At 42.8% G+C, this 71406-nt stretch overlaps 5 protein-coding genes across 7 annotated transcripts in view; 2 read left to right on the top strand and 3 right to left on the bottom strand.

Moving 5' to 3' along the window:
- The window catches only part of LOC118368191 (uncharacterized protein FAM241A-like), a 7544-nt gene extending 4924 nt beyond the window's left edge, over positions 1 to 2620 (bottom strand). The window contains exon 1 of one of the 2 annotated variants that reach the window (XM_035752048.1): positions 2385 to 2620. In XM_035752048.1, coding sequence (XP_035607941.1) covers positions 2385 to 2510 — 126 coding nt within the window. In that variant the 5' untranslated portion in view covers positions 2511 to 2620. Of the gene's footprint in view, positions 1 to 444; positions 681 to 2384 lie in introns of those variants that run through there. The other variant, XM_052496735.1, reaches the window with a different exon arrangement.
- A 24446-nt stretch (positions 2621 to 27066) lies between these two features.
- On the top strand, positions 27067 to 54180 carry LOC118368190 (glutamyl aminopeptidase). Of its 2 annotated transcripts, none has more exons than XM_052496734.1 (20): positions 27067 to 28105; positions 35568 to 35709; positions 36295 to 36429; positions 38542 to 38662; positions 38773 to 38927; positions 45025 to 45138; positions 45247 to 45381; positions 45482 to 45547; positions 45773 to 45838; positions 45960 to 46120; positions 46238 to 46320; positions 46436 to 46572; positions 46683 to 46738; positions 46844 to 46994; positions 52267 to 52340; positions 52439 to 52543; positions 52730 to 52900; positions 53113 to 53253; positions 53454 to 53535; positions 53717 to 54180. In XM_052496734.1, the coding sequence occupies exons 1-20, from the start codon at positions 27471 to 27473 to the stop codon at positions 53864 to 53866; spliced, it is 2880 nt and encodes a 959-aa protein (XP_052352694.1). In that variant the 5' UTR covers positions 27067 to 27470; the 3' UTR covers positions 53867 to 54180. The 2 variants fall into 2 exon arrangements, with proteins under 2 accessions (XP_052352694.1, XP_052352693.1); XM_052496733.1 differs by having other exon boundaries at positions 27068 to 28105; positions 52727 to 52900.
- Positions 54181 to 54452: 272 nt separating this feature from the next.
- On the bottom strand, positions 54453 to 59657 carry rrh (retinal pigment epithelium-derived rhodopsin homolog). Its single transcript, XM_035752046.2, has 7 exons — positions 59271 to 59657; positions 56996 to 57186; positions 56206 to 56305; positions 55876 to 56029; positions 55602 to 55770; positions 55214 to 55392; positions 54453 to 55065 (listed from the first exon to the last, which is right to left on the bottom strand). The coding sequence occupies exons 1-7, from the start codon at positions 59374 to 59376 to the stop codon at positions 54960 to 54962; spliced, it is 1005 nt and encodes a 334-aa protein (XP_035607939.1). The 5' UTR covers positions 59377 to 59657; the 3' UTR covers positions 54453 to 54959.
- Positions 59658 to 61270: 1613 nt separating this feature from the next.
- On the bottom strand, positions 61271 to 67831 carry LOC118368188 (uncharacterized). The gene is made up of 2 exons (XM_035752045.2): positions 67673 to 67831; positions 61271 to 64068 (listed from the first exon to the last, which is right to left on the bottom strand). Exons 1-2 carry the CDS (start codon positions 67785 to 67787, stop codon positions 62015 to 62017), a joined length of 2169 nt encoding a protein of 722 aa, XP_035607938.2. The 5' UTR covers positions 67788 to 67831; the 3' UTR covers positions 61271 to 62014.
- Positions 67832 to 70542: 2711 nt separating this feature from the next.
- LOC118369227 (uncharacterized) overlaps positions 70543 to 71406 on the top strand; it is a 1981-nt gene continuing 1117 nt past the window's right edge. The window contains exons 1-2 of the mRNA XM_035753688.2: positions 70543 to 70710; positions 70946 to 71406. The exon at positions 70946 to 71406 is cut by the window's right edge and continues 22 nt beyond it. Of these exons, the coding sequence (XP_035609581.1) occupies positions 70951 to 71406 (456 nt within the window). The 5' untranslated portion in view covers positions 70543 to 70710; positions 70946 to 70950. The remainder of the gene's footprint in view (positions 70711 to 70945) is intronic.

Here is a 71406-nt window from a genome sequence, read left to right as displayed (position 1 = left end):
ATCCAGTGTTGCATATGGATCTGGTCAAAAGAGGTACACTACATGGAACGTACCATACCTAGGATAGGCATGTGGTTGTGTCATAAGGCTGTGTGACATGCCATTAGGCTGTATGAATGGGTCTCTCATTCCAACAACACATAACTTCTGATCAGCATTATACTGATACATGCTGGAATCATAAGACTGCCCGCCAGCCTTGAAATGTAACTGTTGGTTGTTCAAGTTGCTAGGTGACAGAAACATTGGCCAAAGCATAATAAATGCACTAAAAGTAGCCAGCTACAGTTCATTCAGAAAGTATTCCGACCCCTTGACTTTTTACACATTGTTATGTTAGACTTATTCTAAAATGTATTAAAAACAATAAAATCAATCCTCATCAATCTACACACAGGTTTTTTTAAATATTTGCAAATGGATTCAAAATAAAAACAGAAATACCTTATTTACATAAGTACTCAGACCCTTTGCTATGAGACACGAAATTGAGCTCTGGTGCATCCTATTTCCATTGGTCATCCGTGAGATGTTTCTACAACTTGATTGAAGTCCACCCGTGGTAAATTCAATTGATTGGACATGATTTGGAAAGGCACACCTGTCTATATAACATCCCACAGTTGACAGAGCATGACCATGAGGTTGAAGGAATTGTCTGTAGATCTCTGAAACATGATTGTGTCAAGGCACAGATCTAGGTAAGGGTAACAAAACATATCTGCAGCATTGATGGTCCCAAAGAACACTGTGGCCTCCCTTATTCTTCAAATGGAAGAAGTTTAGAACCTCCAAGACTCTTCCAAGAGCTGGCCACCTGGCCAAACTGAGCAATAGGGGGAGAAGGGCCTTGGTCAGGGAGGTGACCAAGAACCCGATGGTCATTCTGACAGAGCTCCTGAGTTATTCTATGGAGATGGGAGAAGCTTCCAGAAGGACAAGCATCTCTGCTGCACTCCACCAATCAGGCCTTTATGGTAAAGTAGCCAGACGGAAGCCACTCCTCAGTAAAAGGCACATGACTTCCTGCCTGAAGTTTTCCAAAAGGCATTTAATGGACTCTCGCACCATGAGAAACAAGATTCTCTGGTCTGATGAAACCAAGATTAAACTATTTGGCCTGAATGCCATGCGTCACGTCTGGAGGAAACCTGGCACCCTCCCTATGGTGAAGCGTGGTGGTGGCAGCATCATGCTGTGGGGAGGTTTTTCAGCGGCAGGGACTGTGAGACTAGTCAGGATCGAGCAAAAGATGAACGGAGCAAAGTACAGAGATCCTTGATGAAAACCTGTTCAGGACCTTAGATGGAGGTGAAGGTACACCTTCCAACAGGACAACAACCCTAAGTTCACAACCAAGACAACGCAGGAGTGGCTTCAGGACAAGTCTCTGAATGTCCTTAAGTGGCCCAGCCAGAGCCCTGACATGAACCCAATCGAACATCTCTGGAGAGACATGAAAATTGCTCAGAAAACCAACCTGACAGAGCGTAAGCGGATCTGCAGAGAAGAATGGGAGAAATTCCCCAAATACAGGTGCCAAAAATGGGGTCAAATCATGAGTCAGTGATTTCAGGTCAAAGTAGGAGCTCAAAAACTAAAACGATGTCCTAGTTTCCGATTTGGATGACCTTTCAAAGCGATTTTTCCCAGTTGGAGCTATTTATTTTTCCCGAGTTCCCAGCTGTCTTGAATGCACTGAATTCGGGAGATTTCCGAGTTCCCAGTTGGTTTGAAACGGCAATGGCTGCCTTATGTCATCTAGTTTTGGAATACATCGGGAAATAAACTTCTGAATCCAACTTTTGTCCAAACCACACCATATTCCTGCTGTGTAAACCGTGGTAGATTTAGTGTTAGGAAGTTTCACGTGAAGTGCGTGGTCTAATCGCAGCCCCAGTTTAACTCGGAGGGAATATGGTGACGACAAGTTAGATTCAGACGCTTATTTGATAGCGATGGACACATTTCACTTTTACGTCTGGTAAGTAGAGTTCTTATATTATACATATCCTCTTATTGACAAGAAAAACCATTGTTGGGATTTAGCCGGCTATATTGTGGTAGGATTATTTTCCGTCGCCAACCGCCAGCACGATGCACAACTATACAGACTCCCGATGTTGTCCCAAAGCTACATGTCAGTATGACGTCAAGGGATTTAGCATGCTAGCTGATTATCCAAGCAATTTAGTAAGCATTTTATGAATCGTCAGTCACCAATTAGCTAACCCTGAAATGTATTCGCATCGTGCCAGTTCGATGTTTTTTTTATATAACTAGTTACAGTTCCACTTTATTTAAAAATTGCACAGCTAACAACAATAGCTAGTTAACTGCACCTGCTGGATAGCATTAGCTATCTAACGAGGTTAGCTGGCTACCTGGAATGTTTGCCTTGGTGTGTTGGATGGATGATGAGATTGACACCTTCTTCGACTATCTAGCTCCTCAAACTCCCGCCGATGCAGTACCGGCTGATCATTCACAAATTGTGATATGGTGGTCATGTTATTCACGTCGTTATGATTATGTTTATCCGATGAGGTTTAGGAATGAGAACAAAACAATCAAGACTCTCAATGACACTTCCGCCCCCCGTTGTCACGTGTTAGAATCAACGTCACGGTAAGGGGCGTGTCAACTTCAGCTGTCAGTGTCAAATAGCTGAAATGTCTATATCAAACAACATTTACATGCAATTATTCGATATTAAACTGATTATGGCAGAAGCCGAGTGTCAACATATTACTCTGTTTATCTTAATCGGAGTAAGCATACGCCGATTAAAACAGCTCAGAAAAGCAGGTATCTTTCGAATTATTAGGACATGTAACAAGCTAAACAGTTGAATGCCTTCCAGGAGTGTATTTGATCTGCGCATGTGCTGGCACCGGTAGCGTCATTGCTAGAAGGAATCCAGTTTGACAAATGAACGTAAAAAGTAGATTTTTATATATTTTTTGCGTTTTAGCTAACCCTAACTATTTTCCTAACCTAAACCTGAGTTTCCTAAACTGCTACGTTAATAATCTTAACCTGCTGCGTAAATTCTCCAAACCTGCTTTGATAAATCAACTCTGACGTTAATTTGACAAAAGCTGGATCCCTTCTACCCATGACACACAAGCCTCCCTCTTTTGCACGAGTGAAGTGAGTTCGGAAAAACTGAAAGTATGAGTTTTAGAAATAGTTTTCACATGCTGAGGCTGCATACACATTTGATGTCTTAGCAAAAATAGCATGGTCTGTGGTACAACTTTTTTTTTTTTTTTTGCCATGTCCATGTAAACCGGTTGAGAGAAATCCTTAGTTTACATGTTTTGCAAATAATATCTATTATATTAATCTGACTATCCATAATAATCGTATTATTTTGTGTGCATGTAGTGCTTCTTTAGAAATGTATTTTTACAGTAGCTCGATTATTTACATTTCAATTAGTATCAAGCAGTAGACACTACAAGGACAAAAGTATGTAGACACATCCAAAATTATGGGCATTAATGAGTTTGTCCCCTTTTTGCTGATATAACAGTCTCTACTCTTCTGGGAAGGCTTTTCACCGGATGTTGGAACATAGCTGCTGGGACTTGATTACATTCAGCCGCCAGCATTAGTGAGGTTGGGTACTGATGTTGGGCGATTAGGCCCGCAGTTTGCATTCCAATTCATCCCAAAGGTGTTCAATTGGGTTGAGGTCAGAGATCTGTGCAGGCCAGTCAAGTTCTTCCATACCGATCTCAACAAACCATTTCTGTATGCACCTTGCTTTGTGCACTGGGGCATTGTCGTGCTGTAACCGGAAAGGGCATTTTGTTGTCACAAAGTTGGAAGCACAGAATCATCTGGAATGTCATTGTATGCTGTAGCATTAAGATTTCCCTTCACTGGCAATGAGGGGCCTAGCCAGAACCATAATAAACAGCCCCTGACCATTATTCTTCCTCCAAATTTTACAGTTGGCACTAAGCATTCGGGCAGGTAGCGTTCTCCTGGCATCGGACAAATCCAGATTTGTCCATCGGACTGCTAGATGGTGATGCGTGATTCCTCACTCCAGAGAACGCATTTCCACTGCTCCAGAGTTCAATGGTGGCAAGCGTTACACCACTCCAGCCGACGTTTGGCATTGGGTATGGTAATCTTAGGCTTGTGTGCGGCTGCTCGACCATGGAAACCCATTTCATGAAGCTCCTGACGAATAGTTATTGTGCTGACGTTGCTTCTAGAGGTAGTTTGGAACTCCGTAGTGAGTGTTGCAGCCGTTCTGTGATCTTGTGTGGCCTATCACTTCGCGGCTGAGCCATTGTTGCTCCTAGACTGTTTCCACCTCACAATAAAAGCACTTACAGTTGATCAGAGCAGACAAACTTACTTGTTGGAAAGGTTGCATCCTATGACTGTGCCACGTTGACTGAGCTCACTGAGCATTTCAGTACGGGCCATTCTACTGCCAGTGTTTGACTATGGAGATTGCATGACAGTGTGCTCGATTTTATACATCTATCAGCAACTGGTGTGGCTGAAATGGCTGAATCCACTCATTTGAAGGAGTGTCCACATTTCAAGTGTTAAATGTGTGGGAATAAAGACGCTTGAACGAAAGAAAGTTAGTAACCAAATAAATACTGGACTATGAAAACAAACACACATTTGCAGGACAGAAAAAAACATGACGCAGTTGTGTATCAAATATATATCACAAAACATACAGTACCAATCAAAAGTTGACACCTACTTATTTTTACTATTTTCTACATTGTAGAATAAGTGAAGACATCAAAACTAGGAAATAACACATGGAATCATGTAGTAACAGAAGTGTTAAACAAATCAAAATATATTTTGAGTATATTATTTGATTCTTCAAAGTAGCCACCCTTTGCATTGATGGCAGCTTTGCACACTATTGGCATTCTCTCAACCAGCTTCATGAGGTAGTCACCTGGAATGCATTTCAGTTGCATTTCTTGTTAAATTGTGGAATTTCTTTCCTTAATGCGTTTGAGCCAATCAGTTGTGTTGTGACAAGGTAGGGGTGGCAAACAGAATATAGCCCTATTTGGTGAAAGGCCAAGTCCATATTATGGTAAGATCAGCTCAAATAAGCAAAGAGAAACACCAGTCCATCATTCCTTTTGAAACCATGAAGGTCAATCCAGAACATTGGAAGTTTCTTCAAGTGCAGTTGCAAAAACCATCAAGCACTATGATGAAACTGGCTCTCATGAGGACCGCCACAGGACAGGAATACCCAGAGTTACCTCTGCTGCAGAGGATAAGTTCATTAGAGTTAACTGCACCTCAGAAATTACAGCCCAAATAAATGCTTCGCATTTCAAGTAACAGACACATCTCAATATCAACTGTTCAGAGGAGACCGCATGAATCAGGCCTTCATGGTAAAATTGCTGCAAAGCAATCACTACTAAAGGACACCAATAATAATAAGAAGAGACTTGCTTGGGCCAAGTAACACGAGCAATGGATATTTATAACGGTGGAAATCTGTCCTTTGGTCTGATGAGTCCAAATGTGAGATTTTTGGTTCCAACCGCCGTGTCTTTTAGACGCAGAGTAGGTGAATGGATGATCTCCGGATGTGTGGTTCCCACCGTGAATCATGGAGGAGGTGTGATCGTGTCCAAGCAACGCACTGTCAGTGATTTATTTAGAATTCAAGGCACACTTAACCGGCATGGCTACCACAGCATTCTAGAGCGATATGCTATTCCATCTGGTTTGCGCTTAGTGGGATTTTCATTTGTTTTTCAACAGGACAATGAAGCAAACACACCTCCCGGCTGCGCAGGGGCTATTTGTCCAAGAAGTAGAGTGATTGCTAATTCTGTACAAACCATCAATTTCTCATTCACAATTTGACAAGCACTTAATGCCTCGAATTTCCCGGCTGCATCCCCTTTGTGTGGCCGTAATGCCACCTAAAAAAAATCCATGCCCCTTGTGGCCGTTGTGCCCTTGGGCTGTAATATAATAATTACAGCTAAACACCACTATCAAAAGTGACCACAAATGGGATTATGCATGTATTGCTATTATAAAGGTGCATTTTTATGGTGAAATTATCTTCCCCAAACGTCAAGCGCTGCGTATGTATGTCAGTTAGGCTCTACACCTGTTGTAAAGCGGATTAATGTGCTTCATTTTAAGTTATTTAGCCACTTTGTTGTGATACAAACCTTATCAAAACATATAGGCGTATGGACTAGCTACATGAGGTGTGAGACTATGATTTGAAAAAGTTGCAAAGGGCATCATTCACAAGTGATATGCTAATATTGTCACCCAATCACACTATTCTTGATTTAATTAAATACCTGACATTTATGCACTTAAAAGGGGAATGGAGTACGATTTTCCCATGATTAATTGTCATGCGAGCCAGGTAGGCTATACTCCTGTTGTGAATATAAATCAAATTAATTTATATAGCCCTTTGTACATCAGCTGATATCTCAAAGTGCTATACAGAAACCCAGCATAAACCCCAAACAGCAAGCAATGCAGGTGTAGAAGCACGGTGGCTAGGAAACTCCCTAGAAAGACCAAAACCTAGGAAGAAACTTAGAGAGGAACCAGGCTATGAGGGGTGAGCAGTCCTCTTCTGGCTGTGCCGGGTGGAGATTATAACAGAACATGGCCAAGATGTTCAAATGTTCATAAATGACCAGCATGTTCAAATAATAACAATCACAGTAGTTGTCGAGGGTGCAGCAAGTCAGCACCTCAGGAGTAAATGTCAGTTGGCTTTTCATAGCCAATCATTTAGAGTATCTCTACCACTCCTGCTGTCTCTAGAGAGTTGAAAACAGCAAGTCTGGGACAGGTAGCACGTCCGGTGAACAGGTCAAGGTTCCATAGCCGCAGGCAGAACAGTTGAAACTGTAGCAGCAGCACGGCCAGGTGGACTGGGGACAGCAAGGAGTCATCATGCCGGGTAGTCCTGAGGCATGGTCCTAGGGCTCAGGTCCTCTGCGAGAAAGAGAGAATTGGAGAGAGCATACTTAAATTCACACAGGACACCGGATAAGACAGGAGAAGTACTCCAGATATAACAAACTGACCTTAGCCCCCCGACACAAACTACTGCAGCATAAATACTGGAGGCTGAGACCGGAGGGGTCAGGAGACACTGTGGCCCTATCTGATGAGACCCCCGGACAGGGCCAAACAGGAAGGATATAACCCCACCCACTTTGCCAAAGCACAGCCCCCACACCACTAGAGGGATATCTTAAACCACCAACGTACCATCCTGAGACAAGGCCGAATATAGCCCACAAAGATCTCCGCCACGGCACAACCCAAGGGGGGGCGCCAACCCAGACAGGAAGATCACGTAAGTGACTCAACCCACTCAAGTGACGTACCCCTCCTAGGGACGGCATGAAAGGGTGCCAGTGACTCAGCCCCTGTAATAGGGTTAGAGGCAGAGAACCCCAGTGGAAAGAGGGGAACCGGCCAGGTAGAGACAGCAAGGGCGGTTCGTTGCTCCAGAGCCTTTCCGTTCACCTTCACACTCCTGGGCCAGACTACACTCAATCATATGACCCACTGAAGAGATGAGTCTTCAGTAAAGACTTAAAGGTTGAGACCGAGTTTGCGTCTCTCACATGGGTAGGCAGACCATTCAATAAAAATGGAGCTCTATAGGAGAAAGCCCTGCCTCCAGCTGTTTGCTTAGAAATTGTAGGGACAATTAGGAGGCCTGCGTCTTGTGACCGTAGCGTACGTGAAGGTATGTACGGCAGGACCAAATCAGAGAGATAGGTAGGAGCAAGCCCATGTAATGCTTTGTAGCTTAGCAGTAAAACCTTGAAATCAGCCCTTGCCTTGACAGGAAGCCAGTGTAGGGAGGCTAGCACTGGAGTAATATGATACATTTTTTTGGTTCTAGTCAGGATTCTAGCATCCGTATTTAGCACTAACTGAAGTTTATTTAGTGCTTTATCCGGGTAGCCAGACAGTAGAGCATTTCAGTAGTCTAACCTTGAAGTAACAAAAGCATGGATACATTTTTCTGCATCATTTTTGGACAGAAAGAGTCTGATTTTTGCAATGTTATGTAGATGGAAAAAAGCTGTCCTTGAAATGGTCTTGATATGTTCGTCACAAGAGAGATCAGGGTCCAGAGTAATGCCGAGGTCCTTCAGTTTTATTTGAGACGACTGTACAACCATTAAGATTAATTGTCAGATTCAACAGAAGATCTCTTTGTTTCTTGGGACCTAGAACAAGCATCTCTGTTTTGTCCGAGTTTAAAAGTAGAAAGTTTGCAGCCATCCACTTCCTTATGTTTGAAATATATATATATATATATATATATATATTATATATATATATAGTGAAAACAATAGTGATCCTAAAACGGAATCTTGAGGAACACCGAAATTTACAGTTGATTTGTCAGAGGACAAACCATTCACAGAGACAAACGGATATTTTTCCGACAGATAAGATCTAAACCAGGTCAGAACTTGTCCGTGTAGACCAATTTGGGTTTTGTCACGTTCTGACCTTTATTTTCTGTGTTTTGTGTTTAGTTAGTATGGTCAGGGCGTGAGTTGGGTGGGCAGTCTATGTTTGTTTGTCTAGGTTTTGGGAATTTCTATGTTTCGGCCTAGTATGGTTCTCAATCAGAGGCAGGTGTCATTAGTTGTCTCTGATTGAGAATCATACTTAGGTGGCCTGGGTTTCACTGTGTGTTTGTGGGTGATTGTTTCCTGTCTCTGTGTGTGCACCAGATAGGACTGTAATTTGAGTTTTCACATTTCTTGTTTTGTTAGTTTGTTCATGTGTACCTTATAGCATTAAAAAGTACCATGGAAAATTACCACGCCGCGTATTGGTCCTCTGATCCGTTTCGCCTCTCCTCTTCGGAAGAAGAGGAGGAAACTCATTACAGAATCACCCACCACAATCGGACCAAGCGGCGTGGTAAAGGACAGCGACGACAGCAGCAGCAGCAGCAACAACAGCGGCCAGCATCACAGGAGGAATGGACATGGGAGGATGTATTGGACGGCAAGGGTTGCTACACCTGGGAGGAGATCCTGGCGGGAAAGGATCGCCTTCCATGGGAACAGGTGGAGGCAGCTAGGAAAGCAGAGGCAGCCGGAGAGAGGAGCTGGCAATGTGAGGAGCCAGCACGGCAGTGCGACAGGTACGAGAGGCAGCCCCAAATTTTTTTTGGGGGGGGGGCACACGAGGGGTGGTACTAAGCCAGGTAGCAGACCTGAGCTCACTCCTCGTGCTTATGATAAGCAGCGCATTACTGGTCAGGCACCGTGTTATGCGGTTGAGCGCACGGTGTCGCCAGTGCGTGTCCATAGCCCGGTGCGCTATAGGGCAGCCCCGAGAGTGCCATGCGAGTGTGGGCATTGAGCCAGGGCGTATGGTGCCTGCTCAGCGGGTCTGGTCGCCGGTACGCAGTCTTGGTCCAGGTTATCCTGCGCCGGCTCTGCGTGCTGTGTCTCCGGGGCGCTGGGAGGGTGCAGTGCGTCCTCTGCCTGCGCTCCGCTCGTACCGGGCAACTGTGGGAGTGGAGCCTAGGGGAGAGGTGCGTGTAGTAAGCACTAGATCTCCCGTGCTTACCCACAGCCCGGTTCAACCTGTGCCTGCACTCTGGAGGGTCCGGGCTCGAGTAGTTGTCCAGCCTGGGGAAGTGGTGCCAAGGTTGCGCACCAGAGCTCCAGTGCTCCCCCACAGCCCGATCTTTCAGGCTCCTCCTAACATCAAGCCTCCTGAAAGTCTCCCCAGCCTGGTAGTTCCTGTGGCAGCCCCACGCACCAGGCTGTCTCTCAGTCTCCTCCCTGCAGGTGCTCCCGCCTGTCCGGCGCCGCTGCCGGAGCGTCCCGCCTGTCCGGCGCCGCTGCCGGAGCCTCCCGCCTGTCCGGCGCCGCTGCCGGAGCCTCCCGCCTGTCCGGCGCCGCTGCCGGAGCCTCCCGCCTGTCCGGAGCCTCCCGCCTGTCCTGTCCGGCGCCGCTGCCGGAGCCTCCCGCCTGTCCGGCGCCGCTGCCGGAGCCTCCCGCCTGTCCGGCGCTGCTGCCGGAGCCTCCCGCCTGTCCGGCGCTGCTGCCGGAGCGTCCCGCCTGTCCGGCGCCGCTGCTGGAGCGTCCCGCCTGTCTGGCGCCGCTGCCGGAGCGTCCCGCCTGTCTGGCGCCGCTGCCGGAGCGTCCCTCCTGTCCGGCGCCGCTGCTGGAGCATCCCGCCTGTCCGGCGCCGCTGCCTCCTGTAGCAGCTCCACGCACCAGGCTGTCTCTCTGTCTCCTCTCTGCAGGTGCTCCCGCCTGTCCGGCGCCGCTGCCGGAGCGTCCCGCTTGTCCGGCGCCGTTGCCGGAGCGTCCCGCCTGTCCTGCGCCGCTGCCGGAGCGTCCCGCCTGTCCTGCGCCGTTGCCGGAGCGTCCCGCCTGTCCGGCGCCGCTGCCGGAGCCTCCCGCCTGTCCGGCGCCACTGCCGGAGCCTCCCGCCTGTCCGGGCGCCGCTGCCGGAGCCTCCCGCCTGTCCGGCGCCGCTGCCGGAGCCTCCCGCCTGTCCGGCGCCGCTGCCGGAGCCTCCCGCCTGTCCGGCGCCGCTGCCGGAGCCTCCCGCCTGTCCGGCGCCGCTGCCGGAGCGTCCCGCCTGTCTGGCGCCGCTGCCGGAGCCCCTCAGCCCAGAGGCGCCAGAGCCCTCAGCCCAGAGGCGCCAGAGCCCTCAGCCCAGAGGCGCCAGAGCCCCTGTCCCTCTGTCCAGAGCCCCTGTCCCTCTGTCCAGAGCCCCTGTCCCTCTGTCCAGAGCCCCTGCCCCTCTGTCCCGAGCTGCCCCTCTGTCCAGTGGGGTCATTGAGAGGGGTTGCCATGGTGAGAAAGCCACGGAGGCGGAAAATAAGGCGGACAAAGACAAGGGTGAAGTGGGGTCCGCGTCCCGCGCCAGAACCGCCACCGCGGACAGACGCCCACCCAGACCCTCCCCTATAGGTCAAGGTTTTGCGGCCGGAGTCCGCACCTTTGGGGGGGGGTACTGTCATGTTCTGACCTTTATTTTCTGTGTTTTGTGTTTAGTTAGTATGGTCAGGGCGTGAGTTGGGTGGGCAGTCTATGTTTGTTTGTCTAGGTTTTGGGAATTTCTATGTTTCGGCCTAGTATGGTTCTCAATCAGAGGCAGGTGTCATTAGTTGTCTCTGATTGAGAATCATACTTAGGTGGCCTGGGTTTCACTGTGTGTTTGTGGGTGATTGTTTCCTGTCTCTGTGTGTGCACCAGATAGGACTGTAATTTGAGTTTTCACATTTCTTGTTTTGTTAGTTTGTTCATGTGTACCTTATAGCATTAAAAAGTACCATGGAAAATTACCACGCCGCGTATTGGTCCTCTGATCTGTTTCGCCTCTCCTCTTCGGAAGAAGAGGAGGAAACTCATTACAGGTTTCCAATCTCTCCAAAAGAATGTGGTGATCGATGGTATCAAAAGCAGCACTAAGGTCTAGGAGCACGAGGACAGATGCAGAGCCTCAGTCTGATGCCATTAAGAGGTAATTTACCACCTTCACAAGTGCAGTCTCAGTGCTATGATGGAGTCTAAAACCAGACTGAAGCATTTCGTATACATTGTTTTTCTTCAGGAAGGCAGTGAGTTACTGCGCAACAGCCTTTTCTAAAATATTTGAGAGGAATGGAAGATTCGATATAGGCCGATCGTTTTTTTATATTTTCTGGGTCAAGGTTTGGCTTTTTCAAGACGCTTTGTTACTGCCACTTTTAGTGATTTTGGTACACATCCGGTGGATAGAGAGCCATTTATTATGTTCAACATAGGAGGCCCAAGCACAGGAAGCAGCTCTTTCAGTAGTTTATTTGGAATAGGGTCCAGTATGCAGATTGACGGTTTAGAGGCCATGATTATTTTCATCATTGTGTCTAGAAATATACTACTAAAACACCTGTGTCTCTCTTGATTCTTGTTCCTGGTAGAGTTGTGCAGACTCAGGACAACAGAGCTTTGAAGGAATACGCAGATTTAAAGAAGAGTCCATAATTTGCTTTCTAATAATCATGATCTTTTCCTCAAATAAGTTCATGAATTTATTACTGCTGAAGTGAAAGCCATCCTCACTTGGGGAATGCTGCTTTTTAGTTAGCTTTGCAACAGTATTAAAAATAAGTTTTGGATTGTTCTTATTTTCCTCAATTAAGTTGGAAAAATAGGATGATCGAGCAGCAGTAAGGGCTCTTCGATACTGCACGGTACTGTCTTTCCAAGCTAGTCGGAAGACTTCCAGTTTGGTGTGGCGCCATTTCCGTTCCAATTTTCTGGAAGCTTGCTTCAGTCCAGGATTATGAGGAAAAACATTAAGATCCACAACATTTATTACATGGGACAAAACTAGGTCCAGAAGGTTTAGAAGAGTTAGTAGTCTACTGTCACTGACTGACCAGGTCCAGAGACATGTTGGACAAAACCCACTGAGTTGATGATTGCTCCGAAAGCGTTTTGGAGTGGGCCTGTGGACTTTTCCATGTGAATATTAAAGTCACCAAAAATTTGAATATTATCTGCTATGACTACAATATAAGCAATGTGCTTAATATTAGGAATGTTGATAAATAAATATAGTAGGCCTAGGCTATAGAAATCTGATGGATCCTCTTTTTAATAAAGGCCGTCACTGTTTTCTCACGCAATTGTATAGCCTATAGAAATGTTGTGCAACAAACTCATGTGCTCTCATGAAGTGTGTGATTAGCCTTGCATTGATGTCGGAGTGATTAGAGGGACAATAGAGTGCTGAGTATCAGGCAGTTAGCAAGTTTGGTAGACTACTGATAACCATCAGCAGCATCAGAGCTGGGAGAAGCCTAATTACCGTGACTAAACGGTCATCATGGAATTTGACGGCCATCATGACTCATGACCGCCGGTGTGGCAATAATATGGTCACCGTAACAGCCCTATCTGCAACACTAGCCTTAGAATTACTTAGTGTAAAAATGTGTTTTCATACCATCTTTCGCTCACCTCTCCCTGATGGCGCTGTGTGAATTACGATTGAATGGGAATCTTCTCGCCTGTAAGGGGCTTAGGGACATGCCGCATCTGCGCACTCTGGGACTGCACAATAACCGTCTCGTCAGCCTCCATGCCCACACTGCCCTCTTTCTTCCCAACGCCACCTACCTGGACCTGTCCAGCAACAACTGACCACTCTGCCCTCAGAGCTGCTGGACCTCTGGCTGCCTCCCCCACGGCAAGCTGGCTGGCCACACTCAGAGAAAAGTGTTGGGTATGGTTCACTAATAGTAATGTTAGTGTTCTGTACATCCGAAATTGAGAAATGCTCATATCTCAAACTTTCAAGTAAAAGTTGCATGTCTTATAGGACATGTTCCCCATTTCACTTCTTTTCAAAACTAGGCCAAACGGCCTCGCTTTTCTCTGTCTCCATTACCATGTGTGGCAGTGCGACTTCCATATCTCCATGCTGCTGGCCCACTCCAAATCCCAGGGGATCCCTGTGGTTCTGATGGACCAGCTCCTGACCTGTAGCCATAGCGGAGGGTCTGCCTCCCAGCTGGGGGCTTCCCTCATAGAAGCTGACCTGTTGCAGTACCAGAGGCCCTCTATTCAGCCCTCAACCACCCCGGTCACCTCCCACTGGGCAGCAATGTGATGCTCTTCTCACCTCCGCTTCCCACCTGGACTAAAGCAGCTGGAACCTCCATATACAACACAGGTAAATACCCAGAAAACATGACCCTGCTCGCCCCATGTGGGTATTAGCCTGACATGGGCAAGCCCACAACACACCCAAAACAGTCTAGCCTACAACAAGCCCACACCGAGCCCAGCACGGGCCAGCCCACACCGAGCCCAGCACGGGCCAGCCCACACCGAGCCCAACACGGCCCAGCCCACACCGAGCCCAACACGGCCCAGCCCACACTGAGCCCAACACTGGCCAGCCCACACCGAGCCCAACACTGGCCAGCCCACACCGAGCCCAACACGGGCCAGCCCACACCAAGCTCAGCTACGTTATAATGTAGAGGCGGTGGCTCATGTGAATATTTGGAGGCGTGGTTTGCAAATGCCCCCATGTTCTAAGCTAAAAAGAATGCAAGATTTTAAAAAATGTAACACCATTCAAAACAATGAGGATTCAGAACTTTAAAGCCAGTTATCTTGGAATCGGCTTTTTTCAGATAGAACCTTAGTTTTAAGTTAAAGTTATTTTTGTGCAATTGTTAGAGTGTAATTCAAGTGTCCTGTTGTGTGATATCAACAAATCTATCTTGCCAATGATGAAGTCTGTAAAATGACTTAGATAAGGCTGTGTGACATAAGATCACATTTTAAGTTACATAATAATATGTATATAACCAGGTTTCCTTCTAACCATTTCTACCTGACTCATGAAAAAAGTCACGACTGGGCTGATGGAAACAGGAAATGCCGGTACAATTTTATAAATTGGCAGTGGAAATGCCTTTATGCCCGAATATTAATATAACCATCATATCAAAGTAAACTTGGAGTCACGCAATGAATGGTGTGTGGTCCTCCCACTACGATTTAGGAAAGCATGCAGTTTATTAGGCTATAGATTAAATAAGTTATGGACTTCACAGGATCTGGTGACATGAGGATCGATGGTTGATTGTCGTTTGACAAATATTATATTATCCATAATAATCTCATGTAGACCAGCCTACCCGTACTGTATCTGCAAGCTGTTGGCTTAAGCCCACGTGCCAAGACCAGAGTAGGAACATTTGCTATTTAGTGTTAGAGTTGAAAATGTGTTGGCAACACATTGAACTTTAGAATTTTATTAGGTATATAAACACTACATTTTCTGTGCCCTACATCACACACTCATTTTAACTACAACTAGTCAGTTTGGTGGAAACACACCACTGGTGGAGAAATGCTAATTTTCTTTGTGGATTTTAGAATATTTACATGAAAATCTGTCGCCAATTGGATGGAAACCTAGCTAGTGATAGTAAAAACTTTGGTGTTCTGATACAATGTAGCAGGCAGCCGATCCCCGAAAGGGGGGGCTTAATTTAGGCGACATGAGGGCTGCCCTTGGGGACACCTGCCTTGGGGCCAATGTGGAGCAAATGAGGGGAGGACAGCTCATAATGGCTTGAATGGAGGGGTATCAAACACATAAAAACCATGTGTTTGATACCATTCCGTTCCAGCCATTATGCAGGAATCTCCACGTGTTGGAATCCAATGGTCCATCATCAGCCTAAATGGACTTTCGTACAAGGATGCAGGAGAATATCGGTGCCAGGCACGGGACATGGCGGGAATAGCAGAGGTCCCCATTAGACTTAGGGTGGTGGGGGTGAAGCCTGTGCCCCCTTCTGTAAAAAACAAGACCCGCAAATCTATTTCTAGGTCCTCTTCCAAAAGAAAACCTCTCCCACAAAAGCTGAAACGGCCACAGAATATTACTTCAATCTCCAGCCCAAAGATGACTCTTCTGAACCTCAAGTATGTCACAACCCCTCACTTCAACAAACAAGACCCAGAGTGTCAAAATGTCCTCGGTCCCCGCCCCCCTGAAAAAAAATAAGTAATTGTTCCTCACCACAGAAGTACATACCCAAACGCAAAAAGACCTCAGGCCCAAAGTCAGAGAACCTCAGATATCTGTCAATAGTATACCCACCTTGCCAGAAAAGTCTACAACTCCATTGTCTTCACCAACAATCAACCCTTTAAAAGAAGATGATCATTGGCCAGCAGAAGGTGCCCCAGAGACATGTAGTGTAAGATACTGTAATGCTCTTTGAGTGACAACGATTACAATGGGGGGTGTGATGTATTCTTTCATGTTTTCTCTTTTTTTTTCTCCAGATCTGTTTTTTTTTTACGTCTTTAGAGAGATTGAAGGTGAGAGAATGTGTATCACCCACTTATCTGTGAAAGCTCTGATTAGAAGGACAGATGTTCCAACAAGGTGAACGTTTTGAATCTCATAACACTTCACTTTTTCCACATTTAGTTGTTACAGCCTGAATTTAAATTGATTACATTGAGATTGTGTCACTGGCCTACACACAATACCTCAATGTCAAAGTGGATTTATGTCGAACTTTTTTAAAACATTTTTTACAAATCAATTAAAATGAAAAGCTGAAATGTCTTGGATCAATAAGTAGTCAAGGTGTTAGAGGAAATTGTAGTTAAGATTATTAATTATGTATACATTATTGATTAGAACCATTTATTCTAATACTATTATGTTAACAGGGCTCCGGGCAGCCGAGCGGAAATGGAGGAAAACTCGCCTCCCTGCGGACCTGGCATCCTTTCACTCCCTCCTCTCTACATTTTCCTCCTCTGTCTCTGCTGCTAAAGCCACTTTCTACCATTCTAAATTCCAAGCATCTGCCTCTAACCCTAGGAAGCTCTTTGCCACCTTCTCCTCCCTCCTGAATCCCCCCTCCTCCCTCTCTGCAGATGACTTCGTCAACCATTTTGAAAAGAAGGTCGACGACATCCGATCCTCGTTTGCTAAGTCAAACGACACCGCTGGTTCTGCTCACACTGCCCTACCCTATGCTCTGACCTCTTTCTCCCCTCTCTCTCCAGATGAAATCTTGCGTCTTGTGACGGCCGGCCGCCCAACAACCTGCCCGCTTGACCCTATCCCCTCCTCTCTTCTCCAGACCATTTCCGGAGACCTTCTCCCTTACCTCACCTCGCTCATCAACTCATCCCTGACCGCTGGCTACGTCCCTCCCGTCTTCAAGAGAGCGAGAGTTGCACCCCTTCTGAAAAAACCTACACTCGATCCCTCCGATGTCAACAACTACAGACCAGTATCCCTTCTCTCTTTTCTCTCCAAAACTCTTGAGCGTGCCGTCCTTGGCCAGCTCTACCGCTATCTCTCTCAGAATGACCTTCTTGATCCAAATCAGTCAGGTTTCAAGACTAGTCATTCAACTGAGACTGCTCTTCTCTGTATCACGGAGGCGCTCCGCACTGCTAAAGCTAACTCTCTCTCCTCTGCTCTCATCCTTCTAGACCTATCGGCTGCCTTCGATACTGTGAACCATCAGATCCTCCTCTCCACCCTCTCCGAGTTGGGCATCTCCGGCGCGGCCCACGCTTGGATTGCGTCCTACCTGACAGGCCGCTCCTACCAGGTGGCGTGGCGAGAATCTGTCTCCTCACCACGCGCTCTCACCACTGGTGTCCCCAGGGCTCTGTTCTAGGCCTCTCTTATTCTCGCTATACACCAAGTCACTTGGCTCTGTCATAACCTCACATGGTCTCTCCTATCATTGCTATGCAGACGACACACAATTAATCTTCTCCTTTCCCCCTTCTGATGACCAGGTGGCGAATCGCATCTCTGCATGTCTGGCAGACATATCAGTGTGGATGACGGATCACCACCTCAAGCTGAACCTCAGCAAGACGGAGCTCCTCTTCCTCCCGGGGAAGGACTGCCCGTTCCATGATCTCGCCATCACGGTTGACAACTCCATTGTGTCCTCCTCCCAGAGCGCTAAGAACCTTGGCGTGATCCTGGACAACACCCTGACGTTCTCAACTAACATCAAGGCGGTGTCCCGTTCCTGTAGGTTCATGCTCTACAACATCCGCAGAGTACGACCCTGCCTCACACAGGAAGCGGCGCAGGTCCTAATCCAGGCACTTGTCATCTCCCGTCTTGATTACTGCAACTCGCTGTTGGCTGGGCTCCCTGCCTGTGCCATTAAACCCCTACAACTCATCCAGAACGCCGCAGCCCGTCTGGTGTTCAACCTTCCCAAGTTCTCTCACGTCACCCCGCTCCTCCGCTCTCTCCACTGGCTTCCAGTTGAAGCTCGCATCCGCTACAAGACCATGGTGCTTGCCTACGGAGCTGTGAGGGGAACGGCACCTCAGTACCTCCAGGCTCTGATCAGGCCCTACACCCAAACAAGGGCACTGCGTTCATCCACCTCTGGCCTGCTCGCCTCCGTACCACTGAGGAAGTACAGTTCCCGCTCAGCCCAGTCAAAACTGTTCGCTGCTCTGGCCCCCAATGGTGGAACAAACTCCCTCACGACGCCAGGACAGCGGAGTCAATCACCACCTTCCGGAGACACCTGAAACCCCACCTCTTCAAGGAATACCTAGGATAGGGTAAGTAAGGGTAAGTAATCCTTCTCACCCCCCAAAAAAAAAAGATTTAGATGCAAGTGGCTGTTCCACTGGATGTCATAAGGTGTATGCACCAATTTGTAAGTCGCTCTGGATAAGAGCGTCTGCTAAATGACTTAAATGTAAATGTAAATGTTATGGTATGAAAAGTAAAAGTTATTGGTTAAGCTGTTACTGAAAATGTAAGCAGAATGAATTAATTGTCTGTGTCTTGGGAAGTCAAAAGGGGAGTGATGCAATGGCTTTTCAGACAGATAAGAAATGTCTGGGAAAGGTTCCATTCCTAAAACAATGGGTTCTTGTGAGAATCGGAGAGAGGGCGGGAAACTGATGATGTCATGTTCAGTTTATAACCTGTGGAAATGTGTGTAAGCATTTAGTACTCTCTGGAATTAAACGCTCTTGCCTGGCTTTTAAGACTGGTCTCGATCTACTTCATGCATAATTAATTAACTTACACATCATTAATGAATTAGAAACGAGTGCGAAATTGGTTTTGGCAATTAAAACATAAATGAATTTAGAATTCCTCTATCACAAGGTCAGGAGTAAAAATGTGCTAAATCAGTTGCATAATAAATTGCATGCACTCACTCTGAGCACAAGTGTTTAACATTATTTTTGACTGACAACTGTATCTGTGGGGTACAGAGATTAGGTCATCTATAAGGTCCTTCAGTTGCGTAGTGAATTTCAAACACGGGTTCAACCACAAAGACCAGGGAGGTTATCCAATGCCTCGCAAAGGCCATCTATTGGTAGATGGGTAAAAAAAAGAAAAAGCAGACATTGAATATCCCTTTGAGCATTATTAATTATACTTTGGATGGTGTATCAATAGTCACTACAAATATATAGGCATCCTTCCTAACTTCGTTGCCGGAGAGGAAGGAAACTGCTCAGGGATTCACCACGAGGCCAATGGTGTCTTTCAAACAGAGTTTATTGGCTGTGATTAGAAGAACTTAGGGTGGATCACTCTTCATATTTTCAAGCATGGTGGTGGCTACATCATGTTATGGGTATTCTTGTCATCGGCAAGGACTAGGGAGTTTTTGGGAGATAAAAAGAAACCAAATAGAGCTAAGCACAGGCAAACTCCTATAGCACAATCGGGTTCAGTCTGCTTTCCAACAGACACTTACCAAGACGACATTGAATGTTCCTGAGTGGCCGAGTTACAGTTTAAACTTAAATCGTCTTGAAAATGTCTGTCTAGCAATGATCAACAACCAACTTGTCAGAGCTTGAAGAATTTAAAATAATAATGTTCAAAGATTGTATAATCCAGGTGTGCAAAGCTCTTAGACTTGCCCAGAAAGACTCACAGGTTGTATCACTGCCAAAGATGACTCTAACATGTATTGACCAGTGCTTAATTTGAGCCAGGACCTCTCCGAAATGTATTTGGCTGGATCCAGTACCTTTCATGGCATGAGAAATAATTGTCACTTTTTGCAAAATAATAAAAGCGATCAAAGTTAATTTGAGTTGCCTCATGGTTAATTCTCCTGCCCCCACAAAAAAACGTTATGAAAAAGTAGATTCTCAACCCGGGCCTAATATTCTAACAGTTGATTTGGGTTGGACCGACCCTGGTTTATGTTTTGTGCAACATTGTAAGCTATGTTTGAGACCAACGCTTGGCCGTGGCTGTGTGAGATGCGCACCAGTATCTCACATAACTAGAATGAGTTTCACTTTCTATGATCTCTCGTCCTCTCTGCTCGGATAGACATGAGCTTGCAACTCATCTCTACGGCGTTGCACTTCATAATTTATTTTCTTATAGAAGCATAGCCGCGTGAAGGGTTCTGAAGGAACTGCAGCACCCCTGAAACATTGTCTGTTCAGAAATAAATTAAATGATTCAGAATAGCATACTACACTCTGAGAAAGCCTATAATTTGGCTACAGTGGATCAATAGCTTCTTTTAGAAAATAGGCTAGCTGTGGATTGTAGCCCAATAACAAGGAATAGGAAATGTCCCCAAATTGTCATACTTGAGTAAAAGTAAAAATACGTTGAGAAAATTACTCAAGTGAAAGTCACCCAGTAAAATCCGTCTTGAGTAAAAGTATTTGGTTTTAAATATACTTAAGTATTACAAGTAAATGTAATTGCTAAAATACACAAGGATTAAAAGTATAAACCATTTCAAATTCCTTATTCAGCAAACCAGACGGCACCATTTTCTTATTTTGTTTAATTTATGTATAGCCAGGGGCACGCCTCAACACTCAGACACAGACATAATTTACAAATATTAAGCGTGTGTTTAGTGAGTCTGCCAGATCAGAGGCAGTAGGGATGACCGGGATGTTGTCTTGAAGTGAGTGAATTACACCATTTTCCTGTCCTGCTTAGCATTCAAAATGTAACTACTTTTGGGTGTCAGGGAAAATGTATGGAGTAAAAACCATAATTGTCTTTAGGAATGTAGTGAAGTAAAAGTTCAAAAAATATATATTGTAAAGTACAGAAACCCTCCAAACCACTTAACTTCTCTATGGTAGGGGGTAGCATTTGGAATTTTGGATGAAAACCGTGCCCATATTAAACTGCCTTCTACTCAGGCCCAGAAGATAGGATATGCATATAATTGGTAGATTTGGATCGAAAACACTCTAACGTTTCCAAAACTGTTAAGATAGTGTCTGTGAGTATAACAGAACTGATTTGGCAGGCAAAAACCTGAGAAAAATCCATTCATTAAGTAGGATACCATTACAGTATCCATTGATTTAGGACTCAATTTGCAGTTCCTGTGCCTTCCACTAATGTCAACAGTCTTTTTAGAAATAGTTTCAGGCTTGTATTCTGAAAAATGAGGGAGTAAGAGCAGTCTGAATGAGTGGACCCTGCAGTGTCGGAGAGCTTTTTCATGCGAGCGACCGAGAGTGCCTTTCTTGTTTATTTCACCTTTGATTAACCAGGTAGGCAAGTTGAGAAGTTCTCATTCACAATTGCGACCTGGCCGTTTACCTTTTATATTGACAACATTATTGTCCGGTTGAAATATTATTGATTATTTAGGCTAAAAACAACCTGAGGATTGAATATGAACATCGTTTGACATGTTTCTATGAACTTTACGGATACAATTTGGATTTTTTTGCCTGCCTGTTGTGATAGTGTTTGAGCCTGTGGATTACTGAAGAAAACGCGTGAACAAAACAGAGGTTTTTGGATATAAAGAGAGACTATCGAACAAAAGGAACATTTATTGAATAAATGGATGTCTTCTGAGTGCAACCATATGAAGATCATCAAAGGTAAGTGATTAATTTTATCATTATTTCTGACTTGTGTAACTCTTCTCCTTGGCTGGTTACTGTTTGTAATGATTTGTCTGTCTACTGGGCGATGTTCTCAAATAATCATAAGGTATGCTTTCGCCGTAAAGCATTTTAATAATCTGACACCGTGGTTGGATTCACAAGAAGTTAATCTTTAAACCTATGTAAAATCGTTGTATCTTTTCTGAATTTTTATAATGAGTATTTCTGTATTTGAATTTGGCGCTCTGCAATCTCACTGGATGTTGGCCAGGTGGGACGCTATCGTCCCACATACCCTAGAGAGGTTAAGTAGTACTTTAAAGTATTTTTACTTAAGTACTTTACACCACTGGGAATAGCCTACACATGGCAAATCTGTCAGTGAAAAAACAGTATGCCGAGGAAACCGGCCTTTCGCAATATTTCAAATACAAATCTAGGGTAAACACAGGTTTGAAAGCAAATGGCTACTGTTGAAAAGTGAAGACTATGCAGTAGGCTACCAAAATATTTGATCAACTTCCAAATATTGTTTTGCAAAAGAGAGGCTTTTGGCACAAGCACCTCGGCCATCAACAGTGAGGGAGGTGCGCATCATTGGGTGAGTCAATGAAACTGGAAAGCATTTTTAGGACTATAATTACAATATGTGTCTCCACACACCTAAGCCTAGGCTATTGATGGGTTTAAGACGAGGTCATTTTTTTTATTGATCTCGGTAAGTCAAAGTAGCCTGCCATTTCAAAAATGTGTGCTCTATTAAAAAAGATTCTTTCAGTCTCCAGTCAGTGTTGGACTAGTAACCGGAAGGTTGCAAGTTCAAACCCCCGAGCTGACAAGGTACAAATCTGTCGTTCTGCCCCTGAACAGGCAGTTATCCCACTGTTCCTGGGCCGTCATTGAAAATAAGAATTTGTTCTTAACTGACTTGCCTAAATAAAGGTAAAATAAAAATGTAAAATGACATAGAATTTCATGAAATGCATTTTTAAAAGGACACGTTTTTCCCTGACCCTAGGAAACAAAAACTGTTCCCCACGTGTGTCTCTACTGTGTCTATACTCTACTGCTGTATGCCACTACGCAAATGTAATATTTTGTATGTCATTTTCAAGAAATTAACCATGTTTTCACTTTGTTATTATGGGATATTTTGTGTAGATGGGTGTGGGAAGAAATCAACTTAATCCATTTTAATTGAGGCTGTAACACAACAAAATGTGGAACAAGTCAAGGGGTATGAATACTTTCTGAAGGCACTGTATATATTCATGCCAACATCTATTTGTTCCAGCTAAAGCCAAAGGAAACCATTAATACATCTTAGCTCAGAATGGTCTGTGATTGTCCAGTGTGTCTCAGTAGACCATAGGATCCTCTGGGGTTCATGGCAACTCAGAGGTCCCGGCACTGTTTATCCAGTCCGATTGAATTGTGGCCATTTGAGACAGTAAGACCTTTGTTTTACTCCACACAAACAGTTATAGTTTCACAAGTTTGCTGGGTAGCTTTGGTCATGTTTACCCAACTGTTCCTAAAGTTGAAGTATTCCATTAGGGGCTGTGGCTTGCCATTTTGTTATTGTTCTATTTATGGATCTATGTACTGTGTGAGAGAGCAAATATGAGAATAACTTCTTTTGCATTTCCTTTAATACCTGTAAATAAACTAGTTGAACATGTATTTCTCTAGTCTACAGTTGGTGTTTTTCTGCTGGAGTTAGGCCTAGCTGTTATGTGTTTTGTTTGTTTGCTGGAGTGAGCTGTTTGATTAGATTTAAACCTGTTCATACAAAATGCCAGAGAATCACATTTTATTTGTCACATTCGCCAAAAATACAACGGGTATAGACTTAACCGTGAAATGCTTGCTTACGAGCCCTTCCCAATGATGCAGAGTTGCTATTTTATCTTTTTTTATTATAATTTTAAGACGAGGAATAAAATACACAACAATATACAGGGAGTATCAGTGCCAGATCAATTTTCAGTTATTTGAGATGCAGTACATTCAGAAAGTATTCAGACCTGTTCAATTTTCCACATTTTGTTATGTTGCAGCCTTATTCTATAATGGATTACCTTTTTTTTCTTCATCTATACACAACACAGCAAAAACCGGTTTTTAGAATATTTAGCAAATGTATAAAAATAAAAAACTGAAGTATCACATTTACATAAATATTCAGACCCTTTGCATGAGACTCAAAATTGAGTTTAGATGTTTCTACCACTTGATTGGACTCCACCTGTGGTAAATTAAATTGATTGGACATGATTTGGAAAGGCACATCTGTCTATAAGGTCGCACAGTTGACAGTGCATGTCAGAGAAATAAACAAGCCGTGAGGTTGAAGGAATTGTCCGAAGAGCTCAGAGAAAATCGGGGGAGAAGGGCTTTGGTCAGGGAGGTGACAAAGAACACGATATTCACTCTGTCAGAGTTCTAAAGTTCCTCTGTGGAGATGAGAGAACCTTCCAGAAAGACAACCATCTCTGCAGCACTCCACCAATCAGGCCTTTAAGGTAGCGTGGCCAGACAGAAGCCACTCCCCAGTAAAAGGCACATGTCAGCCCGCTTGGAGTTTGCCAAAAGGCACCTAAAAGACTCTCAGACCATGAGAAACAAGATTCTCTGGTCTGATGAAACCAAGATTGAACTCTTTGGTCTGAATGCCAAGCGTCACGTCTGAAGGAACCCTGGCACCATCCCTGCAGTGAATCATGGAGGTGGCAGCAGCATGCTGTGGGGAGGTTTTTCAGTGGCAGGGACTGGGATACTAGTCAGGATTGAGGGAAAGATGAACGGAGCAATGTACAGAGAGATCCTTGATGAAAACCTGCTCCAGAGCACTCAGGACCCCAGACTGGGGCGACGGTTCACCTTCCAACAGGACAATGACCCTAAGCACACAGCCAAGATAACACAGGAGTGGCTTCGGGATAAGTCTCTGTTCTTGAGTGGCCAAGCCAAACCCCGGACTTGAACCTAATCAAACATCTGTGGAGAGATTTGAAAATATTTGTGCAGTGATGCTCCCCATCCAACCTGACAGCGCAAGATAGGATCTGCAGAGAAGAATGGGAGAAACTCCCCAAGTACAGGTGTGCCAAACTTGTAGCGTCATATACCCAAGAAGACTCAAGGCTGTAATCGCTGCTAAAGGTGCTTCAACAAAGTACTGCGTAAAGGGTCCGAATGCTTATCTAAATTTATTATTTCATTTTTTTAAATACATTTTGAAAAAAAATCTAAACCTTTGTTTGCTTTGTCATTATGGGGTATTGTGTGTAGATTGAGGGGGAAAGAAACTATTTCATGAATCTATTTTTCAATAAGGCTGTAACGTAACAAAATGTGTAAAAATTCAAGGGGTCTGAATACTTTCCGAATGCACTGTATGTACATGAAGGCAGGGTTAAGGTACTAGGCATCAGGATAGATAATGATTTAGTGGTTGAATGCGTGAGAGTGTTTGTGTGTGTTTTCTTGTGAATGTGCATAGAGTCAGTGCAAATTAGGATCAGTGCAGATAATTGATGGTTACCCAAACTAACTATTTAGGAGTCAGAAGCTGTCTCAAAGACTGTTGGTCTGAGAGCCGAAACTTTGGTACCGTTTGCTGGAAAGTAGCAGAGTGAACGCTCTATGGCTGGAGGCTGTGGCAATTTTTGTTGGCCCTTCCTCTGACACTGCCTAATTTAGAAGTCCTGGATGGCAGTGAGCTCAGCCTCAATGATGCACTAGGCTGTCCGCGCCACCCTCTGTAGCGCTTTACGGTCGAGGGTGGTGTATTTGCTATACCAAGAGGTGGCGCAGTCAGTCAAGATGCTCGCGATGGTGCAGCTGTAGACCTTTTGAGGATATGAGGGCCCATGCCAAATCTTTCAAGCCTCTTGAGGGGCAAGAGGTGCCGTCGTGCCTTCACGACTGTGCAAGTGTGTATGTGGACCATGTTAACTCCTTAGTGATGTGGACGCCAAGGAACCTAAAGCTCTCAACCTGCTCCACTACAGCTCCATCTATGTGGATGGGGGTGTGCTCTTCCCTCTTTTCCCTGTAGTCCAGCTCCTTGGTCTTACTGACATTGAGGGAGAGGTCATTGTCATGGCACCACACTGCCAAGTTTCTGACCTCCCTGTAGGTTGTCTCACCGCCATAGTTTCGCCAGCAAACTTGATGGTGTTGGAGTCGTGTGTGTGGCCACGCAGTCATGGGTGAACAGGGAGTACAGGATGGTACTAAGCACACACCCTTGAGGGGCCCCCGTGTTGAGGGTTAGCTTTAGATTTCCCGTCAGGAAATCCAGGATCCAGTACCGGAGGGAAGTGTTCAGTCCCAGGTTGGTGATGAGTTTGCAGGGGACTATGGTGTTGAACGCTGAGCTGTAGTCTATGAACAGCATTCTCACAGTTATTTACCCTCTTGTCCCGGTGGGAGAGGGCACTGTGAAAAGCAATTGAGATTGCATCATCTGTGGATCTGCTCGCACAGTATGCGAATTGGAGTGGGTCCAGGGTGTCTGGGATGATGGTGTTGATGTGTGTTATGACCAGCCTTTTTAAAAGCACATCATTACAGATGTGAGTGATCGCAGGGAGAATCATTTAGTCAGGTTACCTTGGAGTTCTTGGGAACAGGAACAATGGTGGGCAGCTTAAAACATGTTGGGATTACAGACTGTGTCAAGGAGAGATTGAAAATGTCCGTGGAGACACTTGCCAGCTAGTCTGCGCATGCGTTGAGAATGCGCCCTGGTACTCCGTCTGGCCCAGCGACCTTGCGAGTGTTAACCTGTTTAAAAGTTTTACTCACATCGGCCACAGAGAGAGATCACAGCCATCCGGAACAACAGGGGCTTTCACCCAAGACTCATTGTTGTATTCCTCAAAGTGAGCATAGAAGGATTTTAGCTTGTTTGGGAGTTCTGCATCACGCGTATGATGAGCTTCGCAGCTGGTGTAATAGGATTCCACGTTCCTACTATATTTTCCTTTTGCATTTTCGATGTCTCGTCGACGGTCGTAGCAGGCTTTCTTGTATGTATCTGTGTCCCGCCTTGTAAGTGGTAGCTCTAGCCTTTAGCCCAGCACGGATATTGAATTTAGATACGTTCTTATAGTCACTCTGGGGACAACATCTATGCACTTATTGATGAATCCCGTGACTGATGTGGTAAACTTCTCAATGCTATTGGATGAATCCTGGAACATATCCCAGTCTGTACTAGCAAAACAGTCTTGTAGCCTCACTTCTACTTCATCGGACCACTTCCGTATTGAGCTGGTACTTCCTGTTTGAGTTGTTTGTTTGTAAACAGGAAGCAGGAGAATAGAGTTATTCTAGATTTACAGAAGGGAGGATGGCTGAGGGCCTTTTTTATATACGCTTCTGTGGGTAGAATGAAAGTGGTCTAGGGTTTTAGCACCCCTAGTGGCTCAGGAGAGGTGTTTTTAAAAGTGAGGTAGAATATTCCCCCACCAGAAACGCACCCTCTGGGGGAGAGAGACAAACTCAACTGAAACATGACTTTGGCTTCCCTGTTGTTGATTAACAGGGAATGATAGATGTTTAACCCCAACAGGGTATGCATAGCGGTGCACTGAGTTTTCTGTCTAGTGTATAAGGCTTGCCTCCAGTGTGTGGGAGTCCTTCTCTCTGTTGTGTTGTAGACTCCCCCTCCGCAACCCTCCTCTTCACCACTCCAGTTAACCTCTCTCCACCTCCCACAGGCTGCCCTGCGCTCGGTGACAGGCAGACAGAGCTTGGATCAACTCAGACCAATAGTTTTTCCTCTTAGATATGCTTGAACTCTAGGGTCCTCTTATCAAGTTCTCCAAGAAACTGATCTGCAGTCAGTTTTAAATCAGTTTGGCTTTGTGCTCTGCTTCTGCTGCAACCCACTGGAAATCTGATCTGGAAACAGCTGTTTTCTCCCACGTTATTCCTCCTGTAGGGGATTCAGAGGATATCTGAGACCACAGCGTATGGTCTTACGCCACCAAGCCGGGCACCATGGTTGAAAGCATGGACTTTGAAAAGGAGGAGAAGCGCTACTCCATCCGCGGAAAGCATGTGGCCCTCATCTGTGCGGTAGTGGTGGTGTCTGCCATTGCTGTTGGGCTGGGGGTGGGCCTCACGCGGCCGGACAGTACCCTGGCTGACCCGGCCCCCACAGAGGAAACCCCCAAGCCCACCCCCCCACCAGCTGACAGGGGGCCCTGCAAACCCTCCAACAACACTGACGGGGACTGGAAGAATTTCCGGCTGCCAGACTACGTGAAGCCAGTGCATTATGATCTCCATCTGGATCCTGACCTGACCACTGACCTCTACACGGGGAGCGTGTCCGTGCACCTGGAGGTGAGCCGACCCACGAGGCACCTGTGGCTCCACATCCGAGAGACGTTCATCAGTGCAGTCCCCAGGCTCGTCCTGAAAACCCCACAGGCTCAGAGGGAAGTCACCGTGGCCATCAAGGGTTGCTTTGAGTTCAAACCACAGGAGTATGTGGTAGTCGAAGCGGCAGAGGAGCTTGTGGCCACCAAGCTCAGTGAGGTGTACGTTCTCAGCCTGGACTTTCAAGGCTGGCTCAATGGATCTCTGGTGGGCTTCTACAGAGTCACCTACACAGAGAACGGAGCCATCAAGTAAGTCATTGGAGGCATGAATGTTTGGTAATAGATTGGTTGTATTTCAGTTTTTGTTTGACTCTGATGTAATATAATTTTTCAAAAATTGAACCATCCACCAGTTAGGGGAAGACAATATTTATGAAGACCGAAATTAATAAATGCATGAGAATGGTTACAATGTAACTAAATCCCTAATGCTCAGTGTTATGTGTGCTGTATATGCTACTTTGTACCCATTTTAATAGATCTATAACCATGACTCCGATGTAAAATGTGGGAGAGGGAAGAAAATCTGCACAACTTCAGACAGATCCTCAGCCAAATTTCTTTAAGGAAAATGTCCTTTTGGGAACAAGTTTACAAGTTGTAATCTGAGTGTTGACAACTGTGTGTGTGTGTGCGTGCGTGCGTGCGTGCGTGCGTGCGTGCGAGCGAGCGTGCGTGCGTGCGTGCGAGCGAGCGAGCGCACATGAGGCCCAGCAGCTCACTGGAAAATGCCATTAATGTTAGAGAGAAATATTGTTCACTCTAGTAACTGCTACTACTACGACCACCATGACTACTATTAATTGTAGTATAACGATGTGCAGATTCTGACGGGAATGTACAATAATCCCTCATTGGGGATTTCCATCTTGGCAGATATGCTGCCCAGTATTCCAAGTAAATTGTTGGAACAGGTGGCAAGAAAAAGCAACTATTTAGATTGGTTAATGCAAAATACTATCTGTAAGTGCTTTATATCACACTACAGACCTACTCCAAACATGGGTGTAATGGGATGAAACCACTGAGGGAAAAATGAACTTATTTTTCCCAGGGAGTGCAGTGATTCTTATCAAGGTTTAACCATGTTCACATTAATGCTAAGGTCAGAGTGTATCTGAAAATCCATAATTACCTGTTACAGATTGTCTGTTAAATTGCTGTTATACAAAGTTCAAATGATAGTGTCTATGATGTGTAGTTTTTAGTGTGTCAATAAGAACCTTATAGTCCTTTGGACTATATCTGACATTTTGGTCATAAATCAGTTATTCACAGAGTTGCTCTTTAGGTGGTCCTTTTACATGTGAAAAGAAAGTCCATTTATGATGTGAAAAATCCAATTTTATCTGCAATCCAATCACACAATGCTGAGTTGTCAATCAAAAATAATTGTATGTAAGGTGATACTTATTGAGTCATGAAAGAGGAAGATGTCACAAAACAGTTCTGCGATCTGGAATTTATACTCTCCTCAAAACTATATATAATTGCTGATAGTCCCTAGTCCTTGATTATTCATATCATTGGTTCTGGTCCTCTTTCAATTACTTCAATGTTTTTCCCACCACTTTTTCAGAAGAATGACCATAAAGTAAACTCTTCATGGTAAAAACAAATAAATACAGATAATTAGAGCATGTTTAAAACCTTTAGGATAAGCATTCCTGTTTTTGTCTTGTTCTATACTAATACATAAACCTCCTTGGAAGGAGGTGCACCAACGTACCACATTTTATTGATAACTAGCAAGGAGTTTACTGACTGGGTGTCAGAGACCAGAAAAAATATCAGTTTACTCATCCAGATCTAACCTTTAGCAATATTGCTAGTTATCTATCTGATCTAACGTTGAACAGGAATTAATATACACTAAACAAAAATGTAAAATTTTGGTCCCATGTTTCATGAGCTAAAATAGAATTTTCCATAAGGCCAAAAAGCTTATTTCTCTCAAATTTTGTGCACACATTTCTTTTAAATCCATGTTGGTGAGCATGTATCCTTTGCCAAGATACTCCATCCACCAGAAATGTGTGGCATATCAAGAAGCTGATTAAACAGCATGATCATTACACAGGTGCACCTTGTGTTGGACAATAAAAGGCCACTAATATGTGCAGTTTTGTAACACAACACAATGCCACAGATGTTTTATTTTGAGGGAGCATGCAATTGGCATGTTGACTGCAGGAATGTCACCAGAGTTGTTGCCAGATAATTCACTGTACATTTCTCTACCATAAGCCACCTCCAACGTCATTTTAGAGAATTTGGCAGTACTTACAACCAGCCTCACATCCACGAGTATGGCTGATGTTAAAGTTGTGAACAGAGTGCCCCGTGGTGTCAGTGGGGTTATGGTATACCGTGACCAGATCCTGAGGTCCATTGTCGGGCCATTTATCTGCCGCCATCACCACATGTGTACGACAGCATATTCCAGTTCCCACCAATATTCAGCAACTTCGCATAGCCATTGAAGAGGAGTGGTACAACAATCCACAGGCCACAATCAACAGCCTGATCAACTCTCTGTGAAGGAGATGTGTTGCACAGTTGAGGCAAATGGTGGTCATACCAAATACTGACTGGCTTTCTGATCCATGCCCCTACCTTTTTTTAAGGTATCTGTGACCAACAGATGCATATCTGTATTCCCAGTCATGTGAAATCCATAGATTATGGCCTAATTAATTAATTTAAATTGACTGATTTCCTTGTGAACTGTAACTCAGTAAAATCTTAGATTGTTCCATGTTTCCTTTATATTTTTGTTCAGTATATTTGATGACGTGATTAGAAAAAAGTAATGATATTCACTTTCATTTAATCATTAAATGTCTGTACTTTTCTATTAAAATTGCAATAATTGTAACATTCTGTGGAACCCAGATTGACATTTCAGAGCCATAAGGTTCTATTTGCGATTGCACCCCCCTAAAAACATGTATTTACAAATGTCTTCGGATTTTGATACTCAGCACTGCAGGTACCTTTATGGGTTATGAAGGAAGAATTCACTACAAAACAGTTCTGGGATGTGAAAACTGTGATTGCGCAAATAGAACCTTAGTCCTTAGGTCTCGGAAGTAAAACTTGAAAGGTGGACAAGTGTAGTAAGCTACAGCATTGGCCATGATGTGTCCATTTTCTCTTTGCTTTTTAAATGTGTCAAATCAGAGGGCCTGTTGTACGGACCACTGGCAGTCTCTATGGGGGTGCCACAAGGTTAAATTCTCGGGCTGACTCTTTTCTCTGTATATATCAATGATGTCGCTCTTGCTGCTGGTGATTCTCTGATCCACCTCTACGCAGACGACACCATTCTGTATACATTTGGCCCTTCTTTGGACACTGTTAACAAACCTCCAAACGAGCTTCAATACTATACAACACTCCTTCCGTGGCCTCCAACTGCTTTTAAATGCTAGTAAAACTAAATGCATACTCTTCAACCAATTGCTGCCCGCCCCACTAGCATCACTACTCTGGACGGTTCTGACATAGAATATGTGGACAACTACAAATACCTAGGTGTCTGGTTAGACTGTAAACTCTCCTTCCAGACTCACATTAAGCATCTCCAATCCAAATCTAGAATCGGCTTCCTATTTCGCAACAAAGCATCCTTCACTCATGCTGCCAAACATCCTCGCAAAACTGACTATCCTACCGATCCTTGAGTTCACAATGTCATTTACAAAATAGCCTCCGACACTCTACTCAGAAAATTGGATGCAGTCTATCACAATGCCATCCATTTAGTCACCAAAGCCCCATATACAGTGGGGCAAAATAGTATTTAGTCAGCCACCAATTGTGCAAGTTCTCCCACTTAAAAATATGAGAGGCCTGTAATTTTCATCATAGGTACACTTCAACTATGACAGACAAAATTAGAAAAAAAATCCAGAGAATCACATTGTAGGATTTTTAATGAATTTATTTGCAAATTATGGTGGAAAATAAGTATTTGGTCAATAACAATAGTTTATCTCAATACTTTGTTATATACCCTTTGTTGGCAATGACAGAGGTCAAATGTTTTTCCTCTATGCAGATCTCCTCTAGAGCAGTGATGTTTTGGGGCTCTTTGCTGGGCAACACGGACTTTCAACTCCCTCCAAAGATTTTCTATGGGGTTGACATCTGGAGACTGGCTAGGCCACTCCAGAACCTTGAAATGCTTCTTACGAAGCCACTCATTCGTTGCCCGGGCGGTGTGTTTGGGATCATTGTCATGCTGAAAGACCCAGCCACGTTTCATCTTCAATGCCCTTGCTGATGGAAGGAGGTTTTCACTCAAAATCTCACGATCAGTCGTCCTTGTCCCTTTGCAGAAAAACAGCCCCAAAGCAAGATGTTTCCACCCCCATACTTCACAGTAGGTATGGTGTTCTTTGGATGCAACTCAGCATTCTTTGTCCTCCAAACACGACGAGTTGAGTTTTTATCAAAAAGTTATATTTTGGTTTCATCTGACCATATGACATTCTCCCAATCTTCTTCTGGATCATCCAAATGCTCTCTAGCAAACTTCAGGCAGGCCTGGACATGTACTGGCTTAAGCAGTGGGACACGTCTGGCACTGCAGGATTCGAGTCCCTGGCGACGTAGTGTGTTACTGATGGTAGACTTTGTTACTTTGGTCCCAGCTCTCTGCAGGTCATTCACTAGGTCCCCCCGTGTTGTTCTGGGATTTTTGCTCACCTTTCTTGTGATCATTTTGACCCCACGGGGTGAGATCTTACGTGGAGCCCCAGATCGAGGGAGATTATCAGTGGTCTTGTATGTCTTCCATTTCCTAATAATTGCTCCCACAGTTGATTTCTTCAAACCAAGCTGCTTACCTATTGCAGATTCAGTCTTCCCAGCCTGGTGCAGGTCTACAATTTTATTTCTGGTGTCCTTTGACAGCTCTTTGGTCTTGGCCATAGTGGAGTTTGGAGTGTGACTGTTTGAGGTTGTGGACAGATGTATTTTATACTGATAACAAGTTCAAACAGGTGCCATTAATACAGGAAACGAGTGGAGGACAGAGTAGCCTCTTAAAGAAGTTACAGGTCGGTGAGAGCCAGAAATCTTGCTTGCTTGTAGGTGACCAAATACTTATTTTCCACCATAATTTGCAAATAAATTCATTAAAAATCCTACAATGTGATTTTCTGGATTTATTTTCCTCATTTTGTCTGTCATAGTTGAAGTGTACATATGATGAAAATTACAGGCCTCTCTCATCTTTTTAAGTGGGAGAACTTGCACAATTGGTGGCTAACTAAATACTGTTTTGCCCCACTGTACTACCCACCACTGCGACCTGTATGCTCTTGTTGGCTCTCGTTACATATTCGTTGCCAAACCCACTGGCTTCAGGTCATCGATAAGTCTTTGCTAGGTAAAAGCTCCGCCTTATCTCAGCTCCAAAGCAACAACCACCCGTAGCACGCGCTCCAGCAGATATATTTCACTGGTCATCCCCAAAGCCAACACCTCCTTTGGCCGCCTTTCCTTCCATTTCTCTGCTGTCAATGACGAACGAATTGCAAAAATGACTGAAGCTGGAGACTTATTTCCCTCACCAACTTTAAGCATCAGTTGTCAGAGCAGCTTACTGATCACTGTACCTGTACACAGCCCTGTAAATGGCACATCCAACTACCTCATCCCCATAGTTTTTTTGTTGCTCTTTTGCACCCCAGTATCTCTACTTACATACATACATATATATACATTACATACATTTAAGTCATTTAGCAGACGCTCTTATCCAGAGCGACTTACAAATTGGTGCATTCACCTTATGACATCCAGTGGAACAGCCACTTTACAATAGTGCATCTAAATCTTTTAAGGGGGGTGAGAAGGATTACTTTATCCTATCCTAGGTATTCCTTAAAGAGGTGGGGTTTCAGGTGTCTCCGGAAGGTGGTGATTGACTCCGCTGTCCTGGCGTCGTGAGGGAGTTTGTTCCACCATTGGGGGCCAGAGCAGCGAACAGTTTTGACTGGGCTGAGCGGGAACTGTACTTCCTCAGTGGTAGGGAGGCGAGCAGGGCAGAGGTGGATGAACGCAGTGCCCTTGTTTGGGTGTAGGGCCTGATCAGAGCCTGGAGGTACTGAGGTGCCGTTCCCCTCACAGCTCCGTAGGCAAGCACCATGGTCTTGTAGCGGATGCGAGCTTCAACTGGAAGCCAGTGGAGAGAGCGGAGGAGCGGGGTGACGTGAGAGAACTTGGGAAGGTTGAACACCAGACGGGCTGCGGCGTTCTGGATGAGTTGTAGGGGTTTAATGGCACAGGCAGGGAGCCCAGCCAACAGCGAGTTGCAGTAATCCAGACGGGAGATGACAAGTGCCTGGATTAGGACCTGCACCGCTTCCTGTGTGAGGCAGGGTCGTACTCTGCGGATGTTGTAGAGCATGAACCTACAGGAACGGGCCACCGCCTTGATGTTAGTTGAGAACGACAGGGTGTTGTCCAGGATCACGCCAAGGTTCTTAGCGCTCTGGGAGGAGGACACAATGGAGTTGTCAACCGTGATGGCGAGGTCATGGAACGGGCAGTCCTTCCCCGGGAGGAAGAGCAGCTCCGTCTTGCCGAGGTTCAGCTTGAGGTGGTGATCCGTCATCCACACTGATATGTCTGCCAGACATGCAGAGATGCGATTCGCCACCTGGTCATCAGAAGGGGGAAAGGAGAAGATTAATTGTGTGTCGTCTGCATAGCAATGATAGGAGAGACCATGTGAGGTTATGACAGAGCCAAGTGACTTGGTGTATAGCGAGAATAGGAGAGGGCCTAGAACAGAGCCCTGGGGGACACCAGTGGTGAGAGCGCGTGGTGAGGAGACAGATTCTCGCCACGCCACCTGGTAGGAGCGACCTGTCAGGTAGGACGCAATCCAAGCGTGGGCCGCGCCAGAGATGCCCAACTCGGAGAGGGTGGAGAGGAGGATCTGATGGTTCACAGTATCGAAGGCAGCCGATAGGTCTAGAAGGATGAGAGCAGAGGAGAGAGAGTTAGCTTTAGCAGTGCGGGGCGCCTCCGTGATACAGAGAAGAGCAGTCTCAGTTGAATGACTAGTCTTGAAACCTGACTGATTTGGATCACTCCAGTGTTAATGATAAATTGTAATTATTTCGCCCCTATGGCCTATTTATTGCCTTACCTCAGTAATCTTATTACATTTGTACACATTGTACATAGACCTTTTCTATTGCTATTGACTGTACGTTTGTTTATCCCATGTGTAACTCTGTTGTTTTTGTCGCTCTTCTCTGCTTCATTTTGGCCAGGTCGCAGTTGTAAATTAACTTGTTCTCAACTGGCCTACCTGGTTAAATAAAGGTGAAATAAAAATAATAAAAAAACATTTCAAATCAAATTTCACATGCGCGGAATACAATTTCACACCTTACCGTGAAATGCTTATTACAAGCCCTTAACCAACAATGCAGTTCAGAAAATATTTACTAAAAAGTTTTTAAAAATAAATCTAATATATATATATAATTTTTCAAAAGTAACATAAAATAATATATACAGGGGGTACTGGTACCGAGTCAATGTGCGGGGGTACAGGTTAGGTACATTTAGAATGCCACAATCCAGTAAACACTGCATAGTTCAACATTAATTGCAAACAACATAATAGCAAAATGGGGAGGCTTAGTTGTTCATGGAATCATGCCATGTTTCTTTTTCTCCCAAGAAAAATTGCTGCCACCGACCATGAGCCAACAGACGCCCGCAAATCTTTCCCCTGTTTTGATGAGCCGAACAAAAAGGCCACTTACAATATTTCCATCACCCACGACAAGGACTATGGAGCCCTCGCCAATATGCCAAAGGAGGTACAATCTATGCATAAAAAAATATCAACACAAGTACTACAAATTGCTCCTTATATAACATTCTATATTTAAGCAATAAGGTAGGGGGGTGTGGTGTATGGCCAATATACCATGGCTAAGGGCTGTTCTTAAGCACGATGCAAAGCGGAGTGCATGTATATAGCCCTTAGCCGTGGTATATTTGCCATATATCACAAACCCCCGAGGTGCCTTATTGCTATTATAAACTGGTTACCAACGTAATTAGAGCACTAAAAAGAAAGGCTTTTTCATACCCGTGGTATATGGTCTGATATACCACGGCTGTCAGCCAATCAGCATTCAGGGCTCGAGCCACCCAATTTATAAAAATGCATAAATGTATCCACAACTTATTGAATGTATCACAAAACAGGTGGCATATAGTGTTACCGGTTAGTTTTCTTGAAACTGCAATGGGAGTCACACAGAGAGAGAGGAGAGTGAGTGTCATGAATGCAAGAGCAGGAGCCATCAATCTTCTGCTCCGGGGCTTTGGTACTGAGAACACAACTATAAGATGCTGTCTGACATCTTCATTAAACAACAGAACCTCTTACTTTCCAGGGCACCCCAGAAACGCTTCCTGGCAATAAGATCAAAACGTTCTTTCAGAGGTCCGTTCCAATGAGTACCTATTTGGTATGTTTTGCTGTGCACCAGTTCACGTTTGTGGAAAGGAACTCGTCCCGAGGAATTCCTGTAAGTACTTGCTATTTTTTCTCAGCAGTCATTGGTCCTTCCATACCTTAAACTAAGAAAAGACTGACTGTATAACATGTTGTAAATCATATTGTATAGTCTACAGTTGAGAGTAAATGTTGTAACAATTTAAGCCTGTGAAGTTCAATGTTTTAAATTGTGGAAAAGCTACACTACATATTCACAAAAGTATGTGGACACCCCTTCAAAATAGTTGATTTGGCTATTTCAGCCACACCCGTTGCTGACAGGTGTATTAAATCGGGCACACAGCCATGCAATCGCCATAGACAAACATTGGCAGTAGAATGGCCTTACTGAAGAGCTCAGTGACTTTCAACTTGGCACCTTCATAGGATGCCACCTTCCCAATAAATCAGTTCATCAAATTTCTGGCCTGCTAGAGCTGCCCCGGTCAACTGTAAGTGCTGTTATTGTGAAGTGGAAACATCTGGGAGCAATAACAGCTCAGCCGCGAAGTGGTAGGCCACACAAGCTCACAGAACGGGACCGCAAAGTGCATCTGGATGCAACGTCAGCACATGAACTGTTCGTCAGGAGCTTCATGAAAAGATTCCATAGCCGAGCAGCCGCACACAAGCCATAGATCACCAGGCGTAATGCCAAGCATCAGCTGGAATGGTGTAAAGCTCTCCGCCATTGGACTCTGCAGCAGTGGAAACGCGCTCTCTTGAGTGATGAATCACACAGTCCGACAGACAAATCTGGGTTTGGCAGATGCCAATAGTGTGCTACCTGCCCCAATGCATAGTGCCAACTGTAAAGTTTGGTGGTTGAGGAATAATGAGTTTATTTTATTTTTACAGGGACAGTGCACTTTAATCAACGTTTCAGTAAAAGTGCCTGTTTTAGCAAGCCGGCTAATTTTCAACGGCAGTCCCTGGGCAGGTTATTAAAAACAATTACAATATAGACAATAGCAACATAGGACAAGCAAGACAGCATACAGACATAGAACAAAAAGCAGCAAGACAAAATTCATAAAAACAACAGTGTTTCCACACCTCACAAGTTAGACAACAGACATGGAAAGCGGCAACACACAGCTAGGGACCATGTTCACAAATCTGATTGACCTTTAGCCATGTCTTCAAGAATTTTGTGAAAGTGTGATATGTGGTGCAGTTATGTGTGTCTGACGGCAGTGTATTCCAGACATGGGAAGCTCTCACAGAGAAAACGTATTTACTAAAGGTGCTTTTCCTTAAAGGAACTATACAGTCACCTCTCATGGCAGGCCTTGTGGATCTGCTGCCATATGTTTGGGTTTGGCCTGGGCTAGGCCCCTTGGGGGACAGGCTTTTCCTGTTTCAGCATGACAAATGCCCCTGTGCACAAAACGAGGTCCATATAGAAAGGGTTTGTCGAGATCGGTGTGGAAGAACTTGACTGACCTGCACAGAGCCCTGACCTCAACACCATCGAACACCTTTGGAATGAATTGGAATGCTGACTGCGAGCCAGGCCTAATGGCCCAACATCAGTGCCTTACCTCACTTATGCTCTTGTGGCTGAATGGAAGTCCCCGCAGCAATGTTTTTTTATTTAACATTTGTTTAACTAGGCAAGTCCATTAAGAACAAATTCCCCGGCCAAACCCAGATGACGACGCTAATTGTGCACCGTGCTATGGGACTCCCAATCACGGCCGGATGTGATACAGCCTGGATTCCAACTAGGGACTGTAGTGACGCCTCTTGCAATGTGCGACTCGGGAGCCCAATGTTCCAACATCTATTGGAAAGCCTTCTCAGAAGAGTGGAGGCTGTTATAGCAGCAATGGGGGGGACCAACTCCATATTAATGCATATGATTTCGAATGAGATGATCGATGAGCAGGTGTCCACATACTTTAAGTACAATGTTTTAAATGGTGTAGTTTATCTATCTTTGGTCTCTGATCTGCGTCACAGCTGTTAGTCTTTTGTGTTGAGTTTTCAGCCGTTAGTGACATTTTACAATGCAAATGTTTGTTACTGGACAATATAAAGAATTATACTGTTTTGATTAAATGTAAACACACACACACACTTACACATTCTGTAGTGTATACACACTTAACAACTCTGCTTTCAAATCCTTTTATTCCAGTTGCGAATCTATGCACAGCCTGCACAAATCAGGACTGCGGAGTATGCAGCGGACACGACAAAGGTTATTTTTGACTACTTTGAGGAATATTTCAACATGAATTACTCCATCCCAAAGCTAGGTAATTTGCGATCTCCTCTGTCTGTAAACTGTTGTGACCACTGGATAAAATTAATTAATAATGCGTTATACACACACATGGTTGCATAAAATGTTTTTCTCTTCTACCAGATAAGATTGCCATCCCTGACTTTGGCACGGGGGCCATGGAGAACTGGGGTCTGATCACCTACAGGGAGGCCAACCTCCTCTATGATGAGAACCAGTCCTCGTCGTACAACAAACAACGTGTGGCCAGTGTCATCGCTCATGAGCTGGTCCACCAGGTGAGAGACTCATGTCCCCAACATTCCCACAACAGAAACACTACCACAACAGAAACACTACCACAACAGAAACACTACCACAACAGAAACACTACCACAACAGAAACACTATCACTAAAGAACGCTCCAGAGTTCTTCATTATTCATGTTACAGTGGAAAACTACTGGAACACATCTTATCGTGGAAAATCAAGTCAGATCTAATATTTATAATCATAGAGGGACCCAAAGCTCAATCAACCAAGATTTTTATTACGGTATTGTGTCACCATGATGAAGCCTAAATGAGGATGTAAAGTCATGAGGCAACCATTAGCGGCAGAACTCAATGTTTAGAAAAGAGAACCACCATATCTTTGTTCCAATCAATAGCTTGGAAAGGTTTTACACTGACCCTGAATTTGGTCATGAAAATACTAGTGTTCTATTGAAGTACGTCAGCCCTCCAGTTATCCATCAAACCTTTTATGATAGGCAACACAATAAGACCTTTTTCCAAGATATCATCTCTTTATTGTTCGGCAATAAGATGGTGATGGTGCTGTCCATAAAGTTTTATGAATTGTCCAAAGTTAAAGGACTGAGGGGCAAGTGAGAGCTGGCTGCTGTTTCCTTGTTTCCATAGTCTGTTAACAGGAAGGTGAATATCAGCATAGTTGCAACCAAACCAGAGTTAGAACCTAACCTGGTCTCAGAGCATTTCATGCTATTCTGTAGGTAAATCGGAGACACTCCAGCTAGTATGTGGTATGGTTACATACCAAACTTCAAGGCCTAGCAACCCAAAGTTTGCGAGTTCAAAAGTTATCACAGACAACTTCAGCATTATAGCTCATTAGCAACTTTTAAACTACTTACTACTTTTTAGCTACTTTGCAACTACTTGGCATGTTATGTTCCCCTAACCTTAACTCTTCCCCTAACCTTAACCATTTAACCATTTAACCTAACTCCTAACCCTAATCCCTAGCCTAGCTAACATTAGCGAGCTAGTTAGAATTCATGACATATCATACATTTTGCAATTCATAACATGTTTAATGTTTTGCAAATTCGTATCAAATGTTATTGGTCACATACACATGGTTAGCAGATGTTAATGTGAGTGTAGCGAAATGCTTGTGCTTCTAGTTCTTCTAGTTCTGCCAAACCCAGTGCAGTAATATCTAACAATTCCCCAACAACTACCTAATACACACAAATCTAAAGGGATGGAAAAATATATGGATGAGCGATGGCCAAGCGGCATAGGCAAGGTGCAATAGATAGTATAAGGTACAGTATATACATATGAGATGAGTAATGTAAGATATGTTAACATCATTAAAGTGACTAGTGATTAATTTATTAAAGTGGCCAGTGATCTGAGTCTCTATGTAGGCAGCAGCCTCTCTGAGTTAGTGATTACTGTTTACCTATCTGATGGCCTTGAGATAGAAGCTGTTTTTCAGCCTCTCGGCCCCAGCATTAATGCACCTGTACTGACCTCGCCTTCTGGATGGCAGTGGCTCGGGTGGTTGTTGTCCTTGAATATTGTTTTGGCCTTCCTGTGACATCGGGGCTGTGGGTGGCTTGGAGGGCAGGTGGTTTGCCCCCGGTGATACGTTGTGCAGACCACACCACCCTCTGGATAGCCTTGCGGTGGAGGGCGGTGCAGTTGCTGTACCAGGCGATGATGCAGTCCGACAGGATGCTCTTGATTGTGCATCTGTAAAAGTTTGTCAGGGTTTTAGGTGACAAGCCAAATTTCTTCAGCCTCCTGAGGTCGAAGAGGCGCTGCTGCACCTTCTTCACCACACTGTCTGTGTGGGTGGACTATTTCAGTTTGTCTGTGATGTGTACGCTGAGGAACTTGAAGCTTTCCACTGCTGTCCCTTCGATGTGGATGGGGGGGGTGCTCCCTCTGCTGTTTCCTGAAGTCCACGATCATCTCCTTTGTTTTGTTGATGTTGAGTGAGAGGTTGTTTTTCTGACACCACACTCTGAGTGCCCTCACCTCCTTGCTGTAGGCTGTCTCGTCATTGTTGGTAATCAAGCCCACTACTGTTGTGTCATCTGCAAACTTGATGATTGAGTTGAAGTCTTGCTTGGCCCCGCAGTCATGGGTAAACCGGGCGTACAGGAGGGGGCTGAGCATGCATCGTTGTGGGGCCCCAGTGTTGAGGATCAACGAAGTGGAGATGTTGCTTCCTACATTCACCACCTGGGGTTGGCCCATCAGAAAGTCCAGGACCCAATTGCAGGCGGGGTTGAGACCCAGGGCCTCCAGCTTAATGATGAGCTTGGAGGGTACTATGGTGTTAAATGTTGAGCTGTAGACAATGAACAACATTCTTACATTGGTATTCGTCTTGTCCTGATGGGATTGCATCGTCTGTGGACCTGTTGGGGCGGTATGCAAACTGAAGTGGGTCTAGGGTGAGGTGGAGGTGATATGATCCTTGACTAGCCTCTCAAAGCACTTCATGATGACAGAAGTGAGTGCTATGGGGCAGTAGTCATTTAGTTATCTTTGCCTGAAACATGTGAGGAATGTAGACTGGGATAGGGAGCGATTGAATATGTCTGTAAACACACCAGCCAGCTGGTCTGCGCATGCTCTGAGGATGTGGCTAGGGATAGGCCAGCAGCCTTGCAAGGGTTAACATTTTTAAATGTCTTACTCACGTCGGCCACGACGAAGGAGGGGGGGAGCGCAGTCGTTGTTAGCGGGCCTCGATGATGGCACTGTATTAACCTCAAAGCGGGCAACGGTGTTTAGTTTGTCTGGAAGCGAGACGTCGATGTCCGTGATATGGCATGTTTTCCTTTTGTAGTCTGATTTCCTGTAGACTCTGCCACATACGTCTCATTTCTTATTGCGACTCCACTTTGTCCCTATACCGACATTTTGTTTGTTTGATTGCCTTGCGGAGGGAATAACTACACTGTTTATATTCGTTCATATTCCCACTCCTCTTTCCATGGTTAAATGCGATGGTCAGAATTCAGAATTGCGTGAATGCCCCCATCTATCCACAGTTTCTGGTTAGGGTAGGTTTTAATAGTCAGTGGGTACAACATCTCCAATGTGCTTCCTTATAAACTCACTCGGGGGGGCGGCAGCGTAGCCTAGTGGTTAGAGCGTTGGACTAGTAACCGGAAGGTTGCGAGTTCAAACCCCCGAGCTGACAAGGTACAAATCTGTCGTTCTGCCCCTGAACAGGCAGTTAACCCACTGTTCCCAGGCCGTCATTGAAAATAAGAATATGTTCTTAACTGACTTGCCTTGTTAAACAAAGGTAAAAAAAAAAAAAAAATTAAAAACTCACCGAGTCAGCATATAGATCGATGTTCTTCTCTGAGGCTGCCCAGTTCGCATGATCAAAACTTGAATCGTGGATTCTGATTGGTCAGACCAGCGTTGAATGGTTCTAGTCACGGGTACATCCTGTTTGAGTTTCTGCCTATAAAATGGTAGGAGCAAGATGAAGTCGTAGTCGGATTACCCGAAGGGAGGGAGAGAGAGATCCTTGTATGCATCATGGAAGTTAGAGTAGCAGTGATTGTATTGCTCGCGTGAATGCTGCAATCAATATTTAGGTAGCCTTGTTCTCAAATTTGCTTTGCTACAATACATGCAGCCTCAGGATATATGGTTTCCAGTTTACAAAAAGAGTCCAGTAAAGTTCCTTGAGGGCCATGGGGGAGTCTGCTTGATGGGGTATTTATACACAGTTGTGACGATAACTGACAAGAATTCTCTTGGGAGATCATATGGCCGTAAGGAGTTCTGGGTTGGGTGAGCAGAAGGACTTGATTTCCTGTATGTTGTTATGATTACACCATGAGTCGTTAATTATGAAGCATACACCCCCGCCATTCTTCCCAGATAGGTGTTTATCGCTGTCAGCGTGATGCATGAAGAAGCCCAGTGGCTGAACTCCGACAACGTATCCCAAGAGAGCCATGTTTCCGTATAACAGAGAATGTTACAATCTCTGATTTCTCTCTTGAAGGCAACCCTCGCTCTAATTTCATCTATCTTGTTGTTAAGATACTGGACATTGGTGAGTAGTATACTTTTAAGCATTGTGCGGTATGCACGCCTATGGAGCCTGCCTCTTCTGCGGCAACGTTTTTTTGGGTCGGCTTCTGGGATTAGATCCACTGTCATGGGTGGTGGTCCGAACAAAGGATCCGCTTCGGGAAAGTCGTATTCCTGGTCATAATGTTGGTAAATTGACGTCACCCTTGTATACAATAGTTCTTCATGGCTGTAAGTAATAATTCTTAAGATTTTCTGGGCTAAAAATGCAAGAAATAATACATTAAAAAAAAAATACTACATAGTTTCCTAAGGACTCGAAGCGATGCGACTATCTCTATCGGCGTCACATTTTGCATATTTATAACATATTGTACGTTTTTCAAATTCACAACATAATATGAATTATAATTCGTAACATATCATACAAAATTGGGGATGGACATCCACAAATTAATACATACCATACGATACTTAACATATACTAAATGGAGTGTCTCGGAGTTACATACAGAATAATACGAAATGCTTAGATACAAACAACCTGGATCACAATGATCACAATGTGCAGTTCAGACAGTGATCAAATCATAAAGTAATAAATACTGTTGGGGAAGCTTTTCTGAAATCATAGTTTACCAATTACTTCACACTGGAAGAAGTTAAGCTACACTTAAGCTACCCTTAAGAAAAATATAGTTTACTGAACTAAAGCTATCTTGAAAAAATGGTTCACTACATCCAAGCCACTTAGTGAAATATTATCATATCTAAATCTGAAATGTCATTGACTACAAATTTCAAGAAAATATCAATCTGGGGTCAGATGTTAACAGAATGTGTAATTTAGCCTATTAAACACAGAAAACAACATGTTTCAAATGAGAATTAGGAAGGTCTGATACTTGCCTTATACTTCACCCATATTTTATTTGAGCAAAACAAGTAGTGTGTAGTTCCAGTAGTTAGCTACACCACCAAAACAAGTAATTAACTACTGACAAGACTAACAAGATTATAATTTGGTTAAACTAGTACCGAGCTACAGTAAAATGTTGTTTAATTACTAGTTGAACTACATGTAGTTCACAACTCTCCAACACTGGCAAGTAGTGAACTACATGTAAAACACTGTCATATTCAATCAGTAGCAATAAAACAAGCATGTACATCCACACAAAAGGATATGTCATAAGACAATTGTTTAAGGTGAATGTGAAAAAGCTTGTTCGGTAGGATTTGAATTTACAAAATACCTGGTAAATACCAGTAGAAATTGTAGGTTTATTTGTTCATATTGTGCCTGTTTTTGTGCCTGTAGCTTTGTTTTGTGTTTTATATTGTATGCAGAGCCAAAGAGTCTTACACTTTGATATTTTGTGTGCATGAAAATGTATTTACAGTGAACTCCAAAAGTACTTGGACAGTGACAAATTCTTTGTTTTGGCTCTGTACTCCATCACTTTGGATAATCCTGAATGAATTGTGAATAATGATGAGTGAGAAAGTTAGAGGGATAAATATCATACCCCCCCAAAATTGCTAACCTCTCGTGTTATTGTAATGGTGAGAGGTTAGCATCTCTTTGGGGAATGATATTTGTTCATCTAACATTCTCACTCATAATTATTCACGATTCATTCAAGACTGTCCATAACCATGGCAGCATCCACATTAATGTAATAGTGTTTAGAAACATTAAATTCTTATTTACAATATAAGTGACTCCAAAATTATACAATACATTATTTACCATTAATTTCTATTGGGCACAAAATAATCTGAAGCAAAACCAAAACAAACAGCGAATGCATCCAACAAGTTTGTAGAGTCACACACTTGATGTAATCATTGCGTACTAGGAATAAGGGACCAAATGAAAAAATCTTGCCACCGTGGGTGGATGCCCTAATCAGGTTACGTACCCAATGCATATGGGTCTGGCAGATTTCTCAAATGGCAAATGTCGGGCTCCACATTTTCCTAACCCTGTCACACTCTCACTCATACACACTTGTTTTGAAATAAATTCAGCTGTCAGATAACTTTGCATGTTGGATTTTCCTGCAGTGGTTTGGAAACATTGTGACCATGGATTGGTGGGATGACCTTTGGCTAAATGAGGGCTTTGCCAGTTTCTTTGAGTACATCGGTGTAGAGAAGGCTGAGCCTCTCTGGGGAATGGTGAGTCCATCTGACAGATGCTGAATTGAGTGATCTGAAATGGAATTGTTTTAATCCCAATTCTGGTTATGAATAGATTCTACATCTACTTCGTTCTGTCTTTACCAGCGTGACATCATGATCATCAGTGATGTACTACCTGTCATGGTGGACGACGCCCTCGTCACCTCCCATCCAATCATTGTGGATGTGTCAACTCCGGCTGAGATTACCTCTGTGTTTGATGGTATATCCTACAACAAGGTAATCTAAAACCACCACGTTTCACTCTACTACATGGGATGAAATAAAATGTACTTCAATTAAATTTGTCTTGAAATTTGTTCCAAACATCTTCCTGTAGGGGGCATCAATTCTCAGGATGGTGGAGGACTGGTTGGGTCGCGACATCTTCCGAGATGGTTGTCGGGTAAGAATCCATTAAATTTGACGTAAAGTGGATAGAAGTATCCCTACACCAAGTCTCTTGATCCCTATTCAGTCAATAGCAGAATAATTTGGTAATAGTGAGTGTTAGGGACATGCAATTACTTTCCTGTTGAATAAAAATTATGATTACTGTCAGATACGTAGCTTGCATTTTATTTATCATAAAATCTATGGATGGTAACCTGTTTTTCTCTCCCTTCAACAGAAATATTTGAAAGATTTCCATTTTCAGAATGCCAAAACAGCCAATTTCTGGGCATCCCTTGCTAATGTATGTTTGACATATCTAATTTAGTCATAGTAGTTTCAAAATATCAAAGTTGATATTATTGTTAATATTTCAATACATCTAGTGTACTTGTGTGTTACAACCTAACATTTTTGGGTTGCAGGTGAGTGGGTTGCCTGTGGCAGATGTGATGGACACATGGACCAAACAGATGGGCTACCCGGTATTGGACCTGTCTACTGCCGGTACTCAGACCAAACTCACCCAGCGCAGATTCCTGTTGGACCCCAATGCTGATACCACCCAGCCACCCTCACCACTCAGGTCAGTGATTCAACACACTAAGTCCCTTTGTGATCGTTGGTTGATTTCCCGATGGAAGTCAGCTATATTTCTTAGGATAAACCTGTAAATCCTAAAAGGGCTATGCTTTTCTTTCAGCTACAAGTGGACCATCCCTGTTAAGTGGCACTCAGTGGATAGTAATAAGAATATGTCCATCATGTTCAACAAGTCCAGTCCAGGTAAAGATACTTCTGTCTAAACACTTTGCTTGACCTTTTTCAAATTACAGTTCCAGCCTCTGGTGACAACATGTATTTCATTAAATTGAAATTTGTCTCTCACACTAATATCTAGAGCAAGTCTTAGCTGACTATTTCCCTGCAACGGATGGACTCCTGAAGATCAATAACGACCATATCGGATTCTACAGAGTCAATCACCATGACAGCATGTGGCGCACCATTAGTCAACAGCTTCAAACAAATCACAAGGTAAATATCAATCAAATCTGCTACTATAGTATCAGAGGTAATATTACGTTTTAATCTTACCAGTTCATAGGTTGCACTTATCTTAATCGGCAGGACACTTTCTTTACTAGGAGTTTGACGCTGCTGACCGATGCAGTTACATAGATGATGTCTTTGCTCTGGGAAGGTAAACCAACATTACCGACATTCACTTGAAGTACATCTGTCAATTCAGTTGCTCTGAGCTTTAGAAAACTGTGATGAAATGTCTTGTTCTTATCGGCCTCATCAGGGCAGATGTTGTCGATTATGGAAATGCATTCAACCTGACAAAATACCTGACCAATGAGACTGAGTACATCGTCTGGGAACGTGTGTCTTCTTCCATTGCCTATGTGGGAGACATGTTGTCCGACGACACTGTTCTTTACCCTAAATTCCAGGTGGGTCTGTTTTCCACTTAATTTTTGTATATAGTGTGTATATATATATATATATTTTTTTTACAGGTGAATTATGCCCTCCGCTGGCCAACTAGAACACACAACAAATAATAATCTTGGGAGTTTGCTCATACAGGTAACTGCCAAAATAAAGGAAACACCAACATAAAGTTTCTAAATAGGGCATTGGGCACCACGAGACAGAACAGTTTCAATGTGCCTTGGCATAGATTCTACAAGTGTCTGGCACTCTATTGAAGGGATGTAAATAGAGGTCGACCAATGATAATTTTTCAACGCCGATACTGATTATTGGAGGACCAAAAAAAGCCGATACCGATTAATCGGCCGATAAAAAATAAAAATGTTTTTAAAAAGTACAATAATATATATATATATATTTTTTAAGTATTTGTAATAATGACATTTACAACAATACTGAATGAACACTTATTTTTAGCTTAATATAATACATCAATAAAATCAATTTAGCCTCAAATAAATAATGAAACATGTTCAATTTGGTTTAAATAATGCAAAAACAAAGTGTTGGAGAAGAAAGTAAAAGTGCAATATGTGCCATGTAAGAAAGCTCACGTTTATGTTCCTTGCTCAGAACATGAGAACATATGAAAGCTGGTGGTTCCTTTTAACAGGAGTCTTCAATATTCCCAGGTAAGAAGTTTTAGGTTGTAGTTATTGTAGGAATTATAGGACTATTTCTCTATACCATTTGTATTTCATTACCCTTTGACTATTGGATGTTCTTATAGGCACTTTAGTATTGCCAGTGTAACAGTATAGCTTCCATCCCTCTCCTCGCTCCTACCTGGGCTCGAACCAGGAACACAACGACAACAGCCACACCCTCAAGGCAGCGTTACTCATGCAGAGCAAGGGGAATAACTACTCCAAGTCTCAGAGCGAGTGACGTTTTAAACGCTATTAGTGCGCACCCCGCTAACTAGCTAGCCATTTCACATCGGTTACACCAGCCTAATCTCGGGAGTTGATAGGATTGACGTCATAAACAGCTGCTGGCAAACGCACGAAAGTGCTGCTCAGTCAGACTGCTCTATCAAATCATAGACTTAACCGTTCCATATTTTATCTAACGGGTGGCATCCATAAGTCTAAATATTCCCGTTACATTGCACAACCTTCAATGTTATGTCATAATTAAGTAAAATTCTGTCAAATTAGGTGTTCCAAACACTGACTCTGCGTGCAATGAACGCAAGAGAAGTGATACAATTTCACCTGGTTAATATTGCCTGCTAACCTGGATTTCTTTTAGCTAAATATGCAGGTTTAAAAATATATACTTCTGTGTATTGATTTTTAGAAAGGTATTGATGTTTATGGTTAGGTACACATTGGAGCAACGATACGCACCGCATCGATTATATGCAACGCAGGACACGCTAGATAAACTAGTAATATCATCAACCATGTGGTTATGATTGATTGATTGATTGTTTTTTATAAGATAAGTTTAATGCTAGCTAGCAACTTATCTTCGCTTACTGCATTCGCGTAACAGGCAGTCTCCTCGTAGAGTGTAATGTAATCAGGTGGTTAGAGCGTTGTACTCTGTAAGGTTGCAAGATTGAATCCGCCAAGCTGACAAGGTAAACATTTGTCGTTCTGCCCCTGAACGAGGCAGTTAACCCACCGTTCCTAGGCCGTCATTGAAAATAAGAATGTGTTCTTAACTGACTTGCCTAGTTAAATAAAGATTAAATAAAGGTGTAAAAAAATGTTTTTGTCCAAATCGGTGTCCAAAAGTACCGATTTCCGATTGTTATGAAAACTTGAAATCGGCCCTAATTAATCGGCCATTCCGATTTAATCGGTTGACCTCTAGATGTAACAACATTCTTCCACGAGAAATTCCATAATTTGGTGTTTTGTTGATGGTGGTGGAAAACGCTGTCTCAGACACCGCTCCAGAATCTCCCATAAGTGTTCAATTGGGTTGAGATCTGGTGACAGACAGCCATGGCAAAGGGTTAAGAGAGTTTATGCTCATCAAACCATTCAGTAATCTCTTGTCCCTGTGGATGGGGGCATTGTCATCATATGGGGGCATGGCCATGGTAGCCAAAATAATGGCCTGCCCATCATAGTTACAGAGCATTCTGAAAGTATTCAGACCCTGACTTTGTCCACTTTGTTACGTTACAGCCTTATTCTAAAATAGATTAAATTGAGTTTTTCCCTCAGTCTACACACAATACCCTGTAATGACAAACAAAAAACAGGTTTAAGATTGTTTATGCACATTTATTTAAACAAATAAAACCTGAAATATCACATTTACATAATTATTCAGACCTTCTACTCAGTACTTTGTGGCACACCTTGGCAACTTCCCCTGAGACAGGACCTGCTGTCTCAGGCTGGGGGAACTCTGTGGGCTTGGCCACTGAACGACACCAATGGTCCATGTTAGGACTACAGGAGGGTGTAATGAACACCATGCAGAGTGCTTAGACACCGGCTACAACCGCAGCACACCAGTTGCGCTGGCGGTTGTTCTGCTCGTACTGGTATTGAGGTGGTGCCCGAGTCATGCAAGGTGCAGTATGTCCTCCAATACCTGCAGTCTCGTTTGGATGAGGGCTTAGCAGCCTCTACACAGAGGGTATTTGACTGCTATGGACAGGCCAGTGGGGCGCCATCCCTTGTTCTCCAGGTTTATGAAAGGGGTTCGTTGCCTGCAACCAGCTAGGACCCGCTCAATGGCGAGCTGGATGTGGTTTTGGCTGCTTTGGCAAAGCCGCAATTCGAACCATTGGAGTCTGCCTCCCTGAAACACCTCTCTATGAAGGTGGCTTTCTTGGTAGCGATTACTTCCATGAAGAGGGAGGGTGAACTCCATGCTCTTTCTGTAAGTTCTGAGTGGTCCCGGTTGGACCCCGGTGGGAGGGGTATATCTCTCCGCCCCAACCCTTCATTCCTCCTGAAGGTTCTGTCAGACAGGCATGTGAACATCCCTTTTATCCTGTGTGCTAACGACCCCCCGGCAGTGGCGGGGGAGTCTGGGCCTCCCTCCGGCATGCTGTGCCCTGTAAGGGCACTGGCTGCCTATGTGGAGAGGACACAGTCAGTGAGAACAACAGACCAGCTCTTTGTCTGCTATGGTGAGAGAGTCCTGGGGGCCGGGCTATCAAAGCAGAGGCTCTATCACTGGATTGTGGACACGTTTTCGACAGCACACCGCCTGGCTGGCAGGCCAGTTCTGGGATCTGTGGTGGCACATTCAACACGAGGGGTGGCTGCATCCATGCCAATGAAGGCCACCCTCTGGGTGGGCGTCAGATGACTCTTCTTGACGTTTACAGTAATGCCCAGCCCGCCGATGTGGTTAAGGAGCATATCTCTGTCTGACAGGACATGGGTCTTGTTCGGGGCACAAATCAACCAATCGTCCAGGTAATTGAGGATCAACAACCCTCGGGACGTGAGAGGTACCAGGACAGCGTCCATGCACTTTGTGAAAGTCCGGGGTGCCAAGGAGAGAAGAACCATGAATTCGCAAGCCCTCCCTTCGAAAGCGAATCAGAGGTGCTGCCAATGAGCTGGGTGAACAGGAACATGGAAGTACGTATCCTTCTGGTTCAGTGTCACAAACCACTGGTCCCGGGACACGGCCTTCAACATGCAGGCCGGGGACAGCATGTGGAACCTCAGTACCTTCAAGTACCCATTGAGGTTGCGGAGATCCCGAATTGGTCGAAACGCTCAGTCTCATTTTTGGGACCACAAAATAAGTGGAGTAGAACCCACCTAGCTTTTCTGATGTCTCGATCCTGCGAATGGCACCCTTGGCCAGGAGTGAGGAGATCTTCCAGCCACAAGGTTTTCTTTTTCAGGGGGTCGGCCACAGTGGTGACACAAAGGACCCTGAAGGATGGGGGCCGGCACCGGAATTAGAGTCGGTACTCCTATGGATGCACACGGAGTCGTATGTGTAATATCTTATGTGGAAGTATACTAACTGGCTGTTTGCAGCCTGGAGCAGCTGGCCACATGGCCAGCCCCTCATTTTGAGTGCTCCACTCGCTGTGCTCTGTTGATCTGTATCTTCCGCCCGTGGTTTGTCGTGTTTTTGTTTCGTTAGCTGTTGTGCCAGCTAACATGCGACTGATGTCACGCCCTGACCATAGAGAACCCTTGTTTCTCTATGGTGTAGTAGGTCAGAGTGTGACGAGGGGGTGTTCTAGTTTTAACATTTCTGTTGTGTTCTCGTTTATTTTTCTATCTTGGTGTTTTGTATGATTCCCAATTAGAGGCAGCTGGTAATAGTTGTCTCTAATTGGGGATCATATTTAAGTAACTATTTTTCCCACCTGTGTTTGTGGGATATTATTTTGTGCATGTGCACCACGTAGTCACTTTTCGTTGTTCGCTCATATTAAAGATGTGGAACTCGACGTACGCTGCGCCTTGGTCCAGTTCTTACGACAACCGTGACAAGTGAACCTTGACACTAGCTTATTGACATGCGTATTGGTCTTAAGACAGAAACGCATTCACCTAAAAATAAGTGTTTAGGCAAATCATTAACTAGCTAGCTAGCTATCACAATAATTGTGCAAAAATATGATAGCTAACGTTAGCTAGCTAAGCACTAGCCAGTCAGTGTCACTGACAGATTGAAACTGGTATCAACAAAATGTTTCACTCTATCCCAAAAAACATGACATTCCTAACTAGGTATAATTTAGCTAATAAAATGTTAAAGTTCATTAGGAAGTCTAATTAGTAAGTTAGACACTCACAGGACAACTGGTAGCTAGCTACCTAGCTAGATAGCTTGGTTTCCATTTTCCAACAGATGTTTCTACTCCCCCTGATTGGTCATCAACGGTTAATGGTCTTGGAACTTGTTGCCATAAATTCAAGTTGAATCTTGAAGAGAAGAATATATATTTAAAAAACTCTGGCGAACTTGTTGCTAAAGGTTTGCAGCAGATTCACCACTAGTGACAAATATTGCAAACTTCTGGCAACATTTTGTGGCAGACTATTTAGTTTGCATCAAATTTGCCACAAACCTGCGGGAAGTTTGCCTCAACAAACATATTTCTTTAAGGGTTACTTTGTCAGTTACCTGTACGTATGAGATAATAATGCAAACTAGAGAATAGGTCTAAAACATGTCCCTTGTTTAGCTCCATGTCCCTGGTGGGGTGTTTTGGGGGAAACTCCCTAAGGAGGTTTCAGGAATACACTAGTCATGTCTCGTCGCTTATTTCCCCAACAGAAATTATTCCGTGAGCATGTGCAGACTATCTCCAGGCAGCTGGGATGGGACGACAAGGGAAGCCAGAGAGATAGGTGAAACAAGGAGAGACAATCTACTGTATTTGATAGATCATGGGTGTATTTGCTGGATATTGATCGTAAAATGTATTGTCTATATGGGTTTTGTATAGGCTGTTGCGTGAGACAGTCCAGGGAATTGCTTGCCAAATGGGCGACCAGGAAGTGCTAAATGAGACATCTGTTTTATTTGACCAATGGATCTCAGGAAACATCAGGTAAATATTAGTCTTGAATTAAATCATTCAATGACACATGATCTACTTACTAATCCAGCTGCAGTACATGCTAATGTTAGGCCTAAACTGATGGACACAACTAACTACTTTATTAGCGTTCCTATTCCTAAAAGCATGTTTATTCCACTAAGCCCTAATGATAACATGACCTTTGACCTCCAGCAGTGTTGGGGTGAACCTGCGCCTGTTGGTGTATCGCTATGGCATGAGGAACTCAGGCACTGAGGCGAAGTGGAACTTAATGTTTGAGAGGTACAAAACAGAGACCTTGGCCCAAGAGAAGGACAAGCTCCTGTATGGATTGGCATCCGTGGAGAACATCACTCTTCTGTTCAAGTAAATAAAAAACATGAATTATCTTTAGAAATTATTTTTTACATGCGTTATTCAAAATTGCTTTTAAACATAATCCAGTGAAAAGTTATTACTAGAACCCCAGTACATTTGTTGGCAAGAGTGTGCAAAATTGTATCTAGCAAACATTTTAGTTTATTTAGCTAGATATGACTTGAGATAATGCTGCTTGTTAGAATGCCGTTGTTTTTCAGCTTACTGGAGATGTCCAAAGATGAGAGTATTGTGAGGACTCAGGATTTGTTCACGGTGGTCCAATATGTCTCTCTGAATCGCTACGGCAAGACCATGGCCTGGGACTGGGTCACCCTCAACTGGGACTACCTAGTGAACAGGTGAGCCCATTCTCTGAGTCACTTCTCTGAGTCTCTTCTCTGAGTCTGAATGGAGAGTTACTGAGTCCAGAGTCATTGAAGTGATAGTGAATGAATGGAATGCTGTAAGTACATTTACTGAATCAGTAGCAACTGAGCCTAGAGTGACTGAATCATGTAAATACTGTGACAGTTTTCAATTTCCTTTTGTTTTGTTACAGATACACTATCAATGACAGGAGCCTGGGGCGCCTGCTGACCAGAATCAGCACCACCTACAATACAGAGCTACAGCTGTGGCAGGTTAGAACAGGGACATTCTACTCATAGAATTAGAATAAGTAAATCAAACAATATACCACTTCAGTTGAGACTAGCACTGGTGTGCTTGAATTTAAGATTGACCGTGATATCTGTTGTGGATTGTCTTTTTATGGTGACTTGATTTACGACTGACTATGTTGACTGTGTGGTTGTGTTATAGATGGCACACTTTTTCAAGCTGAACCCTAATGCCGGGGCTGGGGAGATGCCTAGGCAGCAAGCTCTAGAGACAGTGAAGAACAACATCGAGTGGGTCAGGAGAAACAAGGCAGAGATCAGCTCTTGGCTGGAGAGCAACGTCGCCTACTGATGACATCAGGTCAACAAGACTAAAGAACCCATGCCTAATCCAAATATAAAACCTTCATGCTGTTTCCATTCATGAATGAATTCAACGGCAGTGAAAGCACACCACAGGACTGCCTTTCTAAATCAAGTATCAAGTCCCTATGTCCTGCATATGCTGCTGTGCAAATCAAACACAATTTTGATGTGATTGTAACTCAGTGAGCCGCTTACTCTTTACTCAAGTGGAATCCATTTACAGTACTTAGTACCTTTCTTGCATTACCTATGGTATATTTGTGTTAAATTAAGGACAAATAAAATAAATATTTTGACGTACCTATATTTCATTTCTTATTAAGTGCTTGGACAGAATTTGAGATGTCATATTCAAATAACCATGATTACTTTTAATATTGGGTCAGGTATATTGATCTATATGTACAGATGTATTTCTAAATAATGTTTCAAACAATGCAAAGTTTACAACTGTATATACTTTTTTAGAATGTACAACTGTATTAGAAAAAAAGAAGAGCGTATATGCGCTTACTGGGAATTCTGCAGTCTGGATAAGTGTTGCCACAGGAAAGGAAATAAAGAAAGTGTAATGTTGTACACAAACATACTTTATTGTTTGTTTATGCTAATATTACACGAAGGTAAAACACATTGGGAAGACAATGGCTAGAATGTCATAAAAAGAGCAATTTACATGGTAAACCCCAACATGTCAAAATAAAATCCAGTTAATATAGAAGCACCTACCCACGTGGTCCAGAAACACTGGTATTGGACAGACTTTTCATTGATGTACAGCAATGTAGGGCAAAACTGTAAGGTTGCTGATGTCTGTGTCTCTAATTACATAAAACGACTTTCGTATATTTTGAGGTACCTATAAATAATGGGTGACTTGGGATGTACCTCAGTACTCTTGAATTTAGTATTTTCCAGTTCTCTCATGACCACTGGTATGGTCTAAAAAGCTTGGTAGGGTGGGATCTTTTAAACTTTCTTACACGTATCCCATCCTCTAACAGTATACTCAATGACAAGTGTAATCAGAGTTTGGGGGAATAAAATCATCATAGAATGTAACATCTAGCAATCCTCCCTCATTGGGTCAAAGGGAGCTGGGAAATCGTCATGGGAACCTGGTTGTTGATGGTGATCCGTTGTCGGGTTTGACATCGGAGCATTCCTGTGATCGCTCTTCTGAACCTGAATAGAAAGTATACAAGGACAGGATGTTAATAGGTTGTAACTACTATACACTGTGTACCTATACTGTAATTACACTTTAAATACACAGGTATTATGGTCACTTACTATAAAGTGGGCTCAACAAGAAGAAGGGGCGAAAGCTTACTTTTTGTTGGCAATAACGTAGATGCAGGGGTTGTAGAAGGTGGAGGACTTGGCAAAGAGAGGACCAATGATAGCCATGGGGGCAGGAATCTTTCTGGGGTCCCCAAAGGACGCCCATAGGCACACTATGGAGTACGGCGACCACGCCACCAGGAACATGACAATCATCACTATCGACATCTAGCCAGCAACGACAGATCAGAGAGAAAGATTCATGTAGATGTAATATACTGTACATAACCTTCTGCAGATTGTTATAACCATAGAATCCTAGAATCCTGCGTGTCAGTCAAACTGTGAGGTTAAAATGGTCCATATTGAGAGGCAAAGCTGGGTTAGAAGAAGAAACATGTGAACACACAGGACTGTATGGAGAAACACTGGCTTACCTTAGTCACATCCATCTGGTCTGACCAGTCCATGTTAATGCTGTCCAAGCGGTTGCTGGCTTTGTATCTCTTCATGGTGACAGACACACTGTAGTAGCAGTAGAACATCATTGACAAAGGCATGAGGAAGTTCACAGCGATTACTGCCATGGTGTAGGAGACAAAGCCCCTGGAAAAGAGTCACTGTATATGATTAATGACATAATATTAATTTGATCTTCATGCCATATAATCCTTGAAATTACCCAGTTATTTTAAGTGCGTCCCAACTCACGCATCATTATTTCTCCAGTTGATGGTGCAGGTGGCACCAGTTGGGTCAGGGGCATAGCCGGCCCAACCCACCACGGGCATGGACGACCAAAAAACTGCGTTGAGCCATGCAGCCAGAATGAGGAGTGTGTATGAGCGGGTGGTCATCTTCTGCCCTGGAGAACAGTAGGAAAAGCAGGGAAAAGGCTTAGAGGTCATGCAGATGTATTAGCCTCTTGTCAGTTCACAGAGATTAGCCTATCTTTTACCAGGTCAACAGTTGCTTCTACCAAGAGACTACAGGCAGATGAACTACAAACCTCCATGGAAAGTAATAGAAGACTGTAAATACCTATGTCAGGTCTACAGATGGTTAGGTAGCGGTCAATGGCCACCACTGTCAGCAGTCCAATACTGGCCATCCCAAAGAAGATGTTCAGAGCTGCATAGATCTGGAGGGGAAAACAGTCAGCAGCATCCCTCATTTCAGAATATGTTTAGCAGGATAAAAACATTGGTTTCACGTGGTCTGAAAACAAAGAACAGGTGAAATTGAGTGGATACCCCCACAGATTTGACTTTCTCCTGTCCAGGTCTTTCAGATCTCCTAAAGGAGATTAAGAGGAAGTCTGTTTACACTATTGAGATACAACTTGGGAGCGCTCAACATAACCACAGACTGGACTTGGGCCTCAGTCAGCATATCTAATCAGAAGGCCATTGTCAATTTCACCAGCCCACCTCATGTCCAATATGTGGTTCTCAAACTCAAGGCTTCAGCCCCAGATTAGTGTCACATGGCACCGAATTCCTGATTTCACACAGCACCTCCTAAACACTATAACCTCAGATCATTAGAGAAGTCTAGAAAATGTTGTAAGAAATGCTATTTTTGGCTTGGCCACGTGAGGTGTTAAACACTGAGGGGCAGTTCAAACCAATCCAGCAAACGTTAAATCCATTTTCTTGCACTTGATATAGAGTTAATATGTGATATAAAGTTAATACAAAGCATATGAAGTTTGCCTGATTTTATTTCGTACATTTTCATAGAGTACAAATATTTTTTTCTTCAAGTTTTTCAAATGGCAGGTTCATTCAAACAGTACCATTAACTAGCACAGTGGGCTCATTACACCAACCTGACATCCAGTGTAGCCAAACTTCCAGCTCCCGTGGAGGTCAGAGGCAGCAGACATGGGATAGCCAATGCCAGCCACTCCAATGTCAGTGAAGGCCAGGTTGATGATGATGGCATTGGTGGCATTTCGCAGTTCCTTGAACTTGACAAACATCACCAGTACCACAATGTTGCTGGCCAAACTGATGACACCTGGTGAAGAGAAACCTAAGCTTGAAATTTTTATGTTTTCCAATCAGGGCCGAACTGGGAAAAGAATTCGGGCCTGGTATTTTTTCCAAACCATCCCACATCACTGGGTGAGCCACCAATCTAAAGATTTAGGCTATTTTGCAAATTAGGGCCTGTCATATGTGTTACCCTGTCAACATAGGACTACAGAATTTCCAGATGATTTTAGTTCAATGGAAATGAATTAGATACATCTTTATGTGTACTAATTTAAATCATAGGCTAATTCATTTGGGGTTCAACAGCTGAGGAAGTAGAAACTCAAAACACATTAACTAGATTGCTAACTCTAAATATAATATCCACTGTTAGTAGCCATGTATTCATCCAACAGTAAGTGTTATGCCCTAAAAAAAAACATTGCAGTTGTAGGCTATTACCCGTGAGACCTAGCTGCCCTCCTAATAGCCATTGCGCATTTTGCGCACGCTTGCAGCTCCATATCTCAAAGCCAAATCAAATATCTTGGTTGTAAAATAGTTGCTATTGAGCTGAATATTGAAAGTTGAGAAGCTTCCAAGGCTGTGTTTTTCCTGCAATTGCATTTAGAAATGTTATACCATCAGAACGCATTTTTCTCGAGCGTATGGGAGGAGGAGAGTGCCTCACTCATCACAGCAGCAGCCCCCAGCAAAACAGGCACAGTGGCAGGGCAGACATTACAGGAATCATGAGGATAATGCACTTGAACCAAAAATAGGACATTTTGAGTGAGGTGACAATGTAGAATGTGCTCTTTCTAAGTTTATCGGCACCAACTTCCTGTTGCTTAATATCCATTATCTTGGCTGTCTAATTGATGACAGAGTCGGAGCAGGTCTCTTTGATAATGCTGCATCTAACTTCAAATGTGAGTTTGTGTGACCTCAGCTCAGAAAACTGATCATTCAAAAGCTCATTGTATATTGTTATAACAGAGAAATTTTGCAAAAATCGTAAAAAATGATCTTAACAGGCCCATGACCTGCTGGCCATGTCACTGCTTTGATATTCCATTTTTTTACTACCAGCCCACCCAACAAAATAATGATCCAGCCCATCTGACAGAATGGCCAGTTAGCCAATCCACCTCTTTTTCTGATAAATGGGTGTTAGCCTACTCAGCCTACTCAATTGAATGGCTCTGGTGTCATCTTTATTATTCTCGAAAATTGTCCCTTCTGGTCCCCCCTCCCCCCATAAAAAACACCTTCTGTTCTAGTGAATCAGACTAGAATCTCAGGCCTAGCTATACCAGACACAGCAGCCATTCAAGTGATGTTGCCCAACAATAGTTGAGCAAGACTGTTTCACAGGTAAATTAATGCCAACTCATGGGGAAAACTTATTTCAAAAGGCCACACTTGCTTGGTAGGCCTACTTGTTACATAATGACACCAGCCGCCTGAGCAGTAAGAGTGTGCCAGAGCTAGATTGGCCTCTTATGAACGAGAAAGACTGTGTGGGGTAGGCCTCATTGAGAAATGCTAACAGCACCCAGAGACAAGAGACATCTTTGGCCCACACACACTGATGAACTGCAGAGGTCATGTCAGGTGATTTACCATACAGAGGGGAGAGAGGACGCATCTATTTGACAGCTTCACCTTTCCAAAAAAAATACAAATTTTGGTTTCCCAGTGATACCACTGCTATAGCAATCATCAATCCATGTTGAAGTAACTCTAAATCACTTATGTAGATTATAACAGTAGTATTACATTTTTTGACTAATATTGTCATAACTTGTCACACCAAGGGAGAGATGCTACAAAGGTATATTATTCAGTCAGGCATGAAGAGTTTACAGTACTGTATAAATCAATCTAAGAAGACATCAATCCATCATCTAAACCCTATCACAGAGGGAGCTGTTTTATCATCACAACAATTATGAATTATGTTGGAAAATAATTAGAATAGCAGTTAGAGTAGCTTATAAATAATTATGAGAAACACATAAACACACAGAAAAACATGACAAACAAACGACAAAATGACATTACCTATCCTAAAATAATTCAGTTGATTGACAGTGTTGTGGATGCTATGCAGTGCATTTGTACCTGCAGTGATAAGGTATGCCGCCACTATATTGTGCTCCAATTGTGAAAAGGCACTTTTTCCTCCGTAGGGAATGACCTCCCCTGTGGTGTTGACTCCAGACTCCATTCCAGTGTTTCAGTTGCCTCAGTGAAAAACACCCTATACACTAACAGTGAAATAATAGGAATATTCTACACCAGCAAGATACCTTCCAGATTCTTTTTGAGTCCACAGTAAAAAAGTGGTCCATGCAAAAGGATGGGAGCCTGTGAATAAGAAAGCTGAAACTAACGCTACCTCTCCTCCAAAAACAGAGAATGAGGGAGATTCTGGAAAGTTTTTGAGTCTCCGAATAGTGTGTGTGCATGTACGCATGTGTGTTGGGGAGTATTAAAGGATTAGAGCGAACTTTCTCCCCCTTCTTACCAAATACTGGGGAGGTTGTTGTTTGTGCGTAACATGGGTAAGGGGAACACAAGAGAGGCTTACAAGTCACATGGAATCTTTTCATAATGGAGTTGAAACCCACGTGAGTCCTGACTGAACATTAGAGCTGCATAGGGGAACAGAAATAAGGCAACAATTGCAGGTGTGAATGCAGTGGAGTGATATTGTGTCTGAAGAGCCTTGTTATGCAAAGTTATTTAAATGGCTGGCTGTATGTGTGGGTTCAGTTTGGGCCCTGACCAGTTTCTGTGCTTAACAACCCCCAGTCCCTTTGTCTGTGACATATAGCAGGATTGTATTTGCAGATCAAAAATGTGTGGGGACTAAATGTCGTAATACTATAATGCAGAATTCACTACCATATATCTAACACTATTGCTATGGCTATTGTTACTACTGCCACAATGATTACTGTTTGTTGCTACGACTGACTTTTTAAAGCAGGGAACCAATATTGACGTTCTGATGATACAGGGTTGAACTCACAGTTACTGATGACTAAAGATCGACCATTACAATAGACTAGGTGCCCCATCAACAATATTGGCCTTGCAGTGATGGCTAAGTAGGCTTGAGGCCGCTGGATAGCTGAGTGTCCAATGAGAACAATGACAGGTGAAGAGGACGGGGACACTTTCATGATGGATGAGCATGGCAGTTTGGCAATTTGGCTCAAACCAGTTGTTAGGAATTTTATGAATTTTATGACGAAACAATATCTACATTTTAAATAGAACTATAACTAATGAAACTTGTACTCTGTTTTATTATATGTGATTAATAATATTAATTCATAAGGAAGGGATTGTGGAGCATAAAACAGGAGGTAATTCAATTAAATAAATACCATTCCAACCAGGTTGGAGAAGACTGGAATTGTGGGGTTTTAAGTAAGCAAAAGGGTCTTTAACCTATGGTTGAACCGACTCAACTTAGCTCAGGGATGTTTAGATAAGGCAGAGAGTGTTTTCCTGGGTTTTCCATGATCTGAAACTGTCCTCTAAATAGTGATGGATGAAGGTGAAGATTCCAGAAGTTAATAGGGGTTGGCAGGGTAGCCTAGTGGTTAGAGCGTTGGACTAGTAACTGGAAGGTTGCAAGTTCTAACCCCTGAGCTGACAAGGTACAAATCTGTCTTTCTGCCCCTGAACAGGCAGTTAACCCACTGTTCCTAGGCCGTCATTGAAAATAAGAATTTGTTCTTAACTGACTTGCCTAGTTAAATAGAGGTTAAAATATAAGTGTGTGTCTGGAGTGAGCGAGCTAGTGGGTTGGAATGAACCTTTCAACTTGTTGGGTCCTGGTTGATAGGAGGAAAAACGTTTTATACCCTATGACGTCATATTTTGTATATAAACTGTTGTTCGTGGTTACATGGGAGCGCGTTCCGAGAATAAATACTATTATCTAATTTTGATAAGACTGGTCTCTGTCTATTTTATGCAAATAGGAATCTTACAAATTCTTATAAAATAGACTGAGTGATTTAATTAATGTATAATTAATAGGAATGATGAAATTCCAGTGACACCAGTATACTGTCTGAATAGAATTTATCACCAATTACAACTGATACCGCAACTTTAACACTTGACTTTATTGAACATGCATTAAGCAATAAATTCAACATCCGTGACATTGTTAATCTTTTTAACTACATCCTCCCCACAAAAAAAAACAGATCACAATTGATTTAACATACACACACATGCAAAATATATCTTACTTTAATAAGAAAATAAGTGTTTTTTTGTCATTGAAATAAAAAACAAATATCGGACTAAAATTGATTTATCAATAGAAATAATACAACAATTCAAGAAAATAAATGTTGACAACTAACTAAGAGACTAAGCCATGGAAGATGAAGGCTGGGCATCTACATGGACACGTTTCATTGGTTTGGCATTTTATAAAGTTTTATTTTTGAGTAAGGGTTTATTACCAATAATCATATAGTTGGAGTCTCCTGCCTTAATCATATTCTCATTGGCTATTATTAGTATAGGAAGATATACAGTAGCCTACTTGAATATTATCAAAATGTTATCCAAACAGCAACAACAACAGAAAATGTATAAAACATTCAGATTTTTGCAAAAGGCACAGCTAGTTTCCATAAAGCAGTTCCAGGCACTGATTTTACACAGAGAGCTCAATTCTGATATTTTTCCACAAATTGGTCTTTTGACCAATCAGATCAGCTCTTTCACCAATAAATGAGCAAAACATCAGAATTGGGCTGCATGTGTGAACACAGTCTTTAAGGCATGGGATGGGGGGGAGATTGATTAGACTCAACTACCTCCATAAATCTTCATTCAAACTGATCAATATCCTCTGGGTTGTCCTGGAATCCAGAGGCCACTATCTCTCGCAGTTTATTTGTTTCCTTTTCAGATGGTGGGGGTAATACTGCATTTAGCTCATATTCAATTTTCTCAAGTCTTGCTTTGGTCCTTGCCTTGTGAAGTTCCTTGTTCTTCAGGACAAGAGCTTTGATTTCATGTTCGGCGTCATCACAAGATGCAGCGAATATTTGCCGTTCAGCTTTGAAACGTGGGTCTTTGGGATCCAAAGCCATGAGTCTTCCTAGGCTGCCAACTCTGTCCATCAAGTACTTGCTGGAGACCTCAGTGTAGGTTCCAGAGATCATATTCACCAGGTGTGCAATGTTGGAAGCTTGAAATGCCTGTTGGTATATCATATCCTTCAAGAACATACTTGAGTCATATTTCAGGTCTGGATTCCTGGCTGTTTTGACAAAATCCTGCAGGGATGTCTTCAGACAGGTGTCAATGATGTTTGACACCATCTGGAAGAATTGCACCATCTTTTGCCATTTCTCCTGCAACTCTCCCATTGCATTTAGACCTTCAGCCAGAATCCTGATGGTGGTGTCAAAGTCAATTTCCTCTACATGAAGTTGTCTCATTTTGTTGAGGGTTTCGGCTAGCCTTATCTTCTTTTCCTCCATTTTTTCCAGAGATTTTTCACACATCTCGCTGGCTAGTGCAAGCTGGGCTTTCATCTGCTCTATGCGGAAGTGGGCATTTTCTGTCGCCGTCTGACTTGCAGATCCTGAGCTTGCGCTTCGTGCTTTGCTCATTCCGGGCGGATTAACAGAAAAGGCAGATGTTTTTGTGTATTTTTTTCCTGAGGAATCAAACTTCTGTGCAGAGGTCATTAGCTTCCTGATTCTCTGGATCAGTTCTTTGTTCTTGGTCTCATCGTCATGCTTGCCCTCAGGAGCCAATGCACTTAGGTCAGAGCAGATGGTAATGCCCTGTTCACAAATTTTCTCTGCCTGAAGTTTTGCGGGACATTGGTCTACGTCTTTTATGTTTGACTGCACATCTTCGATTCGTTTCTTCAACCAATCAGGAATCAACTGTCCTGTCTTTTCATCTAAAAACTTTGACCATTCGATTTGATCCTTTTGAATAAGGCCAACTAAGGATTGGGCAATAGCAAGAAGCATAGAAGACTTGCTAACTACATTGTTTGTTGCAAACATGTCTTTTGGACTTCCTGAATTATCATATTTTGTATGTGTATCACTACTGTCCGCTGCAATTGTGGCATTTGTTGCTCCTCCAATTAAAGAGTTAACACAATTGGTGAATCCCTCTACAAAGTTCATTCCGATGATGTCCCATCCTGACGGCATGGAGTCGATAGCCTTTTGGAAGTTTTTATTAGCCTCTTCAAGCTTCTTGCCATATTTCTTAAATGCCTCTTCAGCGTGTCTATTTTCCTCCTGTAGCGTGGTTTTCTTGCATTTTTCTGTCTCCAGCATCTCCCTAACCTCTTTCAGGTGACTGCCATATTTCTGTTTGGCGCATGTGCAGGTCTCTAGAAGCTCTGTAATCAATTCATTGACATGAAGGAACTTACTTTCAACAGATTTGGCCAGTTCTACACAGCTGGTTGATATGTTGGCAATGCTATCTAATGTATCAGGGAGAAGGCTTTTAACAAGTACATCATCATTCTGGAGAAGTATCTGTACAGTTCTCTTGATGTATGTTGGCACATTTTGTGTGTGTAAGAAAATCTGGTCCATGCTCTTGTGGGCTTGGTTAAAGGCTCGCCAACCTGAATTGCACACCTGCATGAGACAGGCACGGAATGAATCAGGATATTTGATGAACTTGAATCCGCCTTCTGGATTTCCATCCCTGATAGAGAAGTCTTGGTTGGAGGAGATGAAGACTAGCTCACCCAGGAAGGCTATTGACATTGGGGCTGGAGTCAAGTAGTTCTCCCAGTTAGCATGAGCTTGAGTAAGGATTGCAGTGTCCTCTCTGCATTGAGATGCCTTGGTTAAGCTACTTGTAGCTTTGATGAGCTCCTTGGATGCCATGGATCCTAAGGATATATAACAACTGATTTACTATTGACATTTATATTTACGCTGCGAAGAAGCAAAATCGGTATCACTTTATAATAATGTTCGGTAATAAACCATGTATAAGGCATTTACAAAATGTGTGCTCACAATGTACTAATCATTACTCCCACATGTGTTATGAACCTAGTTATTTCCACATTTATAAACTACTTTTAAATTATGCATTAACGACTCATAAGATCATTCATAAGATGTTTAATATAGGTCTTTATAAAAATTATTTACTGAACATTATCAGTCTGTTTGCAGTCCCTAGTCTATAGTAAGCTCTACAGTATGTATGCTTTACAAAGACTTCATTAACGTTTTGAATGACCAGTGTAATTTGTCACAAAAAGATGGATGATGTCACTGGTAGACATTCCAGCAGCACCTGATGCTCCTTAAGGTCTCAAAATGTCCCGTAAAACATATAAATGTTTAAAGGATAAAGCAAATATTAAGCAAATATATTTAACATTATAGTGTCTAAACACTGCATGCCTCTCTGACCTGTGCAACAATTAGGCAGGTTTTTTTGCGATCTCCCCCATACCATGCATATGATAAGACTGACAGCCTTTCTCAACTAAGGCGATTCATTTATCAGGATCATTATAATTGATATATCCAAAGAAATGGCAATAGAAAATGCATAACATTTGCTGTAATTTTAGCTGCTTGATGTGATTGTGTGTTAGCTTTAGTTGGCCAGCTAGCAAAGGAGAAGTAGCTAACCTCCATAGCAACTTTTTTGCTTAGAATGTCCATGCCAATACAATGGACAACCAGCTCATTTGGCTAGCAACTTCAGAATCTCAGAAGTAACGACTGGATTTTGCCTGGACTATATCGTATGGTGAAATGATTAAGTAAAACAAATTTACTCATTAAAATAAAGTTTTTAATGAAAACATGTCATTAATCTTTTTATAATAAGTTGGCAATCGTTTTATAAAAGCAATAAGGCCCTCGAACCTGGGAATTATCGTGAATAACACCCTCCTAAGGGTTGTTTCCCCGGCCCTCCGGCTTCACTTAGAACAGCCTTAGAGCAGCCCTTAGTCGGGAGTTATTCACACAATAATTATCAGGTTCTCATGACTTATTGCTTAATTTGATTCCATAACAGTCACAATGTTGTAGTAGTGTGATGTGTAATTTCATACACACTCTATGCTGAGTAAAGTTTTGTCTGAAAATGCTAACATTAGCATTTGTTGGCAGTGACTTGTGAAGTGGAATTCAGTTCCTCCTTAGAGCAGTCCACAGACTACAAGGTGAGGAAAAAATATTTTGCTGAACTATCCCATTAGTTTGAAGGGTTACTATCTTTAAAGGCCCACTAACAGTGCAGTCCCACAAAGCAAAGTGTGAAAATACTCTGAGGTCAAAAGACTGAAGAACTGGAAGTATTTCAAGGTTAGGCCTACGCATGTACTGTAACATGTCTATCTGCAAATACATGTACCTTTAAATGGCAATCACATATTAGTACAAGCTAAAATAGTTTTTCGGCTGTCCTCATAGAATAACCCTTCGAAAAACCCTTTTTGGTTCCAGGTCGAACACCTTTGGGTTCCATATACAACCCTTTCCACAGAGGGTTATACATCGAACCAAAAGGGTTCTACCTGGAACCAAAAAGGGTTCTAGCCGACACCAAAAAGGGTTCTCCTATGGGGACAGCTGAAGAACCCTTTTGGAACCCGTTTTTCCAAGAGTTTAGTAATGAAGGAATAACAATTCACTAGAGAAAAACTGGCCGGTCTGGCCGGTTGTTGTCTGTAGGGAGAAGCATCATGCACACAAGGGACACGTGCCCCCTCAGATTTGTCCTGTTTTAAAAATGTTCAGGTGTTAAATTAATTACTACTGTACTTAACTTTTTAAGCCCACGTTTTATCATGATATTTTTTAAAAGATCTGTCAGTGGTATTTTACAGAGGGAGCACACTGTATCTGATACCTGATACTCCTTAAAGTCACTGGCGTAACATAGTTTCTCTGACTCCCGCTTACAATGGTGGAGTTCGCTCTAACCCAGTTGTAACTAACCTGATTCAGCTTATCAACCAGCTAATTATTAGAATCAGGTGTGCTAGATTAGGGTTGGAGCGGAAATCTACAGGACGGTAGCTCTCCAGGAACAGGGTTGGAGAACCCTGCTCTAGTGTGTGCAGATTGCAGGGAAAAAAACTTTTTCACCTGTTTGAAAAATGAAAAAATGATCCTCCTATCTCTCCTCCATCCTCACTTTACTTCATGCCCTCTCTAAAATAATGGGTGCATGATGCCCCTGTGTGTAGGCTGCATTTCCCTGTTTTATGAATAGTTTGCGTTCTCCGAGGTGATACATTAGCAAAACCTTCGCAATACAACACTTCTTCATGTCCTTGCAACAGTTGTTTTACAACAGCTTTAGTGAATCAAATATTGAATACATTTCCTTACACATCCTGTGTTGTGTGGTTCATCTATTACCTTTGATATGTTCTAGGACATTTTTGAGACCTTAATTAAGGAGCATCAGATACTGCTGGAATGTCTACCAGTGGCATGTCCATATTTTTGTAATACATTACACTGGTCACTCAAAACATTTATGAAGTACTTTTAAAGTAATAAATAACCCTTACTTCAGATTAGGGACTGCAAAATATTTATTAATGATTAGTAAATGGTTTATAAGGACTTACATTAAACATCTTATGAATGATCTTATGAATCATTAAAATATAATTAAACAATTGTTTGCAAATGTGTGAATAACCAGCTTACTAACATTTACAAATATGGGAGTAATGATTAATCAATTGTGAGCAAACTGAAAATGTTTTACAAATGGTTTATTACTAAACGTTATAAAGTGTTACCACACAATTATCTAAACGTATCATAAACTTGAACTAAACCATGGTTAATGGAGAATGTTCTTTTGCTTTGACTTAAAATGATGATAGATGGAAAATTAAACATGGGACTGTATGAACTTAATGATAAAAGTATTAAACTTGGTCCACTAATGTTAGACATCGTTAAGAGTTAAACATTTAAAAAAAAAAAAAAAGTGTACTGTCTGTGTTTTTTCTCTACAAATATCTAAACATTTTCGCTAATTTTCAACTTTTCCTGGGATGTTGTTTCATACAACCCATTCTTAAATTTGTTAACTGGTTATTCACCAATATCCAGAGTAACCTGGCAAGGAGTTTGGAAATATCGTAATGCTAGTATAAAAATAATATATTAGTCATAAATTGGTCTCTCAAAAGAGACCTGGACTGTGAAGACTGCCAACAAAAGTAGTTATCATTATGTTGAAATTCTTAACAATTTGCTTTGATAACATACGTTATATTCCTAATTTTAAGCGTTTCACAGAAGATAAAAAATAACTAAATAGCTTTGAACTGGATACACTTTGCAGTTTAACGGCAATAGAAAAGCAATCAATCTAAATGCAGAACATGACAGTTGAAACAGCGCAAAACAAGCCAAATAACCAGCAAGATAGTCATGCTATAAATGATTGATTTATTCTGTTCCACGTGTTATTGTTTATTGGCTATTCCATCTTACCACTAAGCAGTTCTCTTCTCCAGAGGATTTGCGATTGTTGGTCTTGATGATCTAGGTTGTGGAATATTTTCAGTCCACACTGATTATATACCTGCCATAGGGGGCATTTGCTCATTTAATATACCGAGGTAAAGCCAGTTTCAAGTTGGATATTCGACGGATATTCGTGCTTTCAAACCTCAATAGCTTTCAAACCACTTAATTCGACGGATATTCGCGCTTTCAAACCTCAATAGCTTTCAAACCACTTAAGCCACAGCCTCCAAATAAGCGTCATGATGTTGGAAAAATTGCTCACAACAATGCACAGGTCTTATTTTCACGATTTGGACATTAATATGCTTTCCAAAGCTAATAAACATGTGGAAATGTGAGCAGCATTTTGTATTCCAAGTTGAATTAGTTAGGGAGCGTAAACAAAGTGCAAACTTTTTTTTGACATTAACATATCAATAGCTCCTTGGTCATGTGACCTGGTGACTTCAAACAAGGTTCAGAATGTCCACTGACTACCATTCTATATTGCACACCCTTTAGTTTGTCCATTTTCATCTCACATGGTTTTACATGATTTTTTCCAAATGTAGAATTTCAATAGCTCCTTGGTCATGTGACCTGGTGACTTCAAACAAGGTTCAGAATGTCCACTGACTACCATTCTATATTGCACACCCTTTCGTTTGTCCATTTCCATCTCATATGGTTTTACATACATTTTTCAAAATGTAGAATTTCAATAGCTCCAGCATGCCAACTGTGTTTCCATGTGCTGTGCCTAGGAATGAAGACAAAAGAGTTCAACAGAGCAAAGAACACAAACTGGAAGTGCAGTCTTTGTTGTTGAAAATGTATGCTATACCCCATCCACACTGAAGAGGCTCTGAAATGTACATCAACCAGAAAGTTAAACTGTGAAATGTTTCATACTTAATTGAAGTTAAGTGTCTGTTGACATTTTGGAAAAGATTAAAGGTCTACAACTTCTGTTAAATTTGTCAATATTACATTTTTATTCATTGATTTACTGGCCACCATTACTGTGGTTACATATTCAGTATATGTGTTGACCAGCAAACCCACTGCAGCCTACCTCACTAGCTCACTCTCCATCCCTGCTTTGGACAATGCTTTGGACAATGACTCTCATACTTTGCACTTTTCCTTTATGGTTGATATTAACGACGAAAGGAGATATGATCTGTCTCTCTCCTTTTGTGTACCACAGTTAGATACTGTGGAAAAATAAAAAACAGGGCAAATAAGTACTTAGAACGACCAATTATTGTAGATAAATATTAAAAGGGTAAACAAAACACTGGACTGAACCCCCTAATTGTCATACTAATATTAATCTACAACAATATAGAATATACATGTCTAGAGGTTATGCAAACTGGGTGTATATCCACTGCATGCTTCTTAGGTGTGAAATTCAAATGACCAAGGATCTATTGCAAATTTGAAACTATGAAAAATGTACATTACACCTTGTGATTTTACAGTACACAAACAAGAGTGTGCAATATAGAAGGCTATTCAGCGTGCATTGGGTCACATGACCAAGGAGCTATTGAAATTCTACATTTTGAAAAATTGAAAATATATAATACTCCTCTTAACGTCGCCCGTTCCGCTTTCGCTGCCTCAATTTCCTCCCTCGGACGGCGATACTCCCCAGCCTGTGTCCAGGGTCCTGCTCCATCCAGGATCTCCTCCCAGGTCCATTCCTCCTGAACACGCTGCTTGGTCCTTTTGTGGTGGGATCTTCTGTCACGATTGTCGTAGTGATGAGACCAAGGCGCAGCGTGAATAGAGTTCCACATATTTTGAATGAACTGAAACTCACCAAAACAAAACAACATACAACCAAACAAACCGTGAAGCTACTAGTGTGCACACAGGCACCTAACTGTAGACAAGATCCCACACCAGAAAGTGGGAAAAAGGGCTGCCTAAATATGATCCCCAATCAGAGACAATGATAAACAGCTGTCTCTGATTGGGAACCATATCAGGCCAACATAGACATACAAAACCCCTAGACATACAAAAACCCTGGACATACAGAAAACCGTAGAGATACAAAAACCTAGAGCACCCACCCAAGTCACACCCTGACCTAACCAAAATATATAGAAAACAGAGATATCTAAGGTCAGGGCGTAACAGAGTATTGAAATTCTACATTTTGAAAGATTCTTGTAAAACCATGTGAGATGAAAATTGACCAACTAATGAGTGTGCAATGTGTAGGGCCACTGAGCGGACATTCTGCACCTTGTTTGAAGTCACCAGGTTACATGACCAAGGAGATATTGACATTTTACATTTTGAAAAATGCATGTAAAACCATGTGAGATGAAAATTGACAAACTAACGGGATGTGTGTCTATGCCATCGAGTTAGCTACAACCAATTTTGAAAGTGTTAGGAGTCATGTTTATAGAGCTATTGAAATTTGACCAATTTGATTTGTCTCTATGTTGACGGTCCCTAACTACTATTGGTGGACGTAAGGAAAACTACAGGCGAATATCCAACCTGAAACTGGTTTTACCTCGGTATTTATATTAAATATTTGCATATTTGCATATTTGCATATTTGCAGTGTCAAGTCAATTCTACTTTTCTAGAAATGTTTACATTTTGCTGAATGATTGAATTAATCAATATATTTGGTAACTTGAAAAGTACAATGAAATATCCACCTGTATTTTTTTGTCTTATGAAGTAAGACTATTAAGACAGGAACAAAACAATAGCAGTATTTGACAGCAAAGTGTACTGACAGCAAAATAGTTTCAAATCTTATTTTAAATGTATGATTTAAATATAGTATAATTTTGTGAACTATAGTTCATAAGCTTTCCACACAAAACTGTATGAGCATTTATAGATCTCAACATGATTGGTTAAACTGTATTGTACATATTATACAACAACCACCATACATGCAAAGTATAAAAGCTGTTACCATCTGGGCAATACATCTCACACACCATCCTCACCAAAAGAAGGGAACCATCCTCTCCTGACATGTGAGTCTAATGTAAACTTGTCACTTGATAAGTTTAGTACTTCTGATGTCAATACAAAACACTTTTGAATAACTCAATTTGTAAGTGTTGTTTAAAAGTGGATTTATTCTATGTAAATTACAACTATTTTATATGTATTGTCGTCATTCCTTAACAGTACCTAGTCCATGATTTCTATGATGTCATGAAAAAAAGGGTTTAATGTTTGAACTGTTATCACTTTCCCTCTAAACAGACACCATGCTGTCACAAGAAAGAAGAGAGGAGGACTTTTTGAGAGAAGTTGTCCCTAGTTTGAAAAATGGAATGGTTCATTTCAGAGATATGGCAGATATTCTACTCAACTTTGATAAAGATCAAACAAAGGCCCTACAGCAAGAGATTCAGAAAGGACTAAAAAGCTTTCAGCAATCTGAAGCTGCTGCTGGTCGACAACTAGCACATGTAGACAAGTACTATGAGGAGCTGACATGTAAGAAAGGAATGCTTGAGTCTGAGGATAGATGTCTGAAAACCTGTTTAGCTAATCTGGAGAGTCAACGTCAAGCTATCAACGATTCCTTGCAGAATTACAGTCAGGCCTTAGACAGAGCTAACTGGAACAAGATATCCACCCAGAATGCTCTGGATGAGTGCAGGGACAGGGCAAGTTACAACGAAGGAATAAGGAATGCTGGGATTGGGATTATGTTTATT

This window comes from Oncorhynchus keta, chromosome 35 (assembly GCF_023373465.1).
Source record: "Oncorhynchus keta strain PuntledgeMale-10-30-2019 chromosome 35, Oket_V2, whole genome shotgun sequence".
NCBI lineage: Eukaryota > Metazoa > Chordata > Actinopteri > Salmoniformes > Salmonidae > Oncorhynchus > Oncorhynchus keta.
Note: the sequence above shows the minus strand (reverse complement) of the source record. Positions and strands in the feature narration are given on the sequence as shown.

Bases quoted from the DNA above. Each gene is read 5' to 3' on its own strand.
- LOC118368190 (XM_052496733.1), top strand. From the start codon at position 27,471: ATGGTTGAAAGCATGGACTTTGAAAAGGAGGAGAAGCGCTACTCCATC. The intron at 38,663-38,772 runs GTAATTTGCGAT...CTCTTCTACCAG, and splicing joins TTACTCCATCCCAAAGCTAG to ATAAGATTGCCATCCCTGAC. The intron at 45,382-45,481 runs GTAATCTAAAAC...ATCTTCCTGTAG, and splicing joins ATGGTATATCCTACAACAAG to GGGGCATCAATTCTCAGGAT.
- rrh (XM_035752046.2), bottom strand. From the start codon at position 59,376: ATGGAGTCTGGAGTCAACACCACAGGGGAGGTCATTCCCTACGGAGGA. The intron at 57,187-59,270 runs GTACAAATGCAC...TCTCTTCACCAG, and splicing joins GGCATACCTTATCACTGCAG to GTGTCATCAGTTTGGCCAGC. The intron at 55,066-55,213 runs GTAAGCTTTCGC...CTTTCTATTCAG, and splicing joins TACGTTATTGCCAACAAAAA to GTTCAGAAGAGCGATCACAG.
- LOC118368188 (XM_035752045.2), bottom strand. From the start codon at position 67,787: ATGAGCAAATGCCCCCTATGGCAGGTATATAATCAGTGTGGACTGAAA. The intron at 64,069-67,672 runs GTAAGATGGAAT...ATATATCCTTAG, and splicing joins GAGAAGAGAACTGCTTAGTG to GATCCATGGCATCCAAGGAG.